The sequence below is a fragment of the Schistocerca serialis genome, chromosome 5 (genome assembly GCF_023864345.2).
Source record: "Schistocerca serialis cubense isolate TAMUIC-IGC-003099 chromosome 5, iqSchSeri2.2, whole genome shotgun sequence".
NCBI lineage: Eukaryota > Metazoa > Arthropoda > Insecta > Orthoptera > Acrididae > Schistocerca > Schistocerca serialis.
The window spans coordinates 598,648,393-598,720,481 of record NC_064642.1 but is presented as its reverse complement, the minus strand read 5'-3'; positions in this window follow the sequence as shown (position 1 = coordinate 598,720,481).

Genomic DNA, 72,089 nt, shown 5'->3' with positions numbered 1-72,089 from the left:
ACTGTAGATGCGGTCGCCTGTCAGGGGTATTTCCATCGCTTCCGTGACCACTTTTCCCCAAAAGCAAGCAGTGGCCGCACTCAGTGTTGATCCACTGAGTAGCCCATGCAGATAAAATGTTCATTTGCCATGGTTTTTTCGCTTGAAGAACAATTGCCTGTCATTAATTCTCAAAACACCTTTTTTGCGCCACATTTTACTGTACAACATTTATACCGTCAGAAATATAACACATCCGCGCCTTTCATTATTGCAAGTCTCCTGCAGCCTATTATCGACTGAAACAAGATCATTGCCACTTGACGTTCTTGAATGGTTTTGGGTATTTTTCCGTATATATTCCCCACGCAAGGAAGGAAGGAAAGCCGTGAGTAACGAAACAGAAACCTCCCTGATATTGCTTCTGACCGTGTTCGTAGAAAAAAATTAAACAGTGAAATCATTTATCTCTAATAATTAAGCGGAATTTCTCGGAAAAACGTATTGAAATTGGAGAAAATCCGATACGATTCTAATAAAATGAGTATAAGATATCATGCTTGTATTTTTCGAGTGACAAGAAAAACAAAGTATTGACTATTCGCAGAATTTATTAAATATTACATTCACTCGGACTTAAACAATTACTACTATTCACCAAACAAGAACGCAAGATCCAAAATGGCTCTAGAATACTGTTCTATTACGAATCCTGATACGTAAAATGACGACAGCCAGCAAGCATATGTCAGATTTAAAGTTTTCACGAGGTCTAAATGCTTCAGCAATGAAAATCAATCTACTCTCCTGATTGGTCGCCACCAATGATTTAATGACGGGTACTATAGGACACATGTGATTTTTAGCACTTAGTATTAGACAATACGTAACTGGCCGTTCGATACACATAAACATGCAAAACAAAGGACTAACTCTAACAGACACTGCAAATAAACATTTTTTGTAGCAATGAAACAAATTTTGGAAGCGTGATTCAAAGTGCCTGGGATTTAAAATAAGTGGCATAGACGAGAAGTCGTAAAAGTAAGTTCTGCAAAAAATGGCAGGTTTATTAACATAAGTCTTTATGATAGCAATTTATGAGAGAAGAGCCCCAAATAGCCCCAACGTGCGATGAAAAAACGCTGAACTGTGGGGAACGGCGTGTTGTTATCCCACGATGGCGACGCGTAAACCGTATTTGAGTGATCTTTGTGAACTGCGTTGGAATTGTCCTCCAGAAACTGTCCGCTTTTATGCCAAGGAAATAAGAAGTGTGTTATTGAAAGTCTATTCGTTGGCCGAAGCATCTCTAGTTCATGAAGCAGACAAAATGTGTTCTGCGTTTCTATCTGTAGTTCATAGCATGTGATCAGTATCAAAAACAGTTCACTTAGTAATTACTTACTCCATTGTCTGGAGGGAGTTGCTTTTGACTCATTTTGTGAAATATTAGCCCATGTTAGGAAGTACAGGATGGTTATAATTACTGAACCTTCGCTACTTGAGCCACTACAGACGAAAAACTATAAGGGATGATCAGAAAGTATCATGTAATGTGTCATGACACCAATGCAGGTATATAAGCACCGACATCTAGGTAAGGGATTAAAGTAGCGTTCGTGTTTTTTTTTTTTTTTTTTTGCCAGGTACGTCCGGCAAATGCGGAAACGTGAACTACGCAACGTTATTACCGAATCGGTTCAAACAGGTCCAATCTGTTGTTATTCTTTTTTTGGCTGCTGAAGGACAAACAGCAGTAGACATCCATCGGGCAACGAAGAATGTATATGGGGTAGCATGTCCGACTAAAACAACAGTTGTAGACAAAGGGTGCTGCTGTTTCATGATGACGTACGCCAGCACATCATGAACGTCGTAACGCGGAAATTACGTCAACCCAAGTGGGAGACACTCCAGCACCCGTCAAATTGTCCTCTCCCCATGCGCCTTAGGTCCCTTAAAGGAAGTCCTGAAGGGTTGACGGTTCCTGTCGGATGACGATATGTAACAAGCAGTTCATCATGCTGCATAATACGGTGTTTTACCGAACGGGTTTCTTTAACCTTGTGCGGCGGTGGGTTATTCTGCCTGATGGTTCAAATGGCTCTGAGCACCATTGGACTTAACTTCTAAGGTCATCAGTCTCCTAGAACTTAGAACTTCTTAAACCTAACTATCCTAAGGACATCACACACATCAATGTCCGAGGCAGGATTCGAACCTGCGACCGTAGCGGTCGGGCGGTTCCAGACCTGCCTGATGGCATAACGATTCTGAACTGTACGGCCTTCGAAATCAAAACTTTTTGTCACCCCGTGTATGTACAGTACCCCACTTTACAGGAAGGGTGTTAACACGGCGCGCTGCTATATTTGCGTGGTTAGCGGTATCATAACTTTGCACTCAACGCAGGTGCTGCTGCAGCGGCGTTGGGTTGCAGAATGAACATCAATGTACTTAATAACTACAGAGATCAAAAGATGTTTCAACAATGTAAGCAGTGCTTTGATCGTGAACCGAAGAATTATAAATATAAGAACAACAGTGGACTTTCTCAGGTACATTATGAATTTGACCCGATTCGGAAATTCGAATTAAATGATGATTTGGGTATTTCTCCTGCGAGAGGCCAACGGCCAATTGCGCTGAAAATTCTTGAATAACTTACTGTTGCCCTGGCTGAGAAGTCTGGCTGTGCGATCATCAAGCAGAGCACGAGCTGTCTCACGGTAGCTAAACGTTTTTGACTTCCTGCATGCTGCATCATTGATAATTCCCTCCTGGTTTAGATACTGATTTTGAACATTCTGTTTTGTCTGACTGGATGATTTGAAATTGGGTTCAGATAACCCGAAACTATTCGTATATCAAATAAAAAGTGAATCTTGCAAGTTTGGCTGTCTCTGTATCTAGCTGAACATTCATCCCATGGTGCACCGTTCGACAAGTGTTCCGAACAACTGTGAAACGGTATCTATAGTGCTGTTCCAGGATGTAGTGGATACAGATAGTCGTCACACTGAGCAATGTTTGTAACGTGGAACATAATAGGCTATTAACATACGTGGAAATGAAAATGTGTTTCTTTCAATGGTTCGTTCGTTATTTCTCCTCCACATGTCCTTACAAATGTTGTGTCAAAGTTTCAGTGTCGTACGTTCACACGTTTTTCGCGGGGGCCCTTCTTCTTCTTTATTCGTGTCAGAGGTACACTGAAATGAACCCATATACAATACATACAAAGAAAACTGTACAGTATTCACACAGAATTGGGCAGCTTTGATAGCATTGGGTGCTGCAGACGTTAAGTCCTTCATGCTACAGATGGTTGGGCATGAGTTACATTTGAAGAGATGCCGAGTTGGCTGCGATTCACCGCATTCGCACAGTGTTCTGATGACAGCTGGCAGTTGGAAGTTCCATGTAAGGAGATTGTCCCTCGATCTTGCGACTTCGGTCCGTAGCCTGTTCAAGGACTTCCAGATGACTCACTTCTCCATGTGTCCTGGCGGCAGGGATTCTTGTGGTGTCATCCAGTTTGACAAGTGTTGGCATCTTTCTTTCCATTTAGTGAGTCGGGTGGCCGCAGCTGATCCTTCTAAGGGCTGTGAAGTTGTTATGAAACTAATATGTCGAAAATCCGCCTGAGTTGCGAAATGTGTTTGTGTACCCTTGTGTATTTGTGTTCTTCCTGTCTTTATGTGTTTATCTGATAAGAGTTATGTTGTAGAATTTTTCTAATACTCAGCTACAATCACTATGATGAGGAATACTGTTATCCTCAAATATAATTTGCATTAATAATATGTTATTTACTTTGTAAAGCTGTTTAGACGTTATTTATTCTGTTCTGTTTTAATGCTCATATGTGAAGTTAATATTTCGAAAACTATTCTGATTATTTTATTTATTTACTTGGAAAAGGGACCGTCGCTGGGGGTATATTACGTGAAACAGATTCTGGCAGAAGCTGCCTTCATTAAAAATTATCTGTTTGTGGGGAAATTATCTATTCTTAGTTATAGGTATGTTTAGGGATATTTTACTTTTTTATGTCATAGGTTCTCAGAAACCTCCTTCATCTGTATTACAGCCCTCTATGGGTGTGGATATTGAACACGAATAATGCGCAACGGATTCTTTTGGAGGGATCAATGAAGGAGTTTTCCGTCATAGAACGCAGCATACCTATTTGCAGTCTGTGCCATTAATATTTATAATTATTAAAGGAGTATCGCGTTTGTTCAAGCATAGCATACTGAAGTTATTCTGAATAAATTTGCTTTATTTCTTTCATAATTTAATTTAATGTTAGGTGGAGGTGAAGCCTCTTTTTACTTTACACAACTGCACGCAACACTCACGCTATTTCTGGGAAAGGTGGAATTCTTAACAGACGGGATTACATCTCATCAGCCACTAGTAATTTTCCCGCTACTTTAATATTAAAACACATAGGACAGGATAGACTAGAGCTCAGGTTCAATACTAGCATGTAATGGAGTGACGACAGAGATCAGCTTGGCGTTAGACGATAAAGCTTTCTTTTCTATACTCCTATTCTGTACTGTATAGCAACTTTAGTTATAATTTAGCCAGTATCAAAGGATACTGCAGGTGCACGTGGTGGCTATGACCACGTGGGTTCAAAGTGGCTTTCCGCATGCTTACAATATTGTAATCAAACGGTTGAAACTTTGTAAATGCCTGTACCGTGAAGCGGTAGCAGTTTATTTAAATAATCTATTGCTTCTACTCGAGTTTCTCTATAGGAGAGCGTAGCTGCCTTGTTACTAGTTCGTCACACGTGGAGCACGTGGCCCCTATTTGTACACAGAAAACACACATTAAAAATCAATAAACCCTTCCAAAATTCCTAACACAAATAAACTGAAAGTCACACGGTTTATTACCTAACTCTGTCGTATATGTGGACAATTTCACTATCCAAGCCTAACGTTGCCTACCCCGTGGCGTGAACACAAAAACATACATATATCACTCTCAATACACAAAAATCATACAACAGAAAATAATCAAAATAACCATGAGCGGAATCATCGGCTTCCCTATTCAACGCTAGGCTGAAAAACAGTGGGTTAGTCACAAATATCTAGTATTCCAATACCTTTTTCCATTACCAATCGAGACGGACATGCTGAAAGCACGTCCACTCGCTTACCCTTTCTTCACAGAACAGCCCCTTACCATGGCGGAGCTCCTGAGAGCCTCTGGTCTTCGGTGGAGGAGGTAGTCTGACCAACCTCTCCCCGCTAAACCCTATGTTCTCACATTCTCTTTGTGAAAGTTTGGCCTGTGGTCGATCTCTGCCACTCAAGCCCAAGGAAACAAAGTTGGCACTACTACAGTCTACCAAGAGTAGTCTGCTTCCAAACTAATGGCTGACATCGCTTCAGGAAGGGTGGGAATAGGTTGTAAAGGATATTTCACGTGCGTGAACATATTAACATTAAATAAATATTCTACAACATAATAAATCAACGTTCCATCCTACATCATGGGAGTTTCGTGGCGCCTGCGGTGGGGCCGCGTTACGAGAGAGAGAAAAACGGCAAGTGGCCGCACCCGTGAATATCTATCGATTATGCTGTCCTTTTAAGAGGATACGATTGCAAAACATCGTATTTAATCATGAAACGGTACATACAGTACCGTTTCAACTTATTTCATAATTCCTGTAACAATGATGTGTATCTATAGTAATCTAGCCTTCTTCAGAAGCATAAAATAACCTAATACATGGCAGAATAAGGCACAGTCAAACATAAAAATTTGAAGTACTGAGGTATCATGTCAAGCTACCATACTTAACTGAGGAACAGCCCCGGCCCCACTTCGTGGAAAGCAGTCGGTTAGCTGCGGACGCAACGATGGAGATTAGTCTAGCTGAAACCTTGGTAAAGACCAGTAACATTTCGCAATTGAGACCGATTTTTGACATATTAATTTATCACAGTTGCTGACAGGTCTGCAACATTTTAACAATTCTTTGTTAGGAAACCCTTCCCGGACTTCAGTCTTGGCTTGGCAGGTTGATGTCCACAGAATGGATGTGAGGTCACTGTATTTGATTTATGGTTCAAATGGCTCTGAGAACTATGGCACTTAACATCCATGGTCATCAGTCCCCTAGAACTTAGAACTACTTAAACCTAACTAACCTAAAGACATCACACACATCCATGCCCGAGGCAGGATTCGAACCTGCTACTCTTGCGGTCACGCGGTTCCAGACTGAAGCGCCTAGAACCGCACGGCCACAACGGCCGGCATTTGATTTATGCCTTTCGATGTTAGCGGCGACCTTTCTTCTGATGTCACATGGAGCAGTCCCAGAGAAAGATGAGCAGAGAAAGGTAACAGGTGTAGCTTTTGTTGAACTTTCGGCGGCCTCTGACACCGTAAACCACAGAGTGTTGCTGCACAAAATCGCTATGTGTAAGTTCGTAGGCTTCCACGACCAGTTCAATTTAAATTAAATCATTTTTGTTATTGGGCCGCGTCTTTAGGCTTAGAAGCAGTTAGTCGCCCTAAAGAGGACCACAGCGAAGTCGTTCGGAACGTCGGCACTTCTGTTTTATAAGGTCCTGACGCGGCCTAATACCCAGAATGAGTGTATGAGGATCACTTTGAACGAGTGGCGGATACAGGAAAACCTCAAGGAGGGGGCGCTAAAGAGATCTTGAGCTACCTTCACTTTTAACGTAGCGAAACATAATCAAGTTGGTAGGGTTCCCGCACTTAACTTAGGATCCACTTAGCAACTAATAAATACACGAAATCCTCCGTTGCCAAATTTACCTTTATTGTCATTTTAATTAACGTGGAAGCCATAAGAACACCAAGCATAGAGGCAAAATGTACGCATCTAAAGGGTACTTAAAAAAGGAATAAAATCTCTTAAATTTGTTTCCACAACTGTAGAATACAACGTCCCGATTCGGACCTCGCTAACACTTACATTTTACTGGCATTAAATATAACAAAAGAAATAATCATACATGTGTCGAGAACAAATGAATAACACTATCAGTCTTTACAGATGAGAATACGACTATATCCACGAAGGTTCGCGCCCTGGGAAGGGAGATACTTAACTTCAACATATAAGGTGATTACAGTAAGCCCTAATTCCACTCGACAAACGTAGTAATTATATATGCGAGACAAATGTACCGAAGGAGGATAGCCGGATGTGCCGTAGTAAAAAGGGCCACTATCAACCCCGTCAGGACGCGACCCCCGTGAACACGTCAGTTTCAGCTACCTGCAACATACACAGAGTCATTTGTAGCTTCTTAAAACCAATTAACATGAAAGGGCACAACGCGTAACACGCTAATAAAATATAAAGGACTACTTCACAGAACTAGCTCCTCTTTAGACAAAGCAAACAGCAGAAAATTAATAACACGTAAAATACTTCTAACCTATAACAAACTAAGGTACCACGTAATAGAATATCGTCTTGAGCTCATAGAATACTCAGTTTGACTTGCCTGTTCATAGGTCTTACAACTCAACAGTGTCAGCTTAAGCAAACCCGCGAATACAAAACTCGAAATATGGCAGGAATAATGATTGAAGCCACTGACAATGCTAGGCCGCCACACAGAAGAGATAACAGTAATTTACAGCAGCACACAACCGACCTTACATCTCCAATTTAGTATAATCAGAATAAACAATGTTGTGTATAATAATTACTTCCAGGTTCTAGGCGCTTCAGTCTGGAACCGCGTGACCGCTACGGTTGCAGGTTCGAATCCTGCCTCGGGCATGGATGAGTGTGATGTGCTTAGGTTAGTTAGGGTTAAGTAGTTCTAAGTTCTAAGAAACTGATGACCATAGATGTTCAGTCCCATAGTGCTCAGAGCCAATAACTTACAGTACCATGACAACCTCCGGATAACACTTATTACCCAAGGTAGGTGCTGGTATCGAAAGGCACCTTTAGTAATAGAGAGTTCGAGTGTATTCACTTATTGGAAGGGTTTCAGCTTTACATCCCTTTCCACATAGCTCTCTGTTTATGCACTTCTATAACTTCTGCAACTAAAGAAAGGTATATAAACGCACATATAACTGACACAGATTCAAGCAGAATAAAACAGTACCTTAGTATGGCGCAAATGGCTTCATTTGCTTTACACGTGGGATATTTTTACCATTCAGTAATTCCGAAATATATTCAACAACGCGTGAGAGCAATACGTCGCCGTTGTATCAGCTATTTACTTCACATAATTTCCTGCACAGACACAAGGCAGACGAAGCGTTTTCACATGCAACAGCGGCGAGCACCACACATTTCCTACATCACGCCATAGACACATTTCAGTTTCAATGGCCAGCAACAAGAACCTATACATGCCCTCGAAGCAGAAAAGCCCCAAAACACAACAGTGCAGCACCGCGATACCAAACCCGAGGTCCCATCAAGTCACTGTCGTTATCTCTCGCTGACGCTGCCCATAGCGTACAAGCTTCGTACCACAGGCCTCACGTAAACGTCAACAAGCCGTCTCCGACCCTGCGAATCTCCACTCCGCTGTCTCTTTTCTCTCCCGGTTAACCACCCGACCATCGGCCTGAATCGCGGAAGGCAAAGATGGTGACCCTATAATCGATGCCATTCTAAGTGCGAGAACATTGGCGCCAGCCGCTCCATTGCTCACAAGTTCAAAATGGTTCAAATGGCTCTGAGCACTATGGGACTTAACATCTATGGTCATCAGTCCCCTAGAACTTAGAACTACTTAAACCTAACTAACCTAAGGACATCACACAACACCCAGCCATCACGAGGCAGAGAAAATCCCTGACCCCGCCGGGAATCGAACCCGGGAACCCGGGCGTGGGAAGCGAGAACGCGACCGCACGACCACGAGATGCGGGCGCTCACAAGTCGCATGCAAAGTTTAAGAAAGTTTTATTTATACTGATTATACACATATACAAGACAATGATTTCTTATGATATAAAAAAGTTACAATTGTTGTTCTCTTCCTTATACGATGAATTCTACGCGCCTATTCTTCCTAGCAAATTGGTTAATTACATCGTCAATAGGACAATCACTGTCAGGGTGAGTGTTCAACAGAGCTAAACCATTAAGTCGATCCTCCTTCACTGTCGACCTCAGCCATGCCTTTGTACGCCGTAATGTTGGAAAACTCCTTTCTACTGTAGCAATAGATGCAGGGAAACAAGCAAATATTTTGTACAGCGTGTGCTAAGTAGGCTAGTCAGATCAAGGACAAACAGAAAACGCATGCATAACAGAATCACGATCATTAAGGGCGTTTATGCTCGTTTGCTTGTAGTGAAGAATCTCTCCCATTACCCGCCACTGCTTTGAAGGCGCATTAAGAACACAGTTCGCACTACAACTCGGAAACAGTGCCCTCGGAAAACAAATAACGTACTCCACTGTTCGAGCATCGTAGTTTTCGAAGTAATAGTGTATAACAAAATCACTTCGATCTGTACTTCTATTGTTTTCACAGTCCACGTTACGCACCGAAAACCGTCCACTCAGCACTTTGTTTCCCTATCCGCACTTGGTAACTCTCAGGTTCACTAAGTCACACACCACCAACACAGTGTAAATCTGCGTCTACAAAGAGGCCATTCCCTCACTCACGAACGACAATAACCTTTCGCTGTTATTCTTCCCAGACTCCTTTGTTACCGAATACGAAATAGCAGTACCTGTGTTTTTAAGAAGTATGGCGCCTTCGCACACATATGAGGAAGTATTTTCGCGGTGGCGAATATCAACCATTTTCGGCTGTATAGTGGAATGAAGACACTGAAAATTTGTGCCGGTTTACATGAGCGATCGTTTTAATTGCTTCGGCTATCCGTGCACGAATGACGACCAGAAAAAAACTTCCATATGTTGTCGTCCATGTGTCACAAATTGCACTCCTTCGTTACGTACGTTCCCAGCCAAGAAGGAAAAGAATAAATACAAAATAGCAATGCCTATGTTACTAAGACGTATGATTCGACGCCCCTTCGGATATGAAACACAAGTTGTCAACTATTTCATGTGTTACACAGTATGTTGTAGTACGTGTACATAATAGGCGAAAAGCTCCCATGATTGTGTGGTTACACACTTGCCGAATGGTCACAGGAAGCATTCATATCCACAAAATGCCCAGGAGCATGCGATTTAAAGCAGAATGAGCCCATCAAGTAACTGTAGATGCAAGACTGAGATACACTGCAGGACCCCTTAGGAAATAAAGTCCAGCTACGAAGGAGCTAGATTACAAAATTCTCGTCCAACCAATATCTTACCGGAAGACACTTATAGATAAAGTACAAAAGTTCACAGAATAGCAGCGCTTTTCGTCACAGGTTCGTTTATTAGGCGTCAGACACTACAAGAGAGGCATTGTGCATCATGGCATAGTTAGCTGTTAAAATTCCAAGAGCATAACTGCAGCAATATGTAGAGGACCAATGGGTATACTGCAACAAAGGGCCCATTGTTTTACTTACCTCCAAGGTTAATTACCGATGCCCCGCCCTTCCTGTCTGTTCTTGGACAGTTGTGTGTCAATCTCTTCCCCGACACTCCCTATCTCCACTCCACCACAAGCCAGCAGCTTGTGCTACGCTCCTCTATCAACGAACTGTCACACCTCTTCTATAATCCATTATTCCGTTATCTGGCGTAAAGAAACAATCACTCTTATGTCTTGTTAACTATCAGGCTGACACCACAGTCATGTTCTGTCTCTCAGGCTATATGCACTCCAGGCATATGCCTCAGCCTTTTACGCATTCATATACAGTACAGCTGCCTTTTACATTTATGTGCAGTTGCAGCTGTGAATGTGATAGGATTTTGGCGTTGAATGTATGGTTTGTAATTAATAGCAAGGAAACAAAGTACCAAATTTTCGCCAGATAAGTGAGAAACAAGTGTTGCTATGCTTTTGGCTATATAGTGTTGGCTGCTTTGCAAGGTCATCCAACTACCTATTTTTAAGCAATGAAGTATGAACTTTTTCAAAAACATGAGGATCTGCTGTTTGTATTAGACAACATTGCCAGCACTGGTGATACCTATACAGGGTGCATCGAAAAAAATTATACACACTTTCAAGCGTCATAGGAAATTTATTTCCCGTTCTACAATGTTAAATTGCTGGAAATGAAAAGCTTAAAGTCCAATTGGAAAAATAAATGCAAATGTGATTAATGTTCAAAGTGGTGGCCTTCAGCATCAATACATTTCTGAGTACGAGTCACCACTGATTCCATACATCGTACCAAAGTGTCCAATAAGATTTCTGCGCACACCGCCTGAATATCATTCCAAAGTGTGTCTAGGTTAAGTGGTTTACGTTTGTACACCTCATCTTTTACTGTACCCCATAAGAAGAAATCCAGCAGCATGAGGTCTGGAGAGCGTGCAGGAAACTCGATTGGTCCCCTGTGTCCTATCCACTGGCCTGGCACTTTGTGATCCAGGTATGCTCGTACGTCCCTATGATAGTGCGGCGGGGCGCCATCTTGTTGGAAATAAAACTCATCATTACCGTATAACACGAATGGCAGGGAATATGGAGTCAGCAAGCATTGTTAGGTACGTTTCTCCAGTAACAGTACCTTCAAAGCAGAAAGGCCCAATGAGTCCCCTTGCAGACAAACCACATCACACATTTACACCAGGCAAATTCACAGCCTTTTCAACTGTAATGTGAGGATTATCTTCAGCCCAGTACACACAATTGTGCCTATTGACAGTTCCATTGAGTTTCATTTGGGCTTCATACGACCAAATTATGCTACTCATAAATCCCGGTTCACGTCTCACCATCTTCTGAACCCATTCACAAAATTCTAACCTTCGATCTGAATCGTCGTCACTTAGCTGTTGCACCAGCCTTGGAATGTACACACGAAACTTGCCTTTCTTCAGAATGCGTAGCACACTACTAGTACTTACATTACTCTCATGTGCCATTTGCCTTGAAGATTTTTTGAGGCGAACGCTGAAACAGTTCCAAGACCGCATTTGTGGAATCATCACATGTAGCTGTACGAGGTCGCCCTGATCGACCTTTATGCACATCACACACTGTTCCATGAGTTTCGAATGTGTCTCGTAGACGTGTAATTGTTAACCTAGAAGGTGGTTCTGTACCATATTCACATCTCCACTGTCTTCGAACCGCAGCTACATTCCCAAACTTCCAGTACCACTTAATTATCTGCTTCCGCGCTTCAAAGCTAAAACGCACGTCCGCCATGTTGCAGTTACTTCCTTGCCACTGCTGCCACCTGTTGAAGAAACATAACATTACTTTCTGACAGATATTTAACCTTGTAGAACGGGAAATAAATTGTCTATAACACTTGAAAGTGTGTACACATTTTTTTGACGCACCCTGTATTTAGCATTATGTAAATTGAAGGTGGAGGGAAGGGGGAGAAAGGAAAAGTAAGGGACTGTTGATATCAGATGCATCGGGGACAAAGACTGTGGCTGGGTGGTGCAGTGATTAAAGCACTTGCCTAGTGAGCTGTAGATCCCAGATTCTAGTCGCATAGTCGCTGTCCGACACACATTTTCATTCGTCACTGCCGGTTCCAAAAAAAAATGGCTCAAATGGCGCTGAACACTATGGGACTTAATTTCTAAGGTCATCAGTCCCCTAGAACTTAGAACTACTTACACCTAACTAACCTAAGGACATCACACACATCCATGCCCGAGGCAGGATTCGAACCTGCGACCGTAGCGGTCTCGCAGTTGCAGACTGTAGCGCCTAGAACCGCTCGGCCACCCTGGTCGGCTGCTGGTTCCACATAAGGTCTCGATGCTGACGTGAATAGCCCCTTTCCTTTCTCTCCTTCTATCACAGCTGCGGATTCGGTGTGGTGTATGTACTTTCAGACCAGTCCAAAACAACAGACACCACGCATTCATATAACCTATATTTAACGTTTAAACAACTTCCACCACTGCTGTGATAGGATAGGAGAAATTGCAGTGTCTTTATATAAGGAAACTCCACACCATGGAGTGTTCTGATGCTACCGAAGAGTGCTGCACCAGACTGCACCACCTCCCAATGCAGTACTGAGTCGGCCGGCCGGAGTGGCCGAGCGGTTAAAGGCGCTACAGTCTGGAACCGCACGACCGCTGCGGTCGCAGGTTCGAATCCTGCCTCGGGCATTGATGTATGTGATGTCCTTATGTTAGTTAGGTTTAACTAGTTCTAAGTTCTAGGGGACCACAGCAGTTGAGTCCCATAGTGCTCAGAGCCATTTGAACCAGTACTGAGTCTTATTGGGGTAGCTCCACCTCACATATGCTCTAGCGCCAGCTGTGCAGGCAACTCGCTTGTCACTCCTCGCTGCCGTAGCATGTGGGTACACAACTACTATAAGCCGTTATCACATGACTACACGACCCCTACATTCGATAGGTCACCCATTCTGCTACATTCCACTAGCCCATCCACACTCCCGCCAGCCGACAGCACCATCTAAAATTGACGCTGATACTCTCACAGGAATATATATGATGCTTTATGAAACTACCTTTAAATAAAAAACTTATTCGGCCAGAGCACATGCGCGAATTTGCTATACTCTTAGCGATGTGCTCTCTATATTCTGCGTATACTGTCTGATCAAAAGTCTCCGGACACCTGCTGATAGCGCTACCACTATCTTAGCAACCAGATATACAACATAGCTCTCATAACAGTCGTCAAGTGCATTTCTCACGCGTTTCGACAGACAGGTGCAATTTCATTTTCGAAATTTTTAACTACAGTCACTACAAACAAATACTACTCATTGCGTCGTCAAGGCCACTTTCGATAGAAATCGTCAGTTTATTTCCCTTTAAAAACAAAATGGTGTTAAAGCAGGATTTTACGTAATCATTCTATACAGCGATCCCAAGTTAGTACAATTCTATATTCGTTTAGTTGGTACGTATTAACAAGGCATTGTCCCCGGTACCTGAGTGGTCAGCGCGACAGACTGTCAATCCTAAGGGCCCGGGTTCGATTCCCGGCTGGGTCGGGGATTTTCTCCGCTCAGGGACTGGGTGTTGTGTTGTCATAATCATCATCATTTCATCCCCATCGACGCGCAAGTCGCCGAAGTGGCGTCAAATCGAAAGACTTGCACCAGGCGAGCGGTCTACCCGACGGGAGGCCCTCGTCACGCGCCAACAAGGCATTAAAAAGGGAGGAATAATCAGTACTCCAGCGTAGCAAAGTGCAACAAGCCGCTAATATATCCGTGTTGAATATCCAGTTCGATCATCATCATACAGCGTCTCTCTACAACACTGAAGTGTACTTGGTGATGTAGTTACTGAGAAGTTTTGGCTGCCAGTATGTCGTGTAGAGTCCTTGCTTTACTGTATATATTCGGGAGGACGACGGTTCAATCCCGCGTCCGGCCATCCTGATTTAGGTTTTCCGTGTTTTCCCTAAATCACTCCAGGCAAATGCCGGGATGGTTTCTCTGAAAAGCCACGGCCGGCTTCCTTCCCCATCCTTCCCTAATCCGATGAGAACGATGACCACGCTGTCTGGTCTCCTTCCCCAAAACAACCAACCAACCAACCTTTACTGTATATCTGGAAGACAATAGTGTTAATGGTTGGATTATAAGGGAAGGCAGATTAATACTTATTCAGAGCAAAGATGAAGTTAGTCTTGCTGTTGCACCTTTAATTAACATGGCTTAGTTTAATTTCCTCTTGCTGTCACACTTTGTGCTTCACATGTAGGAGAGATTATATTCGTATTTTACATCGTGTTTCACACAGACGAGTCAAACAACCGCATTTGGCTGTATGAACACGTGTTCCAATTATCCACACGCAGCTACTTTGCTACCTCAACATCCAGAAGAGAGACACGTACATTGTCTTCAATAGGAGACTTTCTCTGACTTTGTTTTTGGCAGGGTAAGGAATTTAGAAATCAAATATTCTGGTACAAAACTGTACATACATAGTAACAAGGAGGGACCAGCCCTTTCTTATGATTTCTCGGTGTAGTTTTAACACGCAGCTTAGTTTTTAATTTAATCAAAATATCCACAGGTTTACTGCCGGTCTGCAGTGTCCAACGGGGACAATATTTCGGCGATCATACATGTCGCCATCAACAGGTGAATTGACGGACTCTCCCTCCGCTGTCCGCGCTCCGCGCCATGGTCGCGCGGTGGAACAGATTGCGACGGCGTCTGAGATGACGTCTGTGTGATGGCTCTGTCCGCCGTGGTCGTCACAACTATACGTTTGCTCGATTTACTCTTAAATAACCCAATCGCTGGTTCCCAAGCCTTGCTAAGATTATAGCCACAGTCACGATTTATGAGGTCGTCATTGGCGCGAATTTCGATGGCCTCTCTAGCAACGCTGTCCCAGTATCCAGTATCTCGACGTCTGTACCAGAATCCTCGTGCGTTCATACTCCATAGCGTGATTTTCCGACAAACAATGTTCAGTGACCGCCGACTTGTTCGGACACATCAGTCGCGTGTGCCTCTGGTGTCCACGGCATCGATCCTCGACGGTACGCATCGTCTGACCAATACACGACTTGCCACATTGACTCGGAATCTGGTACACGCCGGCCTTCCTCAAACCGAGGTGATCTTTGGCGCTCCCCACCAGTGCACGAGTTTTATTCGGAGGACAAAACACAATTCCGACCCGGTGTTTCATCAAAATGTAGGCGATTTTCCCCGAGAGTGCGCCTGTATATGGAATGAACGCAGTGCTTACCTCCTCCCTCGTGATTTCATCCATCTCCACAGGTTGTGCTGTAGTGGTTCGGCGGAGAGCACGTTGAATCTGCCACTCTGAGTACCCATTTTTTTCGTAATACAGTTCTCAGATGTTCCAATTCCTGGGGTAGACTCTCTGCGTTTGAGATAGTGCGCGCCCTATGTACTAGAGTTTTAAGTACCCCATTCCTCTGTGAAGGGTGTGAAACATGTATGTATTCAGTACAGCGATGGCGAGGCATGACAGAATCTCTGACCAGAGAGTTATTTATCGTTGCTAGTCTGCGCTTGACCGCGCGAGTGTTCAGTTGCGAGTGGGAGTTGCGTGTAGGGAGTCGCGAAGTACAGTTGCACTCTGTGTGCAGTAGTAGTCAGTTGCAGTTGCGAGTTGGACTCAGTCGGTAGTTGCTTGTAGGGAGTCGCGAGTTGCAGTTGCGAGTTGGACTCAGTCGGAAGTTGTGTGTGAGGAGTCGGCGGGCGTCAACATGGGTCTCTGGTCAAGGTTCTGGACGAGGTATATTGTTATCGAAGGCAATGAAGCAGCATTGCGCTCAGCTAATAAGATATGTTAATTGTAATTAATTTGTTCAAGAATTGCCCCAATAATAATTTTCTTTTAAAGTAACCTTTTTAAAGAAAAAGATTCATTTCAGGTTAAATAATATTTCCTATGCATTCCCTCCAATAATCAAAATTAAATACGAGCCAGCATTGCACGGAGCTGTGCCATAAAATAAGAATAGATGTAGATGCAGTAAAAATAAGAACAGATATAGATGCAGTTTACTGAGGTAAGAATTTTGGTTTTTGTGTTCAGGTTTAATTATTGCACAGGGCCGAAGGTCAGCGCAGCTGCCCTTATAAAATTTTTCAGGTTCATCTTAACGGTAATTTTGTGGGGACTTAACATTTTTGCACATTTTTATTATCATTGATTTTATTTCTGTGGGGAGTTTGCATTTGGGCCATTTTTATTCTTTAATTTTACAAGAAGGTTACGCATGACTCATTTTTATTATTCATTTTTGTGTGGAGTCAACATTTGGGTCAGTATCATTGTCTTTTATTATCACGGGGAGGTTACACTTGGCGACATCCGGTCCAGGATCGTATTTCTTTCAGAATCTTCTGAAAAGTAGTCAGATATCTGCTCTTATTTAATAAAATATAATTAGCATTTGGCGCAACGCTTTTACTAATTTTGTGACTTTCTTTCCTCAGATCATCGGCAGTTCGTTGCTCTTTGTTGTATTTGTGTTTGTTGCTTTTTGTATTGTCTTTGTCTCATTTGTGAATAATTGTGACTAGTGTAAAAATGCCGCGAAAGACTATTAATAGTGCATCGCGAGGTATAATGAGCGAAATAACCGAATTAAACAACTTGACCGATAGTAATTGTGACACGCAATGTAACGATGACAATCCTCCATTTAGTGACAATCAGTACATACCGACCACTAATGTTGATTTTGATCTTAGTGATGAACAGACAAATTCAATTGTGTCGTCTGTTAACTTAACGACAATTGATGACGCGGGGCGTTCTGTTGCAATGAGCGCTGCCCAGCTCAACACAACCGGTTTGCAAAATTCACGTGACGAGCAGACAAATCTCTCTAATGAAAATGAACAGGATACTCAAAGTACGACAGATTTATTTAATTCCGAGGTAGTGACTAACAGTGCGCATCCGATAGGCAAACCTTTTGGTGAATCACAGAATGACCAAATGGTCACACAAAACGTAATAATTGCAGGTACGCCATCACACAGCACGGAGAATAGAGCCGGTAATTTTGGCTGGGATCAAGTTATGGCATTTTTACGACAAATGGATGAAAAACAGAATGAAAAACTAGACAACAATAATGAAAATTTCAAACAAATTAGTGAACAGATCAAACAGCTTAATAAAAAACAAGACAACCTGAACGAAAATAGCAAACAATTTAATGAAAAATTAGACAACAATTCCAGACAGTTAAATGAAAAATTAGACAACAATTCCAGACGGCTTAGTGAACAGATTAGAGCCGTTGCCGCGCAGTGTCATGATACTAAGGAACAATTACGCGAAGAAGTTGAGACGTGCGCTAGGAAAAGTAGTGAAGAAATTAGATCTGTTGCTCAAGAATTAAGAGATATGCAAACAGCTACAACAGAAACACTTAGAGCCGAAATTAGTGCAGTCGGTAAACAATGCTCTGAGAAGGCAACACAATTACGCGACGAGTTTAAGTCAATGACAGCAGAACTTTCGCACACAATGGATGCAAAGATAGACGCGAAATTCGACCAGCAGAACACTCAAATTGACGAACGTTTTACTCTTCACCTACAAAACAGTGATACGCGTTTCCGCAAATTTATACAGGATCAAAATAAAGTAAAACTTCAAGTCACGGAAACAATCACTGCACAGAGACAAGAAGATAAACGTAAAATGTTTGCGAAGGCAAAAACATACGTAGACAATAATATTGCTACAGTATCGGACAAAATTAATACCATCGAACAGTTGAACACCGAATTACGTGATGAAATTTCTGATCTTAAATCAAAAACAGATACACACACAGTAGATATTCAAACAGTGACCGACAGACTCGAACAATTAGAACTAACACAGGATTCCGATGACATCAAAGCTGACGTTAAAAAACTGAACGAAACTACACGTAAATTACAAAAAAAGATTAATGCTTCTGACAGTAAAAACGATGATCAGGCAAAGATACTGACTGAAAAATGTGATGAATTGGCCAGTCGTATTGATATTATTGAAAGTAATAATGACAGCAAATCAGACGATACTGCACCGATTTTGTTTAACCAAACACCTGAATTCCAAAATTTACAGCAGACAATCAATGAGATCGATTCGTCTAATAAGACATTGCGTAGAAAATTGTCAAGTTTACAGCAAGAGGTAACTGAGATAAAAAATATTTCAGTTAATAACACATTACAGCAGACGCCACATTGCGAACATTTGTCAGACTCACGCAGCGCGTATAATTTGGGTAATCTACAGAGACTACGTGACTTAAAATCCGAAAAGCTACGCGACTTAAAATCTGAAAAATTACTCAACTTGAAATCCGAAATGACACAGACAAACAGATTCTCACACAAACCTGAACGTGTTCTCAAATTCAGTGACGAGAACGTAGATTACGAGCAATTTTTATCTGTAAGAAAATCTAAGGAATTTAATAATGACAGAGCACAGATACACGATTTGAACTGTATACGTCAATTTATTTTTGTACTTTCAACAGAGTTACCTGTAATGCAGAAATTGGAATTAGGAAGAAAACAACAATTTGCTTTTGGATTTTTACCGTCATTGCCTACAACGCAAAAGCTAAAATTTATTTGCAGTGCGTAATAAACCTCAGGGGATTCATTACGCTTTAATGAATATGTGCCGTAGCGTGCATAGGGCCCCGAGCTGTAGTAGTGCTGTTTCATCTTTAGTTTTCTGCACTGCTGCCTTCTCTTCTACTATCCTTTATATCTATCAAAATAGCTCTTTAACTATTGCTCTACCTAGTATTAAGAATGACTAATGAAAACCCGATACGACAAGTTTTTACCGAAAGTGACAGTTCTCTTTAGACACTCCCGAAATGACAACTATCGCCGTAACTTTAATAACAGATAAAATCGTAATCATCAGTATGTGTAAAATTATCAGCAACAGCAAACCAGATTTTGATAACAATAGAGGTTTTTCTCCGCAACAGCATGAAAGTCAGCCGGTTAGCATACCTAACCAACAATGCAGTCTACAAGGTCAACCAAACTTTAATGTTTCGCCGCGTGCACGTATAGTCTCAGCTCCAACAAATAGTAACGCACGCCAGCAAGGAAATAACTACGTACAGAAAACTCAATATTTCAGTTCCTATCGCAATGCACCGTATAGGAATGACTATCACGATAGACGTAAAAACAATGAGCACAATTATCAGCGTACGTATAGTAACAGTCGGTCTTACGAGCAGCAAAATGATTCTCATGAATGAACCCGACAGTAGCTATCATCCAGAACGTAATACGTCTGGAAGAAATAACAGAACAGTTCTAATAGTCGAAATGCCACAGAATTGTCCTGAAAATAATAACACGTCAGATAGAATCTGACTAGATACTGTACAGGTCGCATCTTCCAGTAACACAAGCACTACTTTAGGCACGCAGAATGTTGTTCACGAAAATGTTATTACTTTTGACGACATCCGAGACGTTCTTTTACAGGAAAGACCAGTTGTTCAAAAAACTATTTCACATCCTGTCATCGAAATTAAAATTGGTTCATCGAAATTTTCAGCAGTAATCGATTGTGGATCACCTATGTCAGTTATAAATGAAGAAACTTTCAACGAGTGTAACAAAGAGAATACCTATCCTACGTTACCATTAGGCAAAACGAAAGTAAAAGGAGCAGTATCGAGTAAAGGAGTAGACATTAAATTACAGACACATTTATCATTTTGCATTGCAGGTCACACATTTCACTCAAATTTTTGGATTGTTCCTTTATTGACAACAGACATTATTTTAGGTACTAATTTTCTGGTACAACACGACGCAGTTATTGATTTTCAAAATTCCTATTTAATGCTAAAGGATGAAAATGTACAATTGGCTTTAGAATTTCAGCACTCTTTATCTGCGGAGGAACAAACAATTAATTGTACAGAGGTCATTTTCGTATCACGTGGCATAGACTGTAATTCCACATTGTTCACGAATACGTACGTACATAACTATAATACTCCAGACGAAGCTGACTACGACATAATGCAGATGATTTCTGATAAAGTTAAACAGAACAGTGCAAATACAGACGACGAACGGACGCAATTACACAAAATTCTTTTACAGCAAGCTCCAGTTTTCGACAACATTCCTGGTACTATGTCCGGTTTTATGTATGAATTTCAAGTCAAACAGCACGACACATTTAAAGCAAAGCATTATCCCATTCCATATATCCATAGAGAACAAGTTAAGAAAGAATTGCAGGATATGCTTGACCAAGGAATTATTGAACCGGCAGTTAGTCCGTACATAAACCCGCTCCATATTGTTAAGAAAAAGGATGGTTCACTTCGCCTCGTGCTTGATTCACGTCACATTAATGAAACAGATCGCCCACAGACATTAGAGAAACTTCTACAGAAATTTCACGGTACTGCTATTTATTCTACATTAGATCTAAAATCGGGATTTTGGCAAATTCAGCTCCATCCGAACTGCAGAAAGTACACAGCATTTCTCTGTTTTGGCGATTGTTATCAATTTTGCAAATTAACATTCGGTTTAACTATTTCTTCTGCAGCTTTTATTCGCGGTTTGAATACAATACTTCCGACAGAACTTAAAGACAGAATCACGACGTACATAGATGACATTCTTATTGCAGAAGCCATCTGGACTGAACACAATCTGATTCTAGAACAACTGTTGCAAACTTTTCATGCTCAAGGACTCACAGTTAATCTCAGTAAATCGCATTTTGGTAAAACTTCTATAAAATTTCTTGGACACGTAATTTCAGCAGAAGGCATTGCGCCTGATCCGGAAAAACTTCAAGCTTTACGTGACGTTACTGTTCCTACGACAAAAAAACAATTACGCAGCTTTTTGGGATTAATTAACTTTTTTCGTAAATTTATTCATCACTCTGCTTTAGATACCCCCAGATTATGTCAATTGACAGGTAAAAACACTATTTGGTCTTGGGATAGGCAAGCACATTCTGAATTTATGAACCTGAAACACGCTTTGTTGAATGCACCACTTTTATCGCACCCAGATCTTACCAGAAATTTTTCCATTGCCACCGACAGTTCTAACACAGCTTTGGGTGAATATTTTCCAGGAAATTGAGGGGGATGGTTCTGCAGTGATTAGGAGCATCGCATTTGCGAGTCGCATTCTGTCACCTGCTGAGCGAAATTGTTCCGTTACAGAGCTGGAAACGTTGTGTGTTGTATGGGCTTTTGCGAGATTTGGACACTTTCTTTATGGCAGACGTACCGCCGTATGCACGGATCATAGAGCGATACAATTTTTGCTTTCGGCTAAATTTGCACACGACGAATTAAGCAGATGGAAGCTTTATTTGCAGGAGTTTGATTTCGCAATTGTTCACATTCCCGGTACACAAAATGTTGTAGCAGACGCACTATCCCGTTCTCTCAGCAACAATCAGCAAGACATCGCAACCAACTTCTGCAAAGCAAATTCCAGCGTCATGTACATTCAACAAGTTGCATTTGAAACTTTTATTTCGTCGTCATTACAGGACATAGCACAAGAGCAGAGTAAAGACAGCGTGTGGAAAGAGATTAAACACCTCTGGCAAGATAGGAAAAATGTTACGATTAGAAACCATTACACTGCACGCAATGACATTCTGTTTCGCCGCTCTCATCCTGACAGCAACAGTTGGTTATTATGCATTCCTGACGAGCTTGTTAACAAATTAATCTGGTATACTCATTTAAGTTATGCACATTACGGAGCTAGAAAATGTTTTCTTATACTGATACAGAACTGTTATTTTACGAACATGGAGAAACGTATACGACGAGTTTTAGCGTCATGTAAAATCTGCCAGAAGGCTACGTCAGACTCAACCTCACATATTCCTCCATTATATCCCATTGTACCTGTTACATTAAGACACATGGCCAGTGTAGACATTTTTAGTCCGATTCCGAGAACTAATAGAGGTTTTTGCTACATCTTTGTCGCTGTTGAACTCACTTCAAAATTTGTTACCTTCAGTCCGTTACGCAAAGCTACTGCTAAAACTGTCTCGAAAGCATTTGTAAAACACTTTCTATTTCATGTATGGCATGTGTTGAAAGTAATTTCTGACAATGGATCACAATTTCGTTCTGCTGTACGGACACGTATGTTACGAGCTAGAAACATTTCTCCGATCTATATATCCAGGTACCATGCTTCTTCGAACCCTTGTGAACGATTAATGAAAGAAATTGGTAAACTGTGTAGAATATACTGCCATAAAATACATATTGATTGGGACACACACATACACTCATTCCAAGATTTAATTAATTCCATACCAAATGAATCCACTATGCTATCTCCGTCTGTTATACTGAAAAATGTTGAACCACATAACAAAATTAAAGAATTAGTAAACTTTCCTACATCTCGTCGACTACGACACCATGAAATAATTGAAATTGCACTGAACTGTCTGTTATACTGAAAACTGTTGAACCACATAACAAAATTAAAGAATTAGTAAACTTTCCTACATCTCGTCGACTACGACACCATGAAATAATTGACATTGCGCTGAACAACATCAAACGTGCCGCAGAGCGCCGGAGAAGACAACAAAAACAGGTTTGTACACGCCGTGACTTTCACATTGGACAGAAGATATTAGTACGTACACACCATTTATCTAATAAAGGAAAAGGTAGGTGCAGTAAATTTGAACTTCTATACGCAGGTCCATATCGGATTCGCAGCATTCCTCACCCTAATGTTGTACACGTCGAAACTTTGAGAACCAGAAAATCGAAAGGAAACCACTACTGGTCAAACATCAAACCTTTTATTGAATAAAGATACTTTATGATTTAACATACTATAATGCCATTTGCTAATTTGATGATCACTTATGCAATTATATTCACATGACTACTTACTGATGATTATCGTATTTTTTCTTTGCAAGTGCCCGGTAAGGTAAAGTTAGCAGGTCGCTTTTCTTGTCGTTACACATCAGATCGGGCATATTTTTCCAGATGAATTTACACATTTTATGACTATTTATGCAATTATATTTATGTGATTACTTACTGATGACTGTCGTATTTTTTCTTGGCAAGTGCCCGGCAAGGTAAGGTTAGCAGGTCGCTCTTCTTGTCGTTACATATCAGACTGTGCACATTTTTCCAGATAAACTTACGTATCTTATGAATAATTATGCAATTTTATCTAGTGACATATTAATTTTATTAAATTCTCTCTCCATTAAAGTCTTTAATTCTCGCCTCTACTAACTACACAACATACAAGCTGGACACAAAGAAGGTCACATTTCTTGTCACCATTTTTTTATGTATGTACGATTGTTTTCATATTTTGTTTGTATGCACTGTGAAATAGTTAAGATATAACACACACCAGTTGACTTTGACATTTTGCCTTATGATATCTCAACATCGTGACTGTTTTACATTTTTTGCTGCTGCATTGTGATATTCTGTGTACATTTTTGCATTTGAACACTGTCTTTTTTTTTCTCATATTACGTTTTCTGTCATGGTATGATGTATGCTTAATTATGTTACCATAAACCAATCATTATTTAGTGAGTATATGATGTAAATGCAAGACATTAATCTTTGTTCATCAATTTCAGAAAGAAATGATGCGTAAGAGAAATAAATTAAACAAAAATGGGAATTTCACCTTCGGAATGGTCGAAAGAACATGCAAACCTTGTGATGAAGAGTAAATGGATCAGGATTAACAAGCATTAACAAGAATATACTATACACATCGTAGAATAGCAGTCTTAACTAATTTTTTCTTTCAGAATACGAGGCGATTGATGCAGGCTGTCAGACAGAACTACACATAATAGTTTTAGTGATGAAATATGATAGAAATAAGGAATAGTTGTATAATGAGTAATGAAGTGATTTTTTGCAGATGATAATGAATGCTGATGAATAATGATGAAGAATATGCTACTATGGATAATGAAGTTTTTTTTTACAGGTGATGATAATAATGGAATTATGATAATATGGATAATGAAGTAATGGATAATGAAGTTTTTTTCTTTACAGATGAGGATAATGTTGAAGTTATGTATTTATGCTATGTAGTTATTTAAGTATTTGTTGCAGTTCGTTTTGACAGTATGTGTTTTATTGCATAGTAGGAAGGTTTTGGAAAGGACAGCTATGGAATACATTTTATACACATTTCACTGCCTGTTAATTCGAGGTCACCACTTTTCAGCATAAAATGCGTTTCTTCCTTCAGATTAATAATCCATTTCTTTATATATTTTTTGCAGGAGAAATTATTTATGAAATTAATGTGCTATAAGCAGTTGTTCATTTATGAATGTTATCACATATACTCTACTTGTTTCATAACCTTGCTACAGCTGACTCATGACGAATGACGTTACACATTTTCATTTGCAGCAATAAGTCAAATGCAAATATTATTATCCCCCAGCAATTAGTTATCGATCTCAGTGCAATGCATTGCTAGCAAATAATAAAAAAATATAATAATACTTTGTAATTAGGAAATGAGTGCCAATGTTCTCTGTAAAGCACTACATGAATATAATGACTTCTGATGATTTGTAATTAGAAAATGAGTACCAATGTTCTCTGTAAAGCACCACATGAAAATAATGACTTCTGATGATTTGTAATTAGGAAATGAGTACCAATGTTCTCTGTAAAACACCACATGAACATTATGACTTCTGATGATTTGTAATTAGGAAATGAGTGCCTATGTTCTCTGTAAATCATTATATGAATATTATTATGTAATGACTTTTGATGATTTGTAATTAGGAAATGAGTACCAATGTTCTCTGTAAAACACCACATGAATATTATGACTTCTGATGACTTATAATTAGGAAATGAGTGCCAGTGTTCTCTCTAAAGCACCACATGAATGTAATGACTTCTGATGATTTGTAATTAGGAAATGTGTACCAGTGTTCTCTGTAAAGCACCACATGAATGTAATGACTTCTGATGATTTGTAATTAGGAAATGAGTACCAATGTTCTCTGTAGAACACCACATGAATGTAATGACTTCTGATGATTTGTAATTAGGAAATGAGTGCCAGTGTTCTCTGTAAAGCACCATCATTATATGAATATTATTATGTAATGACTTCTGATGATTTGTAATTAGGAAATGAGTACCAATGTTCTCTGTAAAACACCATATGAGTATTTTGACTTCTGATGATTTATAATTAGGCAATGAGTGCCAATGTTCTGTATAAAACGCCAATTTATGAACATTATTCTGTAATACTACATACATGGTACAGAAATGTTCAATAACTGGGCAATGAATGCCGCAAACTACTAATGTAATTCTCAGTGAAGACTAGTATGTGACTTAATGTCCTTCACCTTCTGGCCTAACTACCCTGAATTACTGCAATATCCGTTTATCCTGTATATCCTCTTGATCATGGAGCACTATATTTGGTTTTTGCACTAATTCTACGTTGGTGTACCTTACAAGAACGTGGTGTTGACACGACATTCTGTCCACCACCTTGAGCGATGGAGATGTTATTATGGTCCCACTGTTTGGTGTACTTAATGTACTGCTAAAATGATAACATGGAATATTACTACGACCTTTCAGTGTCTTGGCTACGCTGATAAATACTTCTGGGAAAAGAACTTCAGATTCTTCCACTTGGTGTTGTGCTACAGTAGAAAGATATGGACTTTCAGTGCAGCTGCGTGCAACCTAAAGTGCTACAACCATGATGCATTCCTTCCCTTTCCTATCCTAATTCTTGTAACATAGTGAAAATCATTTTTTTCCAATATGATTTGCTGATATATTCTGAATTATAGTGCGTGTGCACTTTTGTCATTTTTCTAACATGATTTCTACTCATTGTATGTACATTTTTTTCCCCATTTGCTGATATGTTCTGAACTACAGTACATGTGCACTTATGTCATTTGTCAATAAGATTTGTACTAATTATGTCTATTTGTTGTGAAGACTTTGAAAAATTTTTCAGTGCATGTGCACTTATGTCATTTGTTAATATGTTTTGTGCTGAACGTCAGTAAGTGTGCACTTTTGTCATTTATCAATATAATTTGTATATACATTTTTGTGATTTGCTGATATGTTCTGTACTCATTGTATATATATATATTTTTTTGTCATTGTCTGATACGTTGTGTACTCGGTGCATGTGCACCATATTTACTTCATGTTCTATATCTGTTTGTAAAGTTAATCAGTTAAAAAAAATTTGTTGCTCATGGCAAGTCCAAATGACTCACCATCGGTGCCAAATTTTTGCCCCCCCAGTGGAGGGTTATGAAACATGTATGTATTCAGTACAGCGATGGCGAGGCATGACAGAATCTCTGACCAGAGAGTTATTTATCGTTGCTAGTCTGCGCTTGACCGCGCGAGTGTTCAGTTGTGAGTTGGACTCAGTCGGAAGTTGCGTATAGCGAGTCGGCAGGAACAGTTGTTGTGTGTGAGGAGTCGGCAGTAGCTGTAGCGAATGAACGGTTGTACTCAGCGGGCGTCGACATGGGTCTCTGGTCACGGTTCTGGACGAGGTATACTGTTATCGAAGGTAATGAAGCAGCATTGCGCTCAGCTAATAACATATGTTAATTGTAATTAGTTTGTTCAAGAATTGCCCCAATAATAATTTTTCTACAAAGTAACCTTTTTAAAGAAACAGATTCATTTGAAGTTAAATAATATTTCCTATGCATTCCCTCCAAGAATCAAAATTAAACATGGGCCAGCATTGCACGAAGCTGTGCCATAAAATAAGAGCAGATATAGATGCAGTTTACTGAGGTAAGAATTTTGGTTTTTGTGTTCAGGTTTAGTTATTGCACAGGGCCGAAGGTCAGCGAAGCTGCCCTTATAAAATTTATCAGATTCATCTTAACGTTAATTTTGTGGGGACTTAATATTTTTGCACTTTTTATTATCATTGATTTTATTACTGTGGGGAGTTTACATTTGGGCCATTTTTATTCTTTAATTTTACAAGAAGGTTACGCGTGACTCATTTTTATTATTCATTTTTGTGTGGAGTCAACATTTGGGTCAGTATCATTGTCTTTTATTCTCACGGGTAGGTTACAGGTGGTGGCAGCTGTCTGCGTGCAAATACAGATCAGCGTGCGTTGTCTTCGGATACACCCCATGACCTAGGGTGCCGTCAGCCCTTCTCTTGACCAAGACGTCAAGGAAAGGTAATTTACCCTCCGTTTCAGTCTCCATAGTGAATTTGATGTTGGGATGTATGGAGTTTAGATGTGTAAGGAAGTCAAGGAGTTTATCCATACCATGTGGCCAGATGACGAACGTGTCGTCCACGTAACGGAAAAAGCAAGTAGCTTTCCATTCGGACGACGACAGGGCTTCCTCATCGAAGTTCACCATTTACAAATTCGCTACCACCGGTGAGAGTGGGCTACCCATGGCGACTCCCTCCGTTTGTTCGTAGTATTCTCCATTAAAAAGAAAATACGTGGAAGTCAAAACATGTCTAAAAAGTTCAGTGGTCTTCTCGTCAAACTTCTGACTAATCAATTCTAGAGACTCTGCGTTTATTCCATATACAGGAGCACTCTCGGGGAAAATCGCCCGCATTTTGAAGAAACACCGGGTCGGAACTGTGTTTTTCCCTCCGAATAAAACTCGTGCACTGGTGGGGAGCGCCAAAGATCACCTCGGTTTGAGGAAGGCCGGCGTGTACCAGATTCCGTGTCAATGTGCAAGTCGTATATTGGTCAGACGATGCGTACCGTCGAGGATCGATGCCGTGAGGACCAGAGGCACACTCGACTGATGTATCCGAGCAAGTCGGCGGTCGCTGAACATTGTTTGTCGGAAAATCACGCTATGGAGTATGAACGCACGAGGATTCTGGTACAGACGTCGAGATACTGTGACAGCGTTGTTAGAGAGGCCATCGAAATTCGCGCCAATGACGACCTCATGAACCGTGACTGTGGCTATAATCTTAGCAAAGCTTGGGAATCAGCGATTGGGTTATTTAACAGAAAATCGAGCAAACGCATAGTTGTGACGACCACGGCGGACAGAGCCATCACACTGACGTCATCTCAGACGCCGTCGCAATCTGTTCCACCGGGCGACCGTGGCGCGGAGCGCGGACGGCGGAGGGAGTGCGCCGCGGGCGGAGGGTATTTAAATCGGCCGCAGCCGCTGCCGAACCCAGTTCCCCCTGAGCAGCCTTAGCGTACGTATCTCCGTACCGGCACGTTCACAGGAGCTCAGTCCGTCAGTTCACCTGATGATGGCGACATGTGTGATCTCCGAAATATTGTGCTCGTTGGACACTATAGACCGGCAGTACACCCGTGGATATTTTGATTATCAAATACGCCGGGAGAAACTCAAGAACCACAATTTTTAACTTATTTATTTATCTACATCTGAGTCATATAATTCTGTTCAAAATGGTTCAAATGGCTCTGAGCACTATGGGACTTAACATCTGTGGTCATCAGTCCCCTAGAACTTATAACTACTGAAACCTAACTAACCTAAGGACATCACACACATCCATGCCCGAGGCAGGATTCGAAACTGCGAACGTAGCAGTTTCGCGGTTCCGGACTGAGCGCCTAGAACCGCTAGACCACCGCGGCCGGCTAAAATTCTGTCTCCAGTCAGTAATCTGACAAATACAATGAAGCTATGTTCTCAAATTCCACTACTTATTTAATTTTCTCTTTTAAGGCTTTAACAATCAGTTCTGTTCCATCGTGTAATTCTTCTAACTCAGAACATTCGGTAATTTTTATTTTGGCATTTATCTCCTCCATTACACGGTCGTTAAACATTCCACATCTTGTTGGCAGCTCTTCTGATTCATATTCTTGTAGAACTACTGTATAAAACTTTAAGTTCACGATGTTTGGAAACAAGTGCCCTACAAATGCTGTTATTCCATCAGTTTTAAACTCTGCAGACGGCTGTTCTGTTGCGAGGTGTACAATGTTCAGTCGAACGCATTCAGGTACAATAGAATCATCCCTTTTAAGCAGATCGAACTGGGACTGGACTTTTATAAACAGGTTTTGTGCGCTTCCCTTGAATAATAAATGTGCTAAGAATCATAATTTTCGGCCAGTACTCCAATGCGTGACTACTTACCATTGATATTAGCAATGACACCTGATGTCTTATGTTCTCCTCTTGTATCCAGATTTCTCCACACAGTTTGGAATGGAGTTAAACAAATGCAACAACAAAGAGATATGAAACTGAAGAGAATGTTTAAGCCCATGAACTTGTTAACGTTAAAATGTATTAATGTTAAAAATGTATTTAGTGTGAGGAAACTTTAAAATAAATTTGTATCCTAAAAATAGCAGGCTTTTAATTTATATTCCACGTTGTTTAGTGCAAAAAGGGAACATCTCCATAAAAATTATAAACAATAGGTAGCAAAAAGCTGACGCGGATTACGTAATCTAAAGTAGCCTACAACCACATGCTTTAAGAAAAAATTTAGAATAATTTTGCTTTAGGGTTTTTGTATAAAGCCATTTTCTCCGTCCTGTAAAATATGTTAAAATGGACTTATTCCCTTTACGCAGTTAGAAGTTCAATTGTTCGTGACAGTCAACTTGATTTCAGGTTTTAACAACAATAATGTCAGAAAACGGCTCAGCAACATGCGTCTGAACATTTAAATTCCTCTTCCTAAGGAGCATACCATTTTCTCATTCGGTAACACGATTATCCGACTTCTCCAGTAACAGCCACAACCCAGAGCGTTCAGTTGGTCACATCTTCCTCCGTAATAACTGAGAGATGTTTAGAGCATTGGAGTAAATCCTGTTGGTACATTATGCTATCAGATCAGTTACAGCTATCAAGCCTCGTTGTACACTCTAAAGATAAAAGAAGATGGCAATTCTGGGTACGTGATCAAGTCATCACTTCCGGTTACACTTTCTAAATATGACTGTCTGTGATCCGATCGTCATCTCCTATCGCAGCTGCACTATTTTGTCACATTTATGTATAATTATCACATTGAAATCACTTGTTAATAGATTCCACCAAAGGATGCTAATGTCGACTGTACTGCAAACTCAGATGCTGCCATACGATATGTCATAGAGGGTACTTACATCACTTAAACCCTGTGTGTACTAACAGCTCCTACTTTCAGCAGCGCAGACAACATGTGCTAGGAAGTGCTAGACTAGGGTCGGAAGGTCTCGGTTTTCGATCACACGTTAGCCAGTCGTAGGAGTTGTATCTGTCACTTCTTTCAACTACGTAAATGTTTCTTTTTGTGTGAAGTGCCGAAAACTGTTGTTATAAATCATAGCTTAATACTACTCTTTACTCAGAACGCTTCACAAAATTCCGTAAGCTTTTTACCAAATTGTAAAACAGTCCTGGAGTCTGTGTGTCACCGATTTCCGTATAGTTTAACGCATTAACTAAAAACAAATGATCTTGTTATTCCACCTCCTCCCATTTTGCTTTTTAAATTCCTCCAATCCTGATGCTAGCGGCCAGTTACGTAACATCATCAGCTCTGGATGTGGCCCATACGTCCACACCTGAAAGACCTCACATCACTACCACTTATCCCTGTTACTGGATCGATCACCTCAAACTCCGTAGCTAACCCGATGGCGGTGGCCGCATACTTTAAGTTTTTCTACCAGCATGTTTCTCGACATATCAGGTGGCAGCCCCATTAGAAATGCATTAACCCATATGTATTTGCATTAATTTTCCTTAATCTGTCAACAGAAATTTCTATTTATGCTTTCTGCCTCTGCGATACCCCATTCCGCTGTTTCCGAAAGTAGTTCGAGCTATTCTACTCCTGTACGAGACCCTCTCTTAGTTAACTGAATCGAAGCGCGGTCTCTAGCCATTGGGAAACCTATGATTGTGATCAGAGAGATTTGTAATTGTGTGCTAGTGTTACGTTAATAAACATTCAAGTGTTTCTTATAAGTGCAGCATTACTCTGTTCTCTACATAGGGATAAGATTTCGTGATATATATTTATTAAATGACATATACGTTGTGTCTTCTCCCTCTTATATTGATGCTTAGGAGAAAGGAAAGTGGTAAGTTACCAGGAATGGTTTTGATCAGGGTATCTACAAAACGTTTATCTACCTTAGTCTTCTACCATAATAACAAACACACAATTACAGGAAAACGTATCTCAACTTTTAATCATAAAAGATCATTTACTCAATTCAAGATTCAAATTGTGTCTGTTCGATTAATAAGAATAAAGCCTTTGACACAGAATTACTTAAACTACTTTGACTTCAAGATAATAATACGCACTTCTGGTTCAATGGTATTGACATAAGCCCACTGGAGCCTTCGAACACTAATATCAATTAGTTGCGATAAATAAACAGAGAGAAAGAAGTGCAGTTACAAAGGAGAATTCATGTCGTTAAAACATCTTTAAACAAGCTCTTCTCCCATTATAGATTTCTACAGACTATTAATAAGAAGCAACAGTGGTTCAGCACTGCAGAAACTATGTTCCGCTTTGCCTATCCCGAGGATATCATGTAATTTAAGAACACAAACAAAGGTTACAAAAGGTCCCCAGCTGAAATAACAAAAAGCATTTTGCAGTATAGATTGGTTGGTTGGATGGTTGCTTGGTTAATGGGGGGGGGGGGGGGGGGGGGGGAGGGACCAAACTGCCGGAACATCGGTCCCCCATTCCAATTAAAATAATTACAAAGGGTGGTAGTAAAACAATCGAGACATACAAAACACAGCTGGAAGAAAGGAAAAAAACACAAGAACGACAGAAGTGCAAAAAACACTAAAATGGATAAAACTGGACAAGAAAACCACAGAGACGCAGGAAACAGGTAGAAGAGATTAAAACAAGAAAGCAGGTTACCATGGCTGGCTGACCATGAGAATAAAAAGTAGAAGCCAGCCACACATTAAAACCTCCACCCTGAAAGCACTAGAGTGGAGGACACACAGGGACAAAGGATATGTGCTCAAACTTAGATCAAATGATATAACTCACCCTCACCAGTAAAAAGTAAAACAAATTAGCTGATGAGGCGTTATCACATAAAATTAGCGGCAACGAGTCCGGTAACCTAAGATTTCGTCGCAGGGCAGTCAAAGTAGGACAGTGCACCAGAATGTGGGCCACTGTCAGCGGGGCACTGCACCGACACTGAGCCGGGTCTTCAGAAGGCAGCCGTGGTTCGCCCAAAGCGTGGCCAATGCGGGGCCGGCAGGAAACCACAGAATCCCTCCGTGAGGCTCGCATTCACGACTTCCACACATTCGTAGTTTCCTTAATGGCACGCAGTTAGTAGTGTGTTACTGAGATTATGCCATTCCGTCTCCCAAAGCTGAAAAACCTTGCCGCATAATAGTGGTCATAGGTCAGTTACAGGGATGCCGATCTCCAGAAGCGGTTTCCGTGTACCTTGTTTCGCCAGCCTGTCAGCAAGTTTATTTCCTGGGACCGACGTGGTCTGGGGTCCACGCAAAGACCATGGAACACTTGGACCATTTCAGGGCATACAGGGACTCCTGGATGCTCACTACCAAAGGATTGCGAGGGTAGCACTAGTCGATAGCTTGCACGCTGCTCAAGGAGTCAGTGCACAGGAGAAATGACTCTGCAGGGGATGAGCGGATGTGCTCAAGAGCATAAGATATGACTGCCAGCTCTGCAGTGAAAACACTGCAGCCATCTGGCAAGGAGTGCTACTCAATATGTCATCCATGAAAAAACACAAAGCCAACGTGACCTTCAGCCATCGAGCTGTCGGTGTACACCACTTCATGACCCCGGTACATGTCGATAATCGAAAGGAAGTGACATTGGAAAGCCGCAGGGTTAACAGAGTCCTTAGGGCCATGTGAAAGGTCCAGGCGAAGCTTCGATCAAGGTTTACACCATGAAGGTGTACGTGAATGGACCTTGAGTATAGGTGGTAAAGGATAGGACTCCAGACAAAAGGGACCAGACGCGAACCGCATTCGTAAGCCCTGACCTGGTCCGCCAATGCGGGAGATGAATCACAGTGGTTGAGAAAACGAGAGAGTAATTCGGATGCTCAGAAGAACAACAAATGTGTGCAACGTAAATGGCCAGCAGTTGTGCATGCCTAACCTTCAATGGAGGGACTCCAGCCTCCACCAGGACGCTCCTATTGTTAGGCAAACGCCACAGTGCTGCACTGCATTGAGTAAACACAACGCTGAGGGCGCTGCCGAACCAAAACCAGTCTCCCATAATCAAGGCGGGATTGAACTAGGGCTCTGTAGAGTTGCAGCAGCGTGGTGCGATGTGCAGCCCAGTTGGTGTTGCTCAGGCAGCAGAGGCCATTGAGGTGCTACCAGCACTTCCGCCTAAGCTGACGAAGGTGAGGAAGCCAAGTCAATCGGGAGCTGAAAACCAATCCTAAGAATCGATATGTCTCCACTACAGTGAGTGGATCGTAATTAAGGTAATGTTATGTTCCCGGAAGAACGGTACGACACCGACAAAGTGCATGACACACGACTTTGCGGCTGAAAACTGGAGTCGTGAGCTTCAGCCCATGACTCCCTGTATGCGCCACTCAGCAACATCAGTACTGGAGGAGCAGTACCAAATGCAGAAGTCGTCTGCATACAGGGAAGGTGAGATGGACGGCCCTACAGCTGCTGCTATACCGTTAATGGTCACTGGAAATACATAGTACAGAGCCCTGGGGGACCCATTCTCCTGGATATGGGGGGCGCTGTGGGAGACACCAACTTGGACACAGGAAGTACGGAGCGACAGGAAATTTTGGATAAAAATCTGGAGTGGACCCCAGAGCCCCTACTCATATAATGTGGCTGGGATATGATGTCGCCAGGTCGTGTCGTAAGATTTTCGTAAATCAAAACAGACGGCAACTAGGTGCTGGCGTCTGGAAAAAGGCTGTTCGGACGGCAGACTCGAGGGACACAAGATTATCAGTGGTAGAGCGACCCTTGCGAAAACCTCCTTGGCAGGGAGCCATTAGGTCACGTGACTCCAGGACCCAACACAACCGCTGGCTCATCATACATTCTAGCAGCTTACAAAGAACGTTGGTGAGGTCGATGGGCCGATAGCTATCCACATCAAGCGGGTTTTTACCGGGTTTGAGCACTGGAATGATGGTGCTCTCCCGCCACTGCGAACGGAAAGACACCTTCGCACCAGATCCAGTTGAACATGACGAGGAGATATCGCTTGTAGTCGGAAGAAAGATATTTAAGCATCTGACTGTGGATCCATCTGGTCCAGGAGCTGTGTTGGAGCAAAGTGAAGGGCGCTGAGGAGTTCCCAATCTGTGAATGGGGCGTTATGAGGTCCACTGCGGTAGTGAACGAGAGGAGCTTCCCTTCCGTCCACCGTATGAGGGTGTGAAAGGCTGGGAAGTAATTCGCCGATGCAGAGGCTCGAGCGTACTGCTAGGCAAAGTGCTCAGCAATTGCGTTTGCGTCGATAGATAACATGTCATCGATGTTGACGCCAGGGATACCTGTTGGTGTCTGGACCCAAAAACACGTCTGATCTTCGTCCAGACTTGGGAAGGTGACGCATGGCAGAATTTGGTCGAGACTTACCTCTTCCAACACTCGAGTTTCCGTCTTTTTATAAGCCGGCGAACGCGAGCACGGCGCTGTTTAAAATCCTGTTCTGTGCTCATAGGCAGCACACCGCTTCTGACACATGCTGCGCTCGGGGACCACAGCACAGCTACTACACCTGAGGATGGGCTTATAACGTTCCGAAACAGGCCGAGTGTAAATAAAGTAATTTACAACTGAAGCGGTATTTTCAACCTCTGCTATAATGCTCAGTTGCGGATGTTCTTCCAATAGGATTGTTTGTGTTTAAAATCTAATAGGCGCTCCAGGGAAGGGTGCTGCTTATGTCACTGAAGAGCCCACCTTCTCTTTAATGGCTTCAGCAGTACCTGCGACCACCAAGGTACTGCCTTTCGCTGGGGCACCTTAAGGAACAAGGGATCGCGGTTTCTGCCACAGACACTTCTTTCGAGTGACCAGTTCAACCACCACATCGATGGTACCATGTGGAGGAGATTCTACGGTGACAGCAGAGGTGAAAGCTTCCCAGTCTACTTTGTTTATAGCCCATCTGTGTAGGTGTCCATAGGCATGAAGCTTGGGGAGTAACAGGAAAATGGGGAAGTGGGCACAACCACAAAAGTCGTCATGTGCTCTTCAGTGGACAGATGAGAGAAGTCCTGGGCTGCAAAGTGTTAAATCAATGGCCGAGTAACTACCACTGAAATATGTGGCGGCCCCAGTATTCAGAAGGCAGATTCAAGCTGAGACAGTAAATTTTCTGTATCTCTACCTCGGCTAATAAGCACAGTGTCACCCCACAAGGGGTTACGGGCGTTAAAATCTCCCAAAAGTAGGAAAGGTTTACAGAGTTGATGAATCAGTGCAGCCAATAGGTTCAGGGGACCTACATCGTCTGGAGGGAGATACACGTTGCAAACAGTTATTTCTTGCATCGTTCAAATCCTGACAGCCACAGCTTCAAGAGATGTTTGAAGGGGCACAGGTTCACTACATATCGAGTTCAGGACATAGACGCAAACTCCAACTGACTTATATTCGTTGCGGTTTCTATAATATTCCCTATAGTCGCAGAAGGCAGGGGTCCACATTGCTGGGAACCAGGTTTCCTGGAAAGGAATGCAGAAAGCAGGTGTAAAGCTTAACAGTTGCCATAGCTCAACCGCCCCAATTCCACTGGAGGATGCCGTGATTGTGAGACTGGGAAGGCATAAAACACTCAATGAGGCAGTCTACGCCTCAGGGTCGCCTGCTGCCACCGGATGAGTACTTGTGCGACCAACATCCATTGCGTGTGTGGGCCCAGCGAGATAAAGATCCTCAGTGGATGCAAGAATCTCCACTTCAACCTCAGATGCAGAGCTTGTAAGTAGCGGTGGTGTGGGGGCCATCGCATTGCCTTTGTTCTTGGGGATCTTTTTCCTTTTCGGTTTCTCTCGCTGCTCCCTCCAGCTGGGAGGGCTTCACTGATTCAGTCTCAGGGACTGAGGAGGATCGTGAAGCGCTACAACCAGCTACCTGTGAGTGCTTCAGCCACTGGTGGGTGTCCGCTTTGCCAGTGGTAGGATCCTGGGAAGGTAGTGACTATAGGGGCCCCTTCCTAGTGAGAAGAGCCTTCTCTGGCTGAGAAGGTGAGTCTGATGTCTCCAATGGTTGGGAGGGTGTTGCTCCCAAAGTAGGTGGTGCAGTAGCAACAGAGGGGGGGGGGGGGGGGGGAAAGTGCCCCCCACCATCAAGGGGGCAGGTTTAGTTCTACAGCTCTTAGAGCTGACTGGAATTGGCGGAACTGATGGGGCGATATCTGTTCTCGTAGCGGTGGCATAGGAAGATGTCATATGCACAAGATGTAGGCATTCAAATTTCCTCTTAGCCTCAGTATAGGTCAGTTGGTCAAGGGTCTTGTATTCTATGACTTTTCTCTCTTTCTGTAAAATCCTGCAGTCTGGCGAGCAGGGTGAATGATGCTCTCCACAGCTGACAGAGGTGGGAGGAGGGGATCATGGAGTATTGGGATGTGAAGGACGTCCACAATCTCAGAAGATGACGCTAGAAGTACAGCGGAAGACATATGGACAAACTTCCAGCACTTAAAGCACCGCATCAGCGAGGTATATACGGCTTAACATCGCATAGGTGGACCATCATCTTGACCTTCTCGGGTAATTTGTCACCCTCGAAGGCCAAGATGCAGGCACCGATGGCAACCTGATTATCCCTCGGTCCCCGATGGACACGCCAAACGAAATGAACACCTCGCCACTCTAAATTTGCGCGCAGCTCATTGTCAGACTGCAAAAGAAGGTCCCTGTGGAAAATAATACCCAGGACCATATTTAAGCTTTTATGGGGCGTGATGGTAACAGAAAAATGCCCCAGTTTGTCACAAGTAAGTAATGCCCATTACTTGGCAGAGGAGGCTGTTTTTATCAAGACTGACCGAGAGCGCATTTTGGACAATCCCTCCACCTCTCCAAACGTATTCTCTAAATGCTCTGCAAAAAATTGTTGCTTCATCAACACAAAGGATTTCCCATCAGCTCTCATACATACTAGATACCGGGGTGAGTAAGATTCACTGCCATCCTTAGCCTGGCGTTCCTCCAATGGTATGGCCAGGGAGGGGAACGAGTTGGGGTCATACTCCTGTGCATTAAATTGAGCCCTTGAACGCTTAGAGACTTCTGATGATTGACCACCAGCAAGAGATGATGTACTACGTTTCATAGCGTGTCATATGCCCTGATGCCACCCACTCCAATCAGGGGCCCTTCCCACGGGCGCCACCCAGTCGCAGCAAAGGCCACCTGGTATGATGGCAATTGCCTGGAGTCCCGATGCCCCAGGGTGGTGGGCATCTACTCCTTGGCATTCGTGGGGTGTTAACGGCACAACCATCGGCAGAGTGATCCGTGTGTGGTTAGGGGGCTGCAACCAACAGGGAACATGGCAGCCCCACCACAACGGACTGGCTACTGTACTGAATATCAGGTGCAAACAAGCTAACAGGTCCATCATCATCATTAGTGCAGAAAACGATACTGCACAGTGGATGAAGGAAAAGGCACCCAGGAGAGTGACCTCGCCCAACAGCTGGAGAAGGAGCGGAAGTGCAGATCCACGTCGACAAAGGATGCGAGAGGTCCATCACATGAGGGACACGATGCACAATGTAAGGCGCCCTTCCCCAATTGGCTCGCTCTTCGGAAAAATTTTTGCCGCTCGGGGTAGCCGTGCGGTCTAAGGCCTCTCGTCACGGTGATCGCGGCTGCCCCCGGCGGAGGTTCGAATCCTCCCTCGGGCATGGGTGTGTGTGTTGTCCTTAGCATAAGTTAGTTTAAATTTGCTTAAGTAGTGCGTAAGCCTAGGGACCGATGACGTCAGCAGTTTGGTCCCATAGTCCTTACCACAAATTTCCGTTTTTTTTTCCATTTCGGAACAATTTGGAAGAATGGAGTTCAAACCCAACAGGAGACCCTCACATAAAGTCCGAAACATGTGAGATTCCTTTTAGTCGCCTATTACGACAGGAGGGAATACCTCAGACCTATTCTTATCCTCGGACCCGCAAGGGGGATTTTGCTGTATAGACCAGACAGAATGTCAGCCATACGGAGGTGGGTGAATATTATATTGAGAAACAACCCCTGAAATTTTAACCATGGCCGTCACCAATGTCTGAATGCCAACTAGAAATTTATTGAATTGGTAAAATACGAGTCGACGAGGTTCCAGACCGAACCAGCTAGTAGAGAAATAATGGCATCACTAACTGGAAAAAGCGATAAGATGTCAGGACATGTGCTTTGAACAATGGGGCAACTTCCACTACAACAGAGAGAGCGCTAGAGGAGAAAAAGTGTAGGAATACATGGAATGCAATTGATGACTTTTGTGTAAATGATGCTATGATATAATAAATGGGTACACGAGAGGAAGTAGTTGTGGATCGCTTCAGACCACGCTGATGACATGACCAAGACAAGAAAGGATGGTTCAAATGGTTCAAATGGCTCTGAGCACTATGGGACTCAACATCTGAAGTCATCAACTACTTAGAACTACTTAAACCTAACTAACCTAATGACATCACACACATCCATTGCCGAGGCAGGATTCGGACCTGCGACTGTAGCAGCAGCGCGGTTCCGTACTGAAGTGCCTAGAACCGCTTGAGCACAGCGGCCGGCAGAAAGGATGACATCTTCGGAAAATCTTGATCAGTGTTAGCATAATGTAAACACACTGTCTGATTCACTCACTGATTTTTATTTAAAAAAAAATAGTGTGGGACCTAATGGTGTTCATTTACTATGTTGACATTCCTAAGAGCCTGTGCTGCTGGATTCGGAACACAATTGTTTCTCTTACTTTGTGTGTGTTCTACATATTCTGTGGAGCATCACTGGTGGACATGCCACAATTTCTTGGTACGCAGCTGTTACGGTGCTGTTTCACGTTTATTTACTGGCAATTGTCAAAAAATTCTGTAAACAGTCCTGCTCATTAGGAAAGAGTGCAAAGTTTTCGGGTAGCAATCCATATTCACTTCGTATGTGAGGTTTTTTTTTTTTTTTTAAAAAAAAAAAAAACAGAGCTGCCCTCTCGCTTGAGTCGGGGCTGCAGTAGCATGTTGCGCTGGAATGAAATGGAGGGGCGTTTGTCCGGCGGTGGCAACAATAAGAACGGGCTTCTACCGCCGGCGACTGAATTAATTAACCGAGTCCATAATACCGGGGGGAAAACCGCAGTAGTCGCCCGTGCCAAAACCGATATGCGTCGATGCCCGTATAAATTCCTACCCGATAAAAATAGTTCATTCCGCACAGCCCGACAAAGAGAAAGTTAAAGTAGTTTATTGAACATATGTATTTCATGTAACATATTTCGTAATGTCAGCACAGAAAATTAAACAATGGTAGTGTGATCATAGAATTAATTATCACAGCTTCTTGATCTCAGAGATAAGTTCTATGACTTGTTTTCGATTTGATCTTGTTTTATGACAAATGCTAGTACCTCAAGTCCGTCTTTTACTCTATCTCTCTCTCTTCTGCCGTAGCCTTCTTGGTGAACGGCAGTCTCACAATTTTAATTTATAATAGCAGGATTAGTGCTTCGATTTGCTGAATTACAGTAACACGAAGACTTACTTCATTCTTTAGTATTATTTTATTTACTCCTTGTCCTCTAACAATTTTTAAGGTTTTTCAGGAAATATCCGTTGTCGGTCGTCTTAATACGATGATGTAATGGATCGGTCGCCACTGTCGCAATCTTAAGTGCCCATAGCCAGTTCCAGAAAACGAACATATCTTCATTCAGTTACCTGATAACGAAGTCCGATGCCGATTTATGAGCGTCATTTTATTGCAAAGTTAGTTCTGACAAAAATGATACATCATCTCTCCACAATAGCACATCATCGTGCTAAAGATAGTCCTACAATACAGACGCCGCCGATTTCCATCATTCATCTCATCATTATAATCGTCGTTTCTCTTTGCTGCCTTTTATGTTCACTACAACCAAAGCTAAAAGCAGGGGTGACTATAATAGTCACGTACGAATAACGTGACCACAGTAGTAACATACGAATTAGTAAATATCTTATACTATTCGTACATAATTACATTGCTTGTGAATGATGTTGTCCATTATCATCTAACAAAACCATCAGAAAATCAAAATCAGTTGGGAAAAAATTGTGACTATACATCTATGGTGGGAAAAGCGGCAGTTAACTGTGAACAATAAAAATTGTGTCATCCTCAACATAACTACTACAAAGAATTAATTAAATTTCGGTTACAGGGCAAATGTTTTCGATTCAACTAAATACCTAGTGACTACAATTACGAACAGCTGAAACTGGAACTATCACGTAGAAACTGTGTAGGCGAACTAAAGACAACGTTTTATTGGCACATCCTTGGAAGATGCAAGAAACCTTCTACAGAGACTGCCTACACTACGCTTGTTCATGCTCTTTAGTATTGTTGCGTGGTCTTGTATCCTTTCCAGACAGGACTAAAGGAGGGCGTCGAAAAAGTTCAAAAAAAAGGTAGTTCGTTTCGTGTTATCGCGAGATAAGGGGGTACCGTGGGTATGATACGAGCGTTCCGTGGCTATCATTGAAACAGGCAGCTTTCTGTTGCGGCGAGATCTTTTCACAAAATTTCCATCAACAACTTTCTTCTCCGAATGCGAAAACGTATTGTTGACTTCCTCGTGTATATCGGGAAATAAACAACAAAATGGGACATCAGAGTTCGCTCTGAAAAATTCAGTTGTCTTCATTTCCCACGTGCTATTCGAGAGTGGAACGGTAGGGAAATAGTCTGAAAGATATTCAACGAACCTTCACCAAGCACTTAAGCGTGAACTGCAGAGTAGTCATGTAGAAAGAGATGTAAATAATAACAACCGGCTATCAACATGTGACGAGGTAACTCGATACATTTTGCTTCCAATATAATTTGTTGTCTGGCAGAATCACACTAATTTCAAACGAAATTTCGGCCCGCATCGGCCATCTCAGATTATAAAATACATGCTGTGGCTTAACATCACGACTGCGAAAACCACGTTTTCAATCAATGGTTTAGTCCCAAACTAGGAAACCACGTTGTCAGCCATTGAAAATGTGGTTTCAGCAGTGAGGGGTTTGAGTCACCACATGAACTACCAGAGGAAGGCCCACGCCGACCAAATCAGGTATTTCGTTTGTAATTAGTATGACAGTGTCTGAGAATAAATTATTTTCTGTTCAATCAATAACTGTAATTTCCAAACTTCAAAGTGTGCCCCGAGAGAGATACGGACAAAATCTACTCGGTATTCAGTTTATGTCCATGTAGGCTACAGGAACTCCATGGCGACATGTTCAGATGTATCCTGAATGGAGCGTCCTCACAAAGGCAGTTGATGTTCACGTTGGAGGACGTGTGACTGTCTCCTAGGACTACTAATGGAGCGGAGTAACAATCGTCACTAACGATTTTGAGTGACCTGTTCCAAGAAAGCAAACTCTGAATTACCCAATAAAGGAGAAACGAAAATAATGAAAAATTAACAGTATTCTAGAAGGACGACGTGCAAAGTAACGGCCATATAGTTGTAGATTACGTGACCATACAGTAGAACGCTTAACGGATAAACTAGATGATCAGTTCGATATAGAAACAGCCAAACTTGAAAGATTCACTTTTAATTCGATGGACAGGTTACCTGATCCTATTATCAAATAATTCAGACAAAAGAGTAATTTCTGAAATAGCATATAAACCATCTGCATACGAATAAGAGCATTTCATTAAATAGGAAGCGTCTGCTGGAGAACGAAGGAAAAAAGGAGGAGGTTGGAGAAATCACTGGGAACTTAAAGAGAGACACGGACATACGCTGAACCGTACAGACTTTAAAGTTAAATGGACTGGAAGATGAATGAAGCAAAAGAGCCCTGTTGACATAAGTAAGAGCTTCTTCCTACGCTTCTTAAATGTAGTATGAGGTAGATTATAGCGTAAGCTCGGAACTGTGGCGGGTTAGGGAAGCTAGGTGCTTTGGAGGGCGGGAGTGGAATGGGGGGTTAGTGGATGGGGAGCGAGGATGGAGGATTTAGGCTGTTGCCTCCTGATGCCGTATAGTAGCTGTGGAAAAAGCGTTTTTCAGTGTGCGCATCCAGAATATGACAGCTAGCACATATTGGAGGTTGCGTTAAAAACAAAGTTGTGAAAAAGTTCACTGTCAGTTGTGTATAGAGGTAGCAACACAAACTCAAAAATGAGGAACGTATGAGTAGGAACAATGGTGAACAAAAGAAGCAGGAATGGGAGACTTGGACATAATTTACATTTAGTGCAATCACGGAAGCTCTCGTTAAATGGAGATAAATGTGAGATAATGCTTCTAACAAGCAGAATACGTGATAGCATCTGATTACAAAATCGGTGTTGGACATCTTCTGGGTATCACATCATATGAGTATTTAGAGGCAATAAAAAAGGGTCGTATAAAATTAGAAATGAAGCGATTACGTAAAATCACAATTAGTTAGGGTTAAGGAAAATATAGATTTGTCGGAATGGTTCTGCTAAAATGCAAGGCATCTGTAAAGGAAATTGTGTAAAGACTGCAGAGACTCCAGTCCGAGAGTATCGTTACAGAGTTTGGAGTACTTATGAAACATGCATGACTATAGACATTGAACGAATCTACAGGGTGAAAAGTATTTAAACCAACAAACTCTGCGACGTTGTAGGGGACATCAAAACAAATATTTTTCCCTAATGTCATTTTTTCCTATGAGGAGTATTTAAACTGGTAGAGGCAGATTTCTCTGGCGGCAAATTAATTAAACCAACAAACACTTTTCCATTTCTTTATGACCAAGAGACAACACATTGACACAACCCAATTTCAATTACAGTAGATCTTCAAAAATCCCTCCATTGACACGTAAACAAAGGTTATACCGTCGGATGATGTGCTGTCTGACACGGGCAAAAACCCCACGAGTATCCTGAATTGTTCCTGCTGCTGCTACTATCCGGGCAACCAGACCCTCTTCTGATACAACAGGAGTTACGTAAACAAGGTTGCGCAACTGTCCCCACACAAAAAAGTCCAGAGAGGACATATCTGGGGATCGAGCAGGCCATGGTACAGGACCACCTCTGCCAATCCACGTTTCTGGGAACAGTCGGTCCAGGAATCGACGCACACGACTACTGAAATGTGCCGACGCCCCGTCATGTTGGAACCACATGCGTTGTCTTGTAGGGGGCGGGACGTCTTCCAGCAATTCTGGCAATGCTCTGGCGAGAAAATTGTAATAGTGCCTGCCATTTAATGGCCTAGGTAGCAGATACTGTCCAACAACACCGACCCACACATTAACGAAGAACCCCACTTGATGAGCGCTAGTATCTGTGGCACGTGGCTTATCCTCACTCCAAACATGCGAATTGTGCATGTTGAAGACTCCATCACGCCCGAACGTTGCTTCATCGGTAAAAACCACAGAGGATGGAAATGTAGGATGCATTTCACACTGTTCCAGGTACCACTGCGAAAACTGTGCTCTGGGTGGGTAATCAACTGGTTCCAGGTTGTGGACACACTGTAAGTGAAATGGACGTAACAAATGCTCTCGAAGGACTGTTCTTACATTCATCTGCTTCGTCCCCATGTTACGTGCAATTGCATGAGTGCTGATTGAAGGATCCCGCTCCACATGCTGCAAGACAGCTTCCACAAATTTCAGCCTTCTTAACGTGCGACGGCGTCCCTGTCCAGGTAATCTACTAAATGACCCGGTCTCCAAAAAATAGTTCAAATGGGTCTGAGCACTATGGGACTTAACATCTATGGTCATCAGTCCCCTAGACCTTAGAACTACTTAAACCCAACTAACCTAAGGACATCACATAACACCCAGTCATCACGAGGCAGAGAAAATTCGTGACCCCGGGAACCCGGGCGCGGGAAGCGAGAACGCTACCGCAGACCCGGTCTCACGCAGACGTTGGTATACAGCAGCAAAGGTCGTATGATGCGGGATACGGCGATTATGATATTGTTGTTGATAAACCGGCCTTAATTTGAGGAAGAAATTTCTGAGGATGTACGTCTGGAGTACAGCATTGTATGGTAGTGAAACATGGACTGTGGGAAAACCGGAACAGAAGAGAATCGAAGCATTTGAGATGTGGTGCTATAGACGAATGTTGAAAATTAGGTGGACTGATAAGGTAAGGAATGAGGAGGTTCTACGCAGAATCGGAGAGGAAAGGAATATGTGGAAAACACTGATAGGGAGAAGGGACAGATGATAGGACATCTGCTAAGACCTGAGGGAATGACTTCCATGGTACTAGAGGGAGCTGTAGAGGGCAAAAACTGTAGAGTAAGACAGAGATTCGAATACGTCAAGCAAATAATTGAGGACGTAGGTTGCAAGTGCTACTCTGAGATGAAGAGGTTAGCACAGGAAAGGAATTCGTGGCGGGCCGCATCAAACCAGTCAATAGACTGATGACCAAAAAAAAACAGAAACCCGCTGTGCATCTTGTCCATTGTGGTGCGCTACGTGGTACGCACCAGCCGTATCAGTGTACTCGTTCCAGGGGTATCGCTCCTTTAGTAAACAGAGACAATGCACTATTACACTGGTGAACAGCAGTTGCCTACAACTGAAGATCGTATTACGGCCTCTAACAACTGAAGAGCGTAATACGGCCTCCACTGGTTTAAATAATCCCCATAGGAAAAATGACATTAGGGAAAAATATTTGTTTTGATGTCCCCTACAACCTCCCACAGTTTGTCGGTTTAAATAATTTTCACCCTGTAGAGACACGTTGCTAGATAGAACACATCAGTTAATATTCTTGCTTAACAAAACCGCAGCACTGTTGAACGATCCTTTATTAGAACAGCCGTTCTGGCAACTTAAAGTTCCGTCTGAGATTGGCCAGAAAATTAAAAGACAAGACGTTAGATACTGAGTGTGTGAAATGGAGGAGACAGATGAGTATCAGTTACGCGATAAGCAGAATACATTCATATCACTAACAGCTGAAAGTAGAAATTATTGGACGCCCCCATCACTCTCGGTCTAATTGTATCAAGACGTTCTTAAAAGGAACAGTAGTCAAAATAAGAGAGGCGGAATGAAGGTAACGGCCATAGTAAATTCCTCAAGTTCTAAAAACAGACACGGTTAATAACGTACAGAAAATACTAAACATGTATCAACCAGACTAAGGAATGGATAAAAGTCGTAGAAATATGTTGTAAAATACTCACTCGGAGAAAAATAGAAACGGCCATGGCAAATTCCTCAAGCTTTAAAACCAAACATGGAGAATAATATAACAAAAATATATTAAATGGACTAAGGAATGGATAAAAGTCATAAAAATCTGTTGTAACAGGTGCACTCGAAGAAAAAAGAACCGTCGCATTCACGCAAGCTTAATAGAAGTGCTCGCGGAACTGAAATGAGAATTCTTGGAAGAATCCTCCGTAGTTTCCGCGAAGCTCTTGTGGGCATGCTTAGTGCACCTGCTTTCCACGAAGACCATTGCTCCACCACCACCGTCTATGTCGCGTGGGCGTCGTAAGATGTGAGATATTAAAACACATACACAGACACATAGTCAGTCATTTTTTTCTTCTATCAATAAGCGTATCGAACAGGAAAGAAAATTTGATAACACTGATGCGACGTGCCTTCTGCCCTGCTCTCTGCAATGTCACGTGGTGTGTATATGTAGAACGCGTTATCGTAAGAAAGACAGGCGCAAAACCAAGACCTCCAATATTGGTGTAGATGTACATATATCTACTAGCTCTAAGGATAACGAAGAGAAGGAAAGGGGAAAAAATGTAGGCTGAGACAAAAGAAATCTTTGTCTTCATTGAGAGGGTGGCATTTCTAATGATGATGGTGGACTTGAAATCAATACTAGGGACAAAAAGAAAAAATATTAGGAGTGTAAGGGGAAGTCTACTGGTAGATCTAGCACAGAGTACCGTCTAATCAGTGCTGGCATTTGGTTTAGAAATCGTAAAGGACGGTTGTATACGTCGAAGAGATCTAGGAAAACCAGAAGGGTTCAAATCGATTCTATAACACCACGATACAGATTTCGAAATTACTTTATAAACTGCTGCATATTTCCTAGAGACCTGAATTCTAAACACAATTTATTGCTTATGAATTGCAAATTAAAACTTGAGAAATATGATTGAACCTAGGATATGAATAGAATAGAAGACGGATGGGTAGCTTTGAGAAAGCCAACAGAGAACCAAACATGTATTAACACAAGGCCCAGCAGAAACCTTTAAATATCTCGCAAAATAAATGCTTTAATTGAGGAAAGTGCAATACGTAACAAAAGTACAACAAATGAAGCAGGAAAAATTGAGTGAAGCCTAAAAAAGCAGGACAAGTGAACACAGAAAACGCGCTTGAGAGTTCTGTAAAACCTAATTAAGTGTATAGATAATAACAATAACTTCATTGGGCTCTATGGTGCAAGTCTTTCTACTGGGTGGCACTTCGACGACGGCCGGCCGAAGTGGCCGCGCGGTTCTAGGTGTTACAGTCTGGAACCGCGAGACCACTACGGTCACAGATTCGTATCCTGCCTCGGGCATGGATGTGTGTGATGTCCTTAGGTTCGGTAGGTTTAAGTAGTTCTAAGTTCTAGGGGACTGATGACCTCAGAAGTTAAGTCCAATAGTGCTGGCTAATGGCTCTGAGCACTATGCGACTTAACTTCTGAGGTCATCAGTCGCCTAGAACTTAGAACTAATTAAACCTAACTAACCTAAGGACATCACACCCATCCATGCCCGAGGCAGGATTCGAACCTGCGACCGTAGCGGTCGCTCGGTCCCAGACCGTAGCGCCTAGAACCGCACGGCCACTCCGGTCGGCCCATAGTGCTCAGAGCCATTTGAACCATTTTTGAACTTCGACGACTTACGTGTACCTAACCTACCCCAGTTATCCGAACGACGTGTTGCTTCAGTCGACTCCTCACATCGTTGAGCAGTGAAGGCTAGGTTGAAACATTGACGATAATGGATCGTAGGTGGAACGTCTCGCACTTTTGTTTGTTATTCAGTGATCGCGAGTGATTGCTATGATCTCCAGTGAAGAAGATGGTGCCAGCTGCTGCGTAAACAGGACTTTTCTCCTACGAATGCGATGCTCCGTTGTCTTGGAGGATGGCGGTTTCAAACACGGGCTCCCTCTGCAGTTTATTTTTCTATCGCCAGTGGAGAAGATGGAGCTAACTACATGAGTAGACAGGTCTCCTCTCCTACGAATGCGATACTTTATTGCTTTGGTGGATGACGATTTCGAAAACGGATTTCGATCTGTAGTTTACTTTTCTCTGGCATAGCGAAAAATATTTGCGATTTTTAAGGGTTTCAGGAGAAAAATAAATACCATCCATGCCTGAAACTGTCGTCCACGAAGGCACCAGACCATTGCTTTCGTAGGACACGAGCTCCTTCTACGTAGCAGCTAGCACCATCTTCTCCTATGGTGATCCTGGCAGTCAGTCGCGATCACTGAGTAACAAACAACTTTGCGAGACGTTCGCCTACGGTCCGTCGACGTGCAAAGTCACTTCGACGCTGGGTAGCGTTGTTGCATGACATTTCCGAACACGGGTTTCTGTCTTCGATATTTTCCTCAAAAGATCCTTTACTACCCTCCGAAATTTGTCATAACATTTCTGGGACACCTTGCAAGTTTCGTGAGCACCTGCGCAACGAAATCGGGGACAATTTATGTAAATGAAATTTTTCAGAACATCTTAAAATTGAAAATCACACTCTTCTCCGACATCTTTGTTTAACATGGATATAAAGGCTTAACGATGACGAGGGGTACAAAACGAATCACTTAGAAGTGCGTGAAATATATAAATATTTCCACCCTAATTCTAAGAACTTGCTGAATGATCAGCTCGCACTGAAGAATAGACTGCTATTTCATTGTGTTATGTATGATGAATACACTAAGCAGATTCAGAAAGATGTAGGTTGCAGTAGGTACTGGGAGATGAAGAATCTTGCACAGGATAGAGTATCATGGAGAGCTGCGTCAAGCCAGTCTCAGGACTGAAGACCACAACAACAACACATGTATATTTACCTATCTTATACTGGACTACAGTTGTGATTATTATTACATTATTTCCGTCAATTAGAATCATAATAATTCTACCATTTTACAAAAAAACACCAACACATTAGGGACTGGATCCCCTCAGGGGCTCAGCATTTTTTTGCTGGGTACGGGCTTGGCGACCTCGTGGTTCCTGCGTTGGGGCAGGTAAGCGCCGCCCGTTCCCTTTTGGGGAACCTGACGCACCTCAGTTTATGTAAGGCTTACTCATGCACGTGGGGCTCTGTCTGAGTGGACTGGCTCCTCGTGAGACCGAAGGGGACCCTTAGAAATTCTCTCTTCCTCCTCCCAGCGGCGCTGGAAGGTGCCAACACCCAGTCTAACAAGAGGGATCTGTTACCAGGCCTCATGATTCAGTCTACAGTAACAGAATATGTTTATTAGAGTTAAAAGAAAATAGGGTAGTTCCGATACGGTTTCTCTATTTTACGCACAGAATGGCTTAGAAGACATCGCTGGAACCCTAAAATCTGTTAAGCGCTTGCGAAGTGGGACTCTGTTGGTTAAAATACCTAGCTCACAAGAAGTAAATAATCTTCAAAAAGCTCTTTGCCTCGGGGAATATGTGAATGAAACTGAACTGCAGAACACCTGAACTACAGCAATGTTCTTGTGACTTGCAGGGATCCAGTTGACATTCCCAAGAAGAACTGAAAGCTGAGTCGTTCCAGGAAGGCATTGTCGACGTACGAGACCTGTGAAATGGGTGGGTGGCGATCTTGTCAAATCAGACTTGTAATAGCAGCATGTCAAGACAGGTTTTCAACGCCTTAGTGTACTGCCTCATTTCTCAAACCCAGTGAGTGTTTTCAATGACAGTCCTTTGTTCACACTACTCTTGCTTGTAAAGATGCCACTTGTGGCTAATGTGGTAAAGCAGTCCACGAAGGAGTTTGTTCCTCTCCTCTGAAGTGTGTCAACTGGTCTGGGGACCACCCTGTCCGGAGTAGGGACTGTATGTTTTCCTTGAAGAACGGAACATACATTTCTAAAGGATAAAGAGCATCCCATATGGTGAAGCCATTTAGTTATACAAGTCCATGCAGCAACTCACGTTCGCTGCCTCCTTTCTTCCGTTCTCAAACAGCCAGTCCAGAAAACCGATGCCACTACACAAACAGAGGTTGCTAGTGTCAGTAGTAGCACCTGGCCTCCTGCAGTTCCTTTGCAAGCTGTCCCTTTCCAGGCAGAGCTTCAGAAAATACAGTGGTTGCTGACACTGCGGAACTTCCTGCCACTCCAAAGTACAAGTTTTTTCCACTGCCCAGTGCTGCCACCATCACTATCACTTCCGAGGTTGTAGCTCAAAAGCTGCCTCAGACAAAAAAAAATGGTAGTCGACGGTGGAGAATCGACCACTGATGGAGACAGGGAGTACAAATTCCGACGGTGCCAACGTCGACCTATCTGACGCGTCTCTTAAACCTTCTTTCGAGGCAGTGGGCCTTGGTGACGGATTGGGGCAATGATCTAGTTCCAGAACTGAGCCTCCACCCAGTGTGAGCTCCCCTCGCTGGCAGAAAGTCAGGACAAAAGTGCTACCCCCATGACAGGTGGCTCCCATCCATCCTCCACCCAAGCGTTAATGGATTCAGGACACATATGGAAGAACTGAAACTGCCAGTACAGGGATTCCCCCTTTGCCTGCGTTTACAAGAAACACATTTTAAAGCCACTGGAACTCCTGTGCTACGGGGCTCTACCCTTCACCGAAAGGATAACCTGATGGGAAGCCAAGGTAAGGAGACGCTGTGTTTGTCAATAATGCGCATCGCTCCTCTGCACTCCCCCTGGCTACTAACCTGCAAGCAGTTGCTGTCGAAGCTCATGGACGTTGGAGGATTACTGTTTGCTCTCTGTACCTATCTCCGCAAGTTGCAATGGAACCTGAGACCCTCACAGATCTTGTGGCACAACTTCTGTGACCATTTCTGCTACTGGGAGACCACAATATCCATCACCTGTTGTGGAGCACTCATTTATGCTGGTTACTGCTTCATTATCAGCCATCGACATCCTTCTGCTCCCCAACCCTTGCACACTCTGTACAATGCGACGTCATTGACGACCTTCATTCCAGTGACCACTTTTCACTCCACATTCACTTGCTGGATGGAGCTCCTCCTGAAGAGAAACAACCAATATGGATGGTGAGCAGGGCTAACTGGACGCTGTTCAGCCTGCTGGCTGTGTTTGAACATTGCGACGGTGTTCAGGATTGGGTGGACCACATCACACGAATGATCCATCAAGTCACCGACACATCCGTCATAAAGGCTTCAGGTGATCTTAGAAGGCGGCTTGTATCTTGGTTGACAGATGATTGCCGTTCACCAATCCAGGACAGGCATATGGCTCTTCGACAACAAGCCTTCAGAGTCTCAAGAACCGAGGCTAGATGCATATTTAAGGAGTGCGAGAAGAGATCATGACAGGAGTTCCTGCACTATCAACCGTTCCACTTGTTCTAAAAAAGTATGGGAAGCCATCCGTAGCATTTTCGGTAAACACAGTCGTTTACCAATAGCAGCAGTGCTAAAACACCCGGAGACAGTGCTCAGAGGCTAGAAGAGCAGTTTTCAAAAGCTACTACCAATGGATCCCGCTTTCGTCGCTACCGTGCGACTGTGGAGAGGGGCAAACTGGACTTCGAAGTCAACAGTTTGAGTTGTCCTACAACTCTCGTTTCTACATGTGGGAACTGCAATCGGCACTGTCTGAAACTCATGACACACCACCCAGTCACAACCAAATCTGGAACTGCACGCTTCGACAATTACCAGCGGCTTCAAAAGAAATCCTCCTCGAATGTTTTACTCTTATGTGGCACCCGTGGTCTAGGGATAACGTCTTTGATTAGTATTCAAAATGTCCTCGGTCCGGGTTCGAAAACCGCCATTGTTACATTTTGATTAAAAATCAGCACTGACGGCCGAAGATGTCCGGTACAAGAAGTCACTCTCATTATGCCAACTGCCTTGTCAAAGAGGGTTTAGGAGTGGACAAAAGGTTCAGGGCACTGTCTTGTCCTTGGGGTGGGTAGCTGCCCCTTAAGGCGGAAGGATCAGGAACGATCAACGACATGGGATGCAGAAGGCAAGAAACCACTGCATTAAAGACACGTAACGTATATCGACAGGACATGTGGCCTGTAATTGAAAAAGTGTCATGATGGTCTCTCCATTGGCAAAGGATTCCAGAATACTCCCCCATTGGATATCTGGGGGAAGACTGCCAAGGGCGAGGTGATCATGAGATAGAGATAGAATAATTAACAAAAGGATAACGTTCTAAGAGACTGAGCGTGGATGTAAGAGTATTGAATATTGTAGATAAGCTAGAAAATCTGAAAAGAGAAATGCAAAAACTCAATCCAGATACAGTAGAAGTAAGTGAAGTGAAATGGAAGGAACACAAGGATTTCTGGTCAGGTGAGTATAATACCAACTGCAGCAGAAAATGGTACAACGGGAGTAGGCTTCGTTATAAGTGGTGTATGTTACACTGAGCACTTCAGTGATAGTGTTGTTCTTGGTGGAATTTGCACCAAACCAACACCGACAACGATAGTTCAGGTATACATGCCAACGTCGCAAGATGAAGATGAAGAGATAGGGAAAGTATAGGGGGATATTGAAAGGGTAATACAGTACCTGAAGGGAGAAGAAAATCAAATAGTTATAGGGGACTGGAATGAAGTTGTATGGGAAGCAGTAGAAGAAAAAGGTGCAGGAGAATATGGGCTTGGGACAAGGAACGAGGTGAAGGGAGACTAATTGAGTCCTGTAATACATTTCAGCTAGTAATAGCGAATACTCTGTTCAAGAGTCACACGAGGAGGCTGTACATCAGGAAGAGGCCGGTTGATACGAGAAGATTTCAGTTAGATTACATCATGGTCAGACAGAGATTCCGAAATCAGATACTGGATTGTAAGGCGCACCCAGGAGCAGATATAAACTCAAATCACAATGTAAAAGTGATGAAGAGTAGACTGACATTCAAGAGATTAGTCACGAAGAATCAATACACAAAGAAGTAGGATATAGAAGTACAAAGGGATGACAAGACACGCTTGGAGTTTACTAAGGCTATAGATACAACAATAAGGATAGCTCAGTAGGTAGTACAATTGAAGAGGGATGTAGATGTCTAAAAAGGCCAGTCACAAAATTTGGAAAATAAAATATTATTACAAGGAAGGCAACAGGGAACAAATCATGGGTAACAGAAGAAATGCTCCAGTTGATCTATGAAAGAAGGATGTACAAAAATGTTCAGGGAAATACAGGAATGCAGAAATACAAGTCGCTGAGAAATGAAAAAAGTAGGAAGTGCAGGGAAGCCAAGATGAAATGGCTACATGAAAAATGTGAAGAAATCGAAAAAGGAATTATTATTATCGGAAGGACTGGCTTAGCATAGATTAAAGAGAAAAAAACCATTGGTAACATTAAAAACAAGGTAGTAGCGTTAAGAGTGCAACTGGAATTCCAATGCTACATGCAGAGAAGAGAGCGGTTGAGTGGAAGGTGTAGTAGGTCTCAATGAGTGGGAAGATTTGTCTGATGTGATAGAAAAAGAAACAGGAGTCGATTTAGAAGAGATAGGGAATCCAGTATTAGAATCAGAATTTAAGACAGCTTTGGAGCACTTAAGACCAAATAAAGCAGAAGGGATAGATAACATTCCATCAGAATTTCTAAAGTAATTGGGGTAAGTGTCAACAAAACGACTTTTCACGTTGGTGTGTAGAATGTATGAGTCTGGCGATAATCTGTCTGACTTTCGGAAAAATATCATCCAGGCAATTTCGAAGACTGCAAGAGTTGACAAGTGCGACAATTATCGCACAATCAGCTCAACAGCTAATGTATCTTAGTTGCTGACAAGAATAATATACAAGAGAAGGGAAAAAATTTGTGGATATGTTAGATGATGATCAGTTTGGCTTTAGAGAAGTTAAAGGCAGCGTAGAGACAATTCTGCCATTGCGATTGATAATGGAAGCAAGAGTAAAGAGAATTCAAGACACTTGCATACGATTTGTCGACCTGGAAATGGTGCAAAATGTTCAAAATTCTTAGCAAAATGTGGGAAAGTTATAGGGAGAGACGGTTAATACACAATATGTACAAGAACCAAGAGGGAATGATGAGTGGACGACCAAGACCGAATTGATCGGATTAAAAAGGGTGTAAGACAAACATGTAGCAGACCTCAGGATGTTTGACGGTTACTGAGGTATTTGGTACATGATGTGTGGGAAAACAATAACAGATAGAATGAAGATAATATCAGAAACGTTTCTTACGGAATAGAATGGGTTTCCGATGGGAAGATATTCCTTAGGCAGTTGTGTTTCAGTTCTTAGACTTATTTTAAAAAAATACAATCATCTCACTGATATGAGAAAGCTTTTAATAAAGTGAACAGCATTAAAATAAAGGAAAATTGCAGAAAAGAATAGCGCACCGAAGCACCGCATAAGTGCAGTTCAAAGCACATAAGGGAAGTCTATTTGTGAGAGCCATTTCTCAAGGAATGAGAGATGGCTTCCTTCATTACTCACATTATTTAATATGCACGTAGATGTAAAGACATAGAAGAATAAAGCAAAGTGCCATTATAAGCTTCATAATGCAAGTTATAAAAACTATCTTAGCGGACTTAGGAAAAAAATTACAGAGAGGAATTGGCCGCTGTATTAGGCAGCAGATAATTGTAACACAATATCTAAAGACAAAACTAAGATAAAGGCATTCAATGATAAGGAGCATTTAAGAGAAAAAATAATAGTTGACAATAAACGATTAGAACGAACAAATACTTTTAAATAACTGGGACATGAGATCTCATATATTACGCGGAATGATTTAGAATGTGAACTGCAAAAATTTTAAGTGTCCTGAGAAATATTAGGGAAGAGACAGTACTAAAATTTTATAATGTGATGGCAGTGCCATTTCAAACGCATGCATCGGAGACTTGGGCTCTAACCGGTAGTCAACGAAAGAGGATTAAAGCAGCAGAGATGAGGCTCCCAAGACACCTGTTGCTTACAAACTAATACATCGGACAAAGAATAGCCAAATTAAGCTTAACTGTGCGTCGAAAACATACTTCAGAAAAAAGAGTACTAAAGAAAGAAGTGGCATGAACAGATTTAACAGATGTCAGATGAACGAATACCTAAATTAATACACAAACATGCACCTTAAGAGAAAAGAAATGTTTGAAGTGCTAAGAAGAGATGGAGAGACCAGCGGCACTGTTCTTCTGTAGACAAGGAAGTCTACACCAAATCTGGATATGATGATGGTGATAAAACGATTTCTTCGTTCTTATAACTGGGTTTTACATAAAACTTTTGGTATGAATGCATCCTGTACATTAGTAAGACTAAGGTGCTATACAAACAGGAGATTCTATCCTACTTCGAATTATGCCCTTTTTGGCCATTTTTAGTCATCAATCTGATGACTGGCATGCTGCGTCCGCCACTAATTCCTCTCCTGTGCCAACTTTTTCATCTCGGAGTAGCAATTTGCATCCTACGTCCAGTTTCCTCCAGTACCATGGAAGTTATTCCTGATGTTTAATGCATGCCCTGTCATTCTCTCCCTTCTTCTTGTCAGAGTTTTCCATATATTCCTTTCGTCGCTGATTCTGTCGAGAACCTCCTCACTCGTTACCTTATCTGTCCACTTAATTTTCAACATTGTTTTGTAGCACCATATCTCAAACGCTTCTACTCTCTTCTGTACCGGTTCTCCCATTGCCCATGTTTCACTACCATACAGTGATGTCCTACAAACGAATATTCTCAGAAATTTCTTCCTCAAATTTAGGCCTATATCATTCACCAGTGTCATAATGAGTTCTATATCCTCCTTGCTCCATCTCTCATGGGCTATTTCGCTACCTAGATGGCAGATTTCCTTAATCTCATCCACGAGTACTTAGTGAACACCAATCCTTATTTTAAGTGTTGTCGCTGTCCTCATTTCCGCAATTTTTTATTACTTTCGTCTTTTTTCGATTTGCTCTCAGTCCATACTCTGTATTGATTAGGCTGTTCGTTTCATTCAGAAGCTACTGCAACCCCTGTTCACTTTCATTGCGAATAGCAATGGCGTCAGCGAATCTTTCATAGATATCCTTTCACCCAGAATTTTAGTCCCACTCTGGAACGTTTATTTTATTTTCATAATTGCTTCTTATATGTATAGATTGGTAAGTAGGTGTGAAAGACTACGTTCCTGCCCTACACCTTTTTTAAACCATGCACTTCGTTCTCGATATCCCAGAGTTTTTTTTTCCTCTTGGTTCTTGTATATATTGTATATCAGGCGTTTTTCTCTGAATTCCGAACATTTTGTACCACGCTACATTGTTGAAAGATTTCTCCAGTCCGCATCTCGTGGTCGTGCGGTAGCGTTCTCGCTTCCCACGCCCTGGTTCCTGGGTTCGATTCCCGGCGGGGTCAGGGATTTTCTCTGCCTCGTGATGGCTGGGTGTTGTGTGCTGTCCTTAGGTTAGTTAGGCTTAAGTAGTTCTAAGTTCTAGGGGACTGATGACCATAGATGTTAAGTCCCATAGTGCTCAGAGCCATTTGAACCATTTCTCCAGGTCGACAAACCCTATGAACGAGTCTGGATTTTTCTTTAGTCTTGCCTACATTATCAATCGCAACGACAGGACTGCCTCTCTGGTGCCTTTATCTTTCCTACGCCAAACTGATCGTCATCCAGATCCTCAATTTTCTTTTCCTTTCTTCTATGTATTTTTCTTGTCAGAAACCACGATGCGTGAGCTGTTAAGCTCATTGTGCGGTAATTTTCGCACTTGTTGGCGCTTGCAATCTAAGAAACTGTGTGGTTGTGCTTTCCGAAAGTCAGATGGTATATCGCAAGACTCATCCATTCTACACAGCAATGTGAATAGTCGTTTTGTTGCCACTTCCCCCAATGATTTTAGAAATTCTGATTACATGTTGCCTGCCCCTTCTTTTTGTTCTTCCCAAGCTCTTTTTAATTCTGATTCTGTATAGATGCCTTACCATCGTATGGACTGTTTACGAAGTAAATGGGTGGATAATTTCATGTATATTTATTGTATCAGCTTGATACCTCAGTCGAATGCCTCTAGAGTCCAATAACGGCTCTGAATTACACACAAGATGCCTAGGTTCCGTTAAGCAAATAGCTGTACTGTAAATTGTACTTGCACTGACTTGTAAGATACGAATGTCACTAGGAACGTATTACCAGATTTCAGATCCCGACTTTCAAGCATATGTGGAAGAAATAGTTTACGCCCTTAGCTCTCGAATTTAATGATAGCTGTGCATATGGTTCTCTAATTTGATAACCCTGAAGTATATACAAGATTTATCTAAGTTCCATAAGCATATTAACATGTCGTTAAATTAGATGTGCACTGATTGTAATGAGAATTATACGTATAAGAATTTTTTTCTTTATGAATTTAGATAAATTAATAATAGCAATGTGTTGAATTTCTTTTTCGATTCTTTTCGTGTCATGTTAAAGAAACTGTGAGTAACTTTTGAAACGAATATTATTTATGTTAGATTTCAAATAATGTGGTAATCAAAGGAAAGTGTATTTAATGTTAAAACTATTGTAAGATGTGAAAATTGTAATTTATACACTTGGTCCATACGTAGGTAATGCATTAGGATATGTGTAGTAGAAAACCTGTGGTGAATACCCTACCTGTAGGGGAGCGGGAAAAGGTGGAGGCAGGCGAGGCGGGAAAACGCACACTGGCGCGGTTCGGCTCAACGGGCACAGTAACAGTCGGAGGCGAGCAACAGTCGGAAGTACACGTACTGTACCGAGGAGGCTACCCAGGAAGAGTGGATTCCATTGAGCCTCGAATGAACCGATTCCGACGACTACTTGGCATGGCTATATTCTGAGGCACAAAATTGGAAAGATTACGACGCTAAGAAGATGGAAAGTGCCGATGTTGTGTGAGCCTTAGCCGTGCTTGCATGTGTGCCGTGCTGCCCGCTATCTCGCTGCCCGCCAACCGCCGCACCGACTTGCACAGGTCAAACATTTATTTCATCTTTAGAAGTGTATCTGTGTGGACCAGTGTCGAAACTGTTTCTAATGGTTCAATAATAACGTGACTTGTACCAGAATTGCTTTAGCCATGACTTATCCCGATCACTGACCTAGACAGGATCCTTACCTCGTATTGTGCAATCCGAGTATCCTAAACCGAAAGTTTAATGTTTGTGTTAATGAAAATTATCAGCAGATTAATCTATGCCATAAAGGAATCTATAGTTCTGTGTGCTGTTGCAAATATTGGTAAAGAACAAAAGAGTTTTTGTTGGATTGAGTTAGCGATGTTATTTAATTAATTTGAGACAGAAATAATGACAGTTAAATTATTCAGAAGTAAGACAAAAGAGTAGTTATCCAGAGATTGATAAATTTTGTGTGTTAATTTGCCTTCAGTACTTAACAGTTTCAGTATAACGACTATAACAGTTTCAGGGCCCCCCCCTTTTGCTCTTGTTCATTCGTTCAAACCTTGATGTGTACTGATCAGATTTGACCTGTAAAGTTAAATTCTATATCAATCCTAAATGTATTAGAGTTTTTCCATTATTCATAGTGATATTGTGTGTGTACTTTTAAGATTGTCGACGCTAGGGCAATCTATGCCCGATTTCAGTCTGCTCAACATACAAAATGCAGTTCGTAGTAATCATTACTGTGTGGTGTTGTGTAAATGTAGCTCGTCCAAATTAGTACCAAAAAAGAGAAAACTTTAGTTCAGTGGATTTTTCGGGTTCCAAACTTTGCCATATAACGCATCATTACTACGTGTTACTATGCTTGTACATGCACCCACTTGTACAAGGAAAAACTCACTAATTGCCTAAGTAGGCTGGCGACCGAATTGTTAGTTATAGGTAGCATCTACTGTGTGTACTTCTTGTCCATGCGAAAGAATAATTATACTGTACATTTGCTTGATGCATCACTGTAGTTATTGACTGAGTATAAGTCCGATCTTGCTTCTATTAGGTACACGCGGTCAACTTTTGTACTAAAATCCTTGTTCATAAGGTGAAGCCCGTGAACTTATTACAGTACAGGCTTTATATAGCTAACCTACGTCCGAGTAGGGCGGGAGTGGTACAAGTGGCTTCCCGGTGACAGGACATCCAGCTGTTGTCGGTTACAAATTAATGTAAAGATCGAACAGTGGTTGTTCAGTGGCACGAATAGCAATAAAAGTCAGTAAAAGAAACTACAGTGTGAGTCAAGTACGGTAGTGTGGTGTATCGTACATTCAGTATGGACAGGAACGTAGACGGGGTAGGTGCGCCAAGCGAAATGGAGAATGCGGCTGGCAGTAGCCGGAGTTTACGCGGCCAGATAACAGATGGCGTTAGCGAAAGACAGTTGGCGTACATACAATACCACGAACATGTCAATGAACAGATTGAAAGGTTGAGATCGCCTCGGACACAGCAAGGAATAAAACAGGAAGTAGAGGGTGATTTTGTAGATGATAGTGGGTACGTAAACGAATCCACTGACATGTTTGATTCACCACAGATAAAGAAAGAACCGAAAGAAACTTCTGAAGTAGAATCGGAACACATCGATCCTGTAGAACAAAACAGTATAAAAATTTTAAGTATGAACGACTTATTTGAACAATTAACCAAACAAATTGCAGGACAGAATGAGCAGCTTAAAACGCACGTTGACGAGCAGCTCAAAACACAGAATGAGCAACTTCAAAAACAAGTCGGCAATCAGGTTAATCAGCTTAAAACACATGTTGACGAGCAGCTCAAAACACAGGTGGATCAAATTAAAGCACAGGTCGAAGGACAGGGAATTAAAATTAGTAAACAAATAGAACAGGTAGAACAAAAAGTGGGTAATTTAAGTTCTGTGGTAAATACACTGAAACTTGAAATTGATACCATTAACAAAAATATGGATACTATGCAGGAGGAAATTGGAAACATTAATAGTAGATTCGAGGTTGAAATTCTCAACATCCAAGAGAAAGTAGAACCTCTGGTTGAAACTAAGGTAGACGAAAAAGTTTTCGGTCTTAAAACTGAGATCGTGAACGAATGTCAACACGGGATATCACAATTGAAAAAGGTAGTTTTAGACACTGAAAGGGATTTAAGTAAAAAAGTAACCGGATGTGTTCACAATTGTGAACAAAATACTACGAAAATTCAAGGCAGAATTTTCGATCTGGAGAGCAAAATTAAAGATAGGCCTGGTGTTGTCTGTAATGGCACACCAATTACGAAGCTATTAGAAGGCGAGGAACGCTTCGATCCAGCCAAGAAACATAACGGGTGGCATCCGTTAGATTTTATTAAAAATTGCGAGAGAGTATTTCCTGAGCACTTGTCTGATCAGGAAAAGATAAACGTTGTAATTAGCGCCTTAGCAGGTGACGCTAAGCGCTGGGGGATAAATTTAAATACCGAACGAATGACGTTCGAAGAATTTAGGCAAAGATTTACGGAAGAATATTGGTCTGAACAAAAGCAGGACCATTTATGGCGCGAGTTTATCATGGCCAAACAGCATGATAACCGGGGCAGAAATTCTTTGAAAGATTTCTGTGAGCATTGGTACCGGAAACTGACGCATTTAAAAGGTCGAAGATCAGATTCAGAAATTATCTGGGAGCTATATAAAAAGCTTCCGGAGGATTCCAAGAGGTACGTAGGAAGCAATCATCGTAGCTTCCAAGCATTTCTAGAAAGGGTCGAAGATGAAGACCATTGGCGCGAAAGTCGTGCCAATTATCAAAATTTTGGTAACCGTAATAACCGACACAATGACGAACGAAACGACGGCGATGGATTTCGCGTCAATGTAATACAGAGAGGAAGAGGCAGAGGAAGAGGCAGAGGAAATAATCCAGGTCGCGGTAGAGGGTATACCGCGCAAAACAATAACGACGCGGGAAACTAATTTCCGCGAACGTTGCGGGCCAAACGGAAGCGGACAATACATACCGGTCCCGATTCAAGAAAAGATACCGGACCGACCGTAATGTAATGGGACAGGCTAGGGACGAGCATGGAACGCCGCGACGTGTTGTGGCGAAACAAGCGTCAGGTGCGAGCCAGAATGAATCATCGCTGCCGCACAGAGCGCTACATGTTAACAGGCGAGTGGAGCATCAGAGGGCAAAGGCCCAGCCTAGCCGAACATCTGTTCGGAAAGAAGCCGCTAGCAATACGGCAGCAGTAGGTACGAACGTAGCAGTCAGAGCTAATGAAAATTTTATGAGTGATAATTCCGTGGCAAAGGAAACAATAAATGAGACTGTGAGTACACAGAGAGGTGCGGTTAGCAGTGTTTGCAATGAGGTAAAAGGCGATAATGAATTAGCAGAAGTTACTGATTGGCGTGTGCAGATCGACGATCTGTACAAGGGCCTAAAGCAATGTGAGTGGGAGGATTTTAAAAGGGAGTATGAGGCGAAGAAATTAGTTGGTGGAAAGAGAGATAGTAGGGACGTCCATAAAGTGACGTGGCCCAAATTTGAAGAGGGGAGAATAAATAGCGCCGCGCAAAGTACGCGTGCCGCCAATAGGATGAAGGTTAATGATAGGAAGGATTTGGAGGATGAAATCCTCAGCATTGACGAAGAAATAACTCCTGCTAACAGTCCGCCAATAGTACAAGCCGCTACCGAGAGGCACCATGTAGAAGGGGTAGATGATTACCTGAAAGTAATTAAAGTCCACGAGGATTACACCGAATATGAAGTCACAGTGGATGTGAATAAAGCTGAGGATGAGGCCGTTTTGCCAAAAGAGGAGATTGAATTAAAATCTAAACCTGACGACAATACAGAGGAAGAACTTAGTGCCTGTCTCAGAAAAGCCTTTATGTTAGAACCTGAAAGCGATCCAGAATGGTCGGATTCCGACGATAGTTCGGATGATGAAAGATACATAAATATAGACGAAAATGAATGTACTAACGCTCCCTATTGTGCAAAAGTAGCGTACTTAAGTGAATCTGATGTTGAGGAAGAGAGTAGTGATGACTCTAGTGAAGATGAATTTTCAGGTGTAAAGGAAAATGAATATACTTTTACTGAAAGAGGATATGAGAAAATCAGTGAAAATAAAGGGGACGCAGTTAATTGCGATATTGTACCTAACGATGACGACGTATCAAAACAAAATCCAGACGTTGAAACAGAACAAAGAAAGAAAGAACCAGATTTTGGTTGAATTTAGTATAAAAGGACAAAATTTTGAACACGATTTTTTGGTTGTGCCAGACTTGAGTACTGAAATGATTTTGGGGATAGATTGGTTGGATAAAGAAAAGGTTATTATTGACTGTAGCCAGGGAGTGGTCAAAATAAATAGTATATTTAGGAATTTGGAATTAAATTTTGAGGAAAGTGGGAAAGTATTTGATTCAGAAATCGATTCTTTGTTGTTGGAGATCGACCAAGGGAATGATGGATTGACAAACAAGTACGAGGTGTACCATGTCCAGAGATTATTAAATGAGAGTGACCAGCAGGGGCATGAATTTAAGGGAATGGTGGAAAATTTAGAGGGAATATCTCCCGAACAGAAAGCAGAATTGCTTGAAATTTTAGATAGTAACCGCCCCGTATTTTCGGACAAACCTGGCCTAGTTAAGAATTTTGAATACCAGATTGAGACCATAGAGCATAAACCTTTCTTCGTAAGACCGTTTTCGATACCCATATCAAAGAGGCAGGCTGTTCAAGTGGAAATAGATAAAATGATAGAGTGGGGGGTAATCGAACGAAGCAGCAGCGAGTATAATAGTCCCCTTATCATAGTGAACAAAAGGGATGGGGGAGTGAGAGTAGTTATCGACGCCAGGACTTTGAACAAAATTGTAAAAAAGGAAATAGACAGACCTGAAAATCTGGACGAAATGCTCCAAAAATTTTATAACGTGAAGTATTTAACCAGTCTGGATATGACAGCCGGATACTGGCAAATCCCATTAAGTAAAGAATCCCGTAAATATACCGCTTTTCTATTCGCCGGGAAATGCTATCAGTATAAAGTAGTGCCGTTTGGGCTTAGCACTTCTGTGGCAGTATTTATTAGGGCACTGGACTTTGTGTTAGGAAGAGAACTGAGTTCCCGGCTAACCATTTATGTCGACGATTTACTGATTGCTACAGAAGCATGGCAAGAGCATTGCGAGTTGTTGCGGAAAGTTTTTGGTGCTCTACAAGCAGGGGGCATGACGCTTAAGTGGAAGAAATGTGAATTTGTGAAATCGGAAATAAAGTTTCTGGGGCACATTATTACCACAAACGGCATTGGCAAGGATCCGGAAAAGTTTAGTGCAATATCAGGATGTCCGGCTCCTAGAAATAGAAAACAGTTGAAAGCCTTTTTAGGTTTATGTGGGTTCTATAGAAAGTTCGTCAAGGGGCAAGTTTTTAATAGTCCTCATCTGAATAATTTACTTAAGAAAAATAGTGCTTTTGTGTGGACAGAAGGGTGCATGAGAGATTTTGAAAAATTGAAAAACGAACTTTTGAAGGACAATATTTTGCATCACCCCATACTATCAGAACCTTTCCATATGAGTACTGACAGCAGTGCTTATGGAATTGGTATAGAAGTTTTCCAAGAAATCTGTGAAGGGAAAGAAATCGAACACAGGACTATCGCATTTGCAAGTAGAACTCTAACAAAATACGAGAGGAACTACACTATTTCGGAAAAGGAAGCTTTAGCCATTATATGGGGGCTAAGGAAATTTAAAAATTATCTGTGGGGCCATAAGCTCATTATACATACTGACCACAAAGCTTTAACTTTTCTTAAAGATTGCCGTTTACTTAATGGTATGCTGACTCGTTGGGCTTTGTACCTACAACAATTTGATTACGATATTTGCTATGTTAAAGGTACTGAGAATTATGTGGCAGATGCTTTATCTCGATTGCCTAATGGTATGAGTGAAGTGCCAAATGAAAATGGTGAAGAGGGTACTTTTCAGATAAGGTATACGAAAGAGGTTTCAGGAAAGAGGAAAATTGAGCAGATATGTAAAAATATGAGATACCATCAGAATGAGGATTCAACCTGGAAAACAGTGAAGGTAAATTTTGACAGTGTACAGTATCCTCAAATTAAGAAATATTACAAAATTTATAAGGGCATTTTATATAGGAAGAAAGATTTAGTTACTGAGGAATGGAGGGTATGTTGGCCACACCAGTTTGATACCGAGGTCATAGATTATTTTCATTTAGCATTGGGGCATAGTGGGCCAAAGAAATGTTTGGATAAATTGAATAATGTAGTAGTGATTACTGGTAGTATAAGTAAGAAGGTAAAGGAACGAATTAAGTCATGTGATGTCTGTCAAAAAGCCAAAGTGCCGAACAAAACTAGTAGGGGACCAATGCAAAGCACGTTGCCTGAAGATACCCTAGACTTATTATCGGTAGATTTATATGGTCCCCTCCCAAAGACTTCGGGAAATTGTGCATATATTTTGGTGATTTTGGAAGTATTTTCAAAATTTGTGAAATTATACCCCTTGAAAAAAGCAACAGCAAAAGCTGTATTTAATAGGATGGTCGAATACTTTAGAACCATCGGGAAACCCAAAGCAGTACTATCTGACAATGGACCCCAGTTCATATCCAAAATTTGGAAAGAAGGAATGGAGAGAAATGATGTGGAGGTTAAATATATCTCAGCTTACCATCCTGCAAGCAACCCGGTTGAAAGGTACATGCGAGAAATCGGGAGATTGTGTAGAACATACTGCAGTCACAATCATAGAGCCTGGGGCAGGTTTATATCGGATTTTGAGAATGTCATGAACACACTGCATCATGAAACTACAGGATTTCCACCGGAAGAAATTTTGTTAGGCAGAAGTAGTAAAAGTTTAATTGAAAAAAGACTAGAGTTTCCACCTTGTACAAGTTTGGGATTGGATCAAAAGAAAGAGTTGGTGATAAAAAGGGCAAAGCAAAAAGCTGAATCTAGATCTAAAAAACACAATAAAAATTTAAAAGTTTCAAAATTTAAAATTGGAGATTATGTTCTTTTAAAAACCCACGAAAAGTCTAGTGAACTAAACCATGAAATTTCAAAATTTAAATATATTTATAATGGACCATATATAATACAGAATATTCCACACGACAATGCTTACTATCTGATCTACCCAAAATCCAAAAGACCTTTAGGCGTAAGAAATATTGTGGACCTGAAACTGTATGTACCTAGGAAAGAGTAAATGTGCTGTATCTTATGCTGAACCCAAGTTATTCTAAATGTATCTAATCTTGGTAAATGTCTGTATACCCTTGAAAGTGTGCTAATGTAGTTATGTGAGTTTCAGATTACCAATTGTACTGTAACTGTAAAAATGTATGGAGAAAAGGACTGAAAAGAAAGGATAAATGCTATCAGCCAGATAAAAGATGGGACTGTCAAAATGAAAATGGGCAGTGTAAGAACTATCATATGAAGGACTGCCAAATACTAATGAGGGCAGATAAATAATCGATGGAAAATTGTAAATGTGATCCAGGAGATGTGACAATATGAAGTAAAAAGGACTGCCCAAATCCACATAATAGGCAGCAAATATATGTAGTTAATTTTCTGAATATATGTGTGTGTGTTTTGTTTAGTAAGTAAGAAAATGGACTGCTATTCAAAGCATGCAGCGATAAATTTTCTTATAGTGTACACAAAATATGAAATTGTTTTTGTAGTTAAATGTTTGTATTCCAGAATTTTAAATTATTTCTTTGAGAAATTTAGAAAAAATAAGTAAATTGCTATTTTAGTGAGATTGTGATGGGAAGTTGGACTGTGCGAAAGGCACTTGAGTAAATGACAAGTCAGTATTCTTGAAGTATTAAAAAAGTGTAAACCTATATACAGTGAGCAAAAGGAAATATGTAGTGTAAATCTTTCTGGACAGTTAAGTAAAAATTCAGAACCACTGTATAATTGTAAGATTTAGTGTTCCCATAAAATTTGGACTTAAGAAAATTTTCTGGAAACAGGGGCATGTGTAACGAGAATTATACGTATAAGAATTTTTTTCTTTATGAATTTAGATAAATTAATAATAGCAATGTGTTGAATTTCTTTTTCGATTCTTTTCGTGTCATGTTAAAGAAACTGTGAGTAACTTTTGAAACGAATATTATTTATGTTAGATTTCAAATAATGTGGTAATCAAAGGAAAGTGTATTTAATGTTAAAACTATTGTAAGATGTGAAAATTGTAATTTATACACTTGGTCCATACGTAGGTAATGCATTAGGATATGTGTAGTAGAAAACCTGTGGTGAATACCCTACCTGTAGGGGAGCGGGAAAAGGTGGAGGCAGGCGAGGCGGGAAAACGCACACTGGCGCGGTTCGGCTCAACGGGCACAGTAACAGTCGGAGGCGAGCAACAGTCGGAAGTACACGTACTGTACCGAGGAGGCTACCCAGGAAGAGTGGATTCCATTGAGCCTCGAATGAACCGATTCCGACGACTACTTGGCATGGCTATATTCTGAGGCACAAAATTGGAAAGATTACGACGCTAAGAAGATGGAAAGTGCCGATGTTGTGTGAGCCTTAGCCGTGCTTGCATGTGTGCCGTGCTGCCCGCTATCTCGCTGCCCGCCAACCGCCGCACCGACTTGCACAGGTCAAACATTTATTTCATCTTTAGAAGTGTATCTGTGTGGACCAGTGTCGAAACTGTTTCTAATGGTTCAATAATAACGTGACTTGTACCAGAATTGCTTTAGCCATGACTTATCCCGATCACTGACCTAGACAGGATCCTTACCTCGTATTGTGCAATCCGAGTATCCTAAACCGAAAGTTTAATGTTTGTGTTAATGAAAATTATCAGTAGATTAATCTATGCCATAAAGGAATCTATAGTTCTGTGTGCTGTTGCAAATATTGGTAAAGAACAAAAGAGTTTTTGTTGGATTGAGTTAGTGATGTTATTTAATTAATTTGAGACAGAAATAATGACAGTTAAATTATTCAGAAGTAAGACAAAAGAGTAGTTATCCAGAGATTGATAAATTTTGTGTGTTAATTTGCCTTCAGTACTTAACAGTTTCAGTATAACGACTATAACAGTTTCAGGGCCCCCCCCCCTTTTGCTCTTGTTCATTCGTTCAAACCTTGATGTGTACTGATCAGATTTGACCTGTAAAGTTAAATTCTATATCAATCCTAAATGTATTAGAGTTTTTCCATTATTCATAGTGATATTGTGTGTGTACTTTTAAGATTGTCGACGCTAGGGCAATCTATGCCCGATTTCAGTCTGCTCAACATACAAAATGCAGTTCGTAGTAATCATTACTGTGTGGTGTTGTGTAAATGTAGCTCGTCCAAATTAGTACCAAAAAAGAGAAAACTTTAGTTCAGTGGATTTTTCGGGTTCCAAACTTTGCCATATAACGCATCATTACTACGTGTTACTATGCTTGTACATGCACCCACTTGTACAAGGAAAAACTCACTAATTGCCTAAGTAGGCTGGCGACCGAATTGTTAGTTATAGGTAGCATCTACTGTGTGTACTTCTTGTCCATGCGAAAGAATAATTATACTGTACATTTGCTTGATGCATCACTGTAGTTATTGACTGAGTATAAGTCCGATCTTGCTTCTATTAGGTACACGCGGTCAACTTTTGTACTAAAATCCTTGTTCATAAGGTGAAGCCCGTGAACTTATTACAGTACAGGCTTTATATAGCTAACCTACGTCCGAGTAGGGCGGGAGTGTTACATGATCTGTATGGCAATTTTATCGTATGGGTTTTATTGCCAGATTATAGATCACGAGTTTTCAGTATGACTCGCATAAATTGTATCCTACCTTTTATATATTTGGAAACTGCCTCATTTCCAATTACAATGCATGCAACGACATTTGTGTTACACACTGAACAATTTAAAAAAAATAGTCGCTCTACCGAAGAAGTAACTAGAACCATGAACTGCAATAAACTCTGATGTACCCTGGTGGGGTATATGGAATAGAACGTGGTCACAAGATCGTATCCGTGCAAGCATAATCTGCTGCCGATCACTGGCAGAGTCTCTTATTTAATGGTGCTGATTCTACAGGTAGAGTGCTTGGGTCAAGCGGGAGGTACCAGAAGTGCCTGAAAGGCGTATATTGTTTAATCCATATGTTTTACAGTGCGTATTATTTCTGCACAATTGACTACAGCAACACACGATCTTAGGCAATCATAGCTCGAACCGATATGATGCATTTGTATCCCGTCGTTTTTACTGTTTTTATTTTTCTAATTCTTTAACTTTTCAGGACTTGCAATCTTTTGGGCAAACATATTCATACATCGTGGATATTCCTAACGATCGACGGCGTTCAGGGAACGTCAGTTTTATTCAGGGATTAGCTAACAGACAGTGCTGAGTAAGAATAAGTTTATTCTATAAATTAATTCGGATATCAAGGTTTACGATAAGGATACAAACCAATATTATGATTCGTCCTGTTCAACGAAGAATTACATTATGACCGTTTAAGTTGGTATCTGGCCGTTAGTTTGACATATTCCTGTTTTGGATAATGCCATTGTCTTTAAATTTACTTCTTCTTTGACGATGTATGTGTCTCTACTTTCTGTTGTACAGTTCATATTACGACAAGAGAGTAGATCTTAAAAACCAGTGTACAAGATAATTACGTAGCCTTATATCACTGTTACGTTGTCTGCTATGTTTCCTTTGAGGTCAGGGGTTTTATCAGATAACTTTAGTGTGGAGTATGACTTGTAAAATGTACTAGGCCCTTGTGTACAGTGGTTATCAAATACCATGCGCCATTTATTGCGAATCCAGTGTCAGTCTTTAAGCAAATTAGAATACATTATTGATGACACTTTACCATTTGATGTGACAGAAGTTTTTACTTCTGTTTGTGTTTTATAGATGCATTGTTAATATACTGTGTATTAAAGATAATTGTGCCTTGTTGATATGAATAATTGTTATTAATCTTAATATCTCCTGAAAGGTAAACAACACACTTAATCTTAGCCTATAACTATCTAGCCTATGTGGCATAGAATAGTACTTCATTATATATCTGTGCGTTTAAGAATAAAATCTTACATTGTTTAGTCATAAGGTCTTGACTTAGCCATGACACTAAATTTTATTTCCCTATTTGAATCTACGTATTAAAATTAACCAGACTCACCGACCTTCGTATCTCATATAGGATCCCTGCAAAACAGGGTTCAAAAAATGGTTTAAATGGCTCTGAGCACTATGGGTCTTAACATCTTAGGTCATCAGTCCCCTAGATCTTAGAACTACTTAAACCTAACTAACCTAAGGACATCACACACATCCATGCCCGAGGCAGGATTCGAACCTGCGACCGTAGCAGTCGCGCGGTTCCGGACTGAACGCCTAGAACCGCGAGATCACCGCGGCCGGCTGCAAAACAGGGGACTATAGGGGGATTCCGGAGCTATCCCACTTATGGTTGACTTCTATTAAGATTCTTCCATCGAGCATCAGTCCTACATCCGCTACACATGAGCCTATATTTATATGGGCGTTCCGTCTTAAATCACTACAGATGCATAATACTAGCAATTTTAAGGCAGTGAATAGTCCTATGTTATGATTTTAAGTAGTCTAATCAAAAAATGAGAGGTTTATTCGCCGAAGTTCAAATACGTTTCCTATATGCTCTCCAGTTTCTACAAAGGCATTAAGACAAACTTTGAGTTCCAGTGTGGCAATGTTTTTCCAACACAATATTTCATACCGTCTATAACGCACAACGGGTACCGAAGAGCTAAAGCGAAAACTCATTTATAAAACTACTGACTGATAGTTGAGCGTACGTGACGGCGGTAACGCGAAAATTCTGTGTATCATAAAAGATGTTTACTATATGGAACGTCTCAGGTAAAAGTTTTATTAACAACCAATAATACGTAACAATAGTTACACTGTCACTATTTACAGTTACACGTACAAGAAGTGGAGAATTATTGACCTTACGGTGCACTTGTCCACTGCAATGGATGGCTGTTGCGGTCGCTTCTCTGCCATTTTCAGTTGGTCCCGAGGTTGCAAGTACACACAGTCCACTGCAGTTCGCACCCCTTTTCCGCACTGTGCCCGGCGTTCAATTGCAACGCCTCGGAACTGATTGGAAAAGCCAGAGAAGCGACCACTAACAGCTTCCACGGCAGTGGACAAGCGCACCACAGGGTTAACTGCTGTCGTGCGAGTTTAGTGAGCATGACAGTCTTTTGAGAGTTGTTTGTGCCATGAGTTTATTTCCTTTGCAGTGTGTATCTATCAACACTAAATATCTGTAGTTTTAGAAATATGGATTTGTTCACAACGGATTTGACTGCCCCAGGTACATGAAATTGTTCTGTGCCGTGTTACGATCAAAACAAAAACATTACAATGCAGAAGTACAGTCTTGAGGAAGCAATTAATGTAGTGCTGTGGCACTTGATACTATTAGACTTTATCTGTGGCACAGTGCCTTGAATCATATTTATGTACTGATTTCCAGTACATCTACAATATAACCGGACATTTCGTTTATATCGCTAGCTATCTACTACGGGAAAAGAGTCCCTTACACTGCTCGCTACTCGTTTCAACTGAAAAACCAACGATTGCAATCAGATTAATTCTCTCTATTATTTTAAGAGGGCAAAAAATTTCCGTTGATGTGGTACGGCACCACTTTGTTCATACTTATACTACAATTTTTAGAACAAACACCGAATACTTTCAACTTTCCAAATCAGTGATCGAAGTGTTTTCTTTCTCCAGGTATCTTCATTGTCTTGCGCCCACAGAATGTCACCGTGTTTAACAAGTTGATCTCCTTTCAGGTTCAGGCAAGTTTTCAGTTGTAGGAACAAAGCAAACGACAGTTGGGGCAACATCTTTTTACACTTTGCCTTGCTCCTTTTTCCTGCCCTTGCCCTTCATCCCGTATCTGCGGGTGGGTGGGTTGTTGGGGGGGGGGGGGGGGAGGAGGAGCGGGGTCGCAATGTTATTCTCGATTTGACAACGTTAGTGCTAGAGGGTGGCAAGATGCACTTCCCACCGCCACCCTCCACACTTCATGTGTCTCATGTCTTATCCGCCTGCGTGTAGCGTTACCCAGTGTGAAAGGGTGAGAACGTTTCTCGAAATGTTTGCGAATCGCGCAGTTGACTTGGGTACTAGGTCAGCATTCACTTATTCGGATGTACGACAACATCTAAAAATCACATTCAGGCTGCTAAGTTGATTGAATGATTTCCGTTATGATCTACCTAAACACTGTGTACACGTTTTCGACTGTTTCTAATTAGGCTGCTGAACCTACCCATGGAGATATCCCAGCCATTCATTTCATACAACTTTACCTTTTGCATAGTACGCATTTTCGACTGATACACTGGAGAAACTATAGATGTAAGTGATTGTGTACTGTCTCAGACTGGCGTTTTAAACATCCTGCGGACTTTTGAAAGGTGCCTGTGTATGCCTGGATAAGCTTTCATCAATTTCAACTCTCAGCAGACAAAATATTTGTAGAAGAAAGATATACCTGAAGCAGGAAAGTTTTTGAGGCCAAGACGTGGCATGCGTTCATTTGTTATCTTCGATGAAGTTGGTGGGGGAAGGTGATGTCAGTCTCCCTTTGGCGTAAATGGCAGTTAAAGTCTGTGAACGTGCGGCTCTTGGCTGAAGATCTCTGGGCAGAAAGAGCCTACTTCGGACGCATTAGATTGGCCACATTGTGAGCTGTGCACGGTAACGGAAACCTTAATTATTCTTGCACATCTTTCATAAGGCCTTCTGCTTAACACTTATTTAATAGGAATGAGTGAATGCCGAGTCTTGTGACGATACGAACTTGCTATTTCTGTAAAACTTCTAAACCACCTTGTGGCAAGCACTTAAGCCTACATTGCGAAATTATTATTTTTTCGACATGCGCAATACCTTCCAGTAAAACGAAGTCCACCATTCGCCTTTACCGCTGCTAACCTGACGTGCTGGTTCCATCTCAAATCACTTTGCAA